The sequence below is a fragment of the Clupea harengus genome, chromosome 4, assembly GCF_900700415.2.
Source record: "Clupea harengus chromosome 4, Ch_v2.0.2, whole genome shotgun sequence".
NCBI lineage: Eukaryota > Metazoa > Chordata > Actinopteri > Clupeiformes > Clupeidae > Clupea > Clupea harengus.
The window spans coordinates 16,217,396-16,281,687 of NC_045155.1; the positions used below are offsets into that span (position 1 = coordinate 16,217,396).

The 64,292-nt window shown below is 39.8% G+C and overlaps 2 protein-coding genes across 2 annotated transcripts; one reads left to right on the top strand and one right to left on the bottom strand.

Moving 5' to 3' along the window:
• The first annotated feature begins 1,927 nt into the window (after positions 1-1,927).
• On the top strand, positions 1,928-13,335 carry cbln4 (cerebellin 4 precursor). The gene is made up of 3 exons (XM_012834534.3): positions 1,928-2,876; positions 10,761-10,877; positions 11,788-13,335. The coding sequence occupies exons 1-3, from the start codon at positions 2,583-2,585 to the stop codon at positions 11,983-11,985; spliced, it is 609 nt and encodes a 202-aa protein (XP_012689988.1). The 5' UTR covers positions 1,928-2,582; the 3' UTR covers positions 11,986-13,335.
• A 35,810-nt stretch (positions 13,336-49,145) lies between these two features.
• Positions 49,146-50,902, bottom strand: LOC105906356 (probable N-acetyltransferase CML1). The gene is made up of 2 exons (XM_012834486.3): positions 50,758-50,902; positions 49,146-50,157 (listed from the first exon to the last, which is right to left on the bottom strand). Exons 1-2 carry the CDS (start codon positions 50,774-50,776, stop codon positions 49,418-49,420), a joined length of 759 nt encoding a protein of 252 aa, XP_012689940.2. The 5' UTR covers positions 50,777-50,902; the 3' UTR covers positions 49,146-49,417.
• Positions 50,903-64,292: the final 13,390 nt, after the last annotated feature.

The following is a 64,292-nucleotide window of genomic DNA, read 5'->3' on the forward strand; positions in this document are numbered from 1 at the left end:
TTTATCCTGATATAGCCTATATGTATGTGTTTTCCCCCAAGTGTGCTTTGGCAATACTGTTTCTTATGATCATATAATTGTGTCAATAAAGCAAGTCTTTCAGAACTCACCGTATGCGTATTATTGGTGTAAGGACTATTTAGCTTGAGTTGCTATATAGTCACATCAGTAAACCTTTTTTTTTGTCATTAACATAATATCATACATTGTATAATACCCACACCCAATGATTTACCTTGAGTTTTCTTCGTGAAATTGCCAAGAAAGCTAGATTGTTTTTAAACCGGAGCTTTTCATCTAGGTGCGGGCGTTTTCCAACTTTGTGTGCACTGCTCGTCCGGACGCTGCAAGTCGAGTCAAGTTCCACTCTGTTCCACAGTCTGTCTGTTGTTTTGCTATAACCACCTCCATTGATAGGGTGACAATACTCAGGGTTGAGCTTAAAATATGTGGTTATTGATGTATAATGTAGATAACGCATGAAGCATATTGCCACACCAGATCTGCAAAAGCTTTTGTTCAAATGTTCAGTTCAATTCCAAACTATGGATAGAGGTCTTATGCGTATGTTACCTAAGTACCATAAACTGCTACTATTTAAAAATAGATCATCTCCCTCTCTCTCTCTCACACACACACACACACACACACACACACACACACACACACACACACACACACACACACACACAGACAGACAGAGAGAGAGAAGGAGAGAGAGAGAGTACCTGCTGTGGCAAACACAAAATATGTAGGTCAGAAGCAGAAGAAAGACGTTGATTCATTTGTAGGTTGGTGAGTTGTTGCTGAAATTCCAGGATTAGGTCCGTTATTTTGTTATGAAGCCGTATCATCATCAAAACACATGAAACATAACTATGAATGAATGGACTGAAGAGCCAATGTGATCCTTCCTCTCCAATACATGAAAAAATATCTATGTTACAAACTTTTCATGACAAGACACTCATTAGTCATTAGTGGTCATGACAATCTTTGTCATGTTGCCGTAATCGGTTACTATCATGGCAACTCTCATATTTTTACAGATCATAACAGCTTATGTCTCACTCTAATAAGCTGTCAAGTATCAAACATTATGACATGGCTCGTAACAGTTATTACGTCATTAGACATACTCATAATAATAAAAAACCATTACAGAATAAGGTATAATGTATGGCATTGCAGACTAAACAATCTCCCAGAAAGAGCTCCACTTGAACGAAAAAAGTATCCTCCTTAAGATGTCTGAATTTGACAGAGATACATTTATAAGGTATATTATACATGCATTCATGTAGGATTGGTATGATGAATGGGTTTGAGACACTTGTAAGCAAAACAGCCATTGGCATGATTTGCCCACTACCTCACACCCTTTAAAGAGAATACAAATCATTAGAATTTGTGATTTTGGCATGGGGCCGATCTCTGCCGAGATTGTACTAGACTGCAACCCTGTACGCTGCTCCCCTCTTTTGTCCTTGTTCCTGTTCTAATATCCTCTTAGATATCTCTTGGTTTAAGTGCTTTTGACACTCTCTCTGTTCAAGGTTTTGTAGTCAAGTTTATTCTTGTCATGCAAAGACTCATAAGGCAGATTTATTATGGTAATATTAGCCATTTAATGGTAAATGTCCAAATAAGTCAACTCGAAAATGTTGAAGAATTTATTAATCCAATTATTGTTTCTATGCATTACATAAATCATATTCATCCCACAAGTGAATCTATTCACCTTAATCACTAGAAAATGTATTTGTCTTTTTGTTTTTGTCTGCAATGTCCATGTGCTGTTTTAAACATTTAAAATGTTCTGATCAATTTTGATTAACATTGCTCAATGCATGAGCATTATACAATGAAATATGACGGAAATATTTAGATCCGTTGCCCATGTTCGTATTCATTGTTAAACTTTTAGTTTCTCTTCATCATCAGCGGTATTCCTGTTCACGTGTGTCAGTGAATCCTATCCAAGTTTCCATCCATGTATAATTTTCTCGGTCACGTGTTTGTGCCCCCTGGCAGCGGTTTAAGCTTTGTGCTGAATAGAGATGTACATACTCTAAGTTGAATGCAGTCAACGGTCGGCGCAAGAGGGAAACCGGGGCATCGCGTTGATTAATATGCTGCTGTTCTATAATATAGAGCTACCTTAATTATTTGTTGACTAAACTGTAATTATGTTATGTTAATGGAAATTACAGAATACCTGATATGCAAGGCACGCATCACTAGGGGGGATAACAACTCCTCCAGCTTGAGTGGGGAGCCACAGTGGTGAAGGCAGGCAAGGAATGAGTGCGTTGGTTTCTCATCGGCTCTCAAGTCCCGCGTTTCTGTTCGTCGTACGCAAGCAAGAGTTCAGTCGCCTGTAATCTTCAGCGCAATCAGCAATTTAGAGAAAAGGGGAAACATGAAAATTAAATCTGTTGACATTTCCGCCTGCAGATGTTTATAGCAGTCTCATAGTTGTAGAAGTCTGTGATTTGTTCACAGACTGATGTTACTCTGAGACGCCGAAAGCATCCGCGAGAACCTGCTACTTTCAACTGCCTTTACGAGGATCTGTTATCATGGCGCTTATTGTGTTGGTGCACAAGGTGATGTTCGACTCCATTGTGTTTTTCATCGGCGTGGGCATAGTCGCCGAGCTAGCCGTCGCCCAGAATGACACGGAACCCATAGTCCTGGAGGGCAAATGCCTGGTGGTTTGTGACTCTAATCCCGCCACAGAATGGAAAGGCTCTTCTCCACTTGGCATCTCAGTGCGCGCCGCAAATTCCAAGGTGGCATTCTCTGCAGTAAGAAGCAACAACCACGAACCATCAGAAATGAGCAACAAAACGAGAATAATATACTTCGACCAAGTAAGATTTTGTTATTTCACATTGAAAGTTGTGAATGGTTCTCTTTAGTTTGTTTTTTAAACTCTTCTAAACTTTTTCTAAAGATCTTCACAGATTTGTGATTATTTAGTTTACTCAGTGTCTGATAGTCTATATTTCATTATGTCACTGGGTTATAGTCCTACATCTCAGCAATATGTATTTATTGATGACGTTGTAACAGTATATTAATACATTATTAGAGTTAAGAATGAAGAAAATGTAAGAAATTGCTGGATGATGTGATATTTAAGTTATGGACACCGCCTAGAGTGAAGTCCACAGCAATCAATTCAAAATTGACATTCAATTCCCATGATGCTAAATAGGACTGAATAGAATGAGAGTTCAATTTATCATAGATGGATAATGTAACCAATTGCTAAGCCATGAAAAGAGAATCGTTTGTGTTAGCTTGTACCTTTTCACAAAAACATTCTCTCTCTGCATCTTATGGGCACTCGTGGGACTGCTCATTGATTGTGTATGATAAGGCTGGTCTGGCACACACTCTCTTTAGCCTTAATCTCACTCATTACCTGACTCCATCACTGGACCAGTTGGATTTGACTGAAGAATGATCATAGTCTAATTCATGTGGACTGAAGCATAAGGGGAACGCTTGTAGTCTGGAGATAAAAGTTTCATGGGTTTGTCTGTGGGGGGCACTCTCTCCACTTGTCAGTGCTGATCCCAGTTAACGAATCCTATGCTGGCCTTATCGAATGCAGTTAGATCCTCTCCACACCACCCACCTTTAGGGGATTGAAGAGTGTGTGGGATGTGCGTTGCTCACTGTTAAGGGCCTGTTAATGTGCTGCGTTCTTTAGTCTTTAGAGATGAATCAGACTTGGAGAAAATGTAGTGTGCCTGACTATTAATGACACAGCGGCCTGATCACTCTCTGAACGCATGTGTGTGTACTCAAACACACAGACACACACACACTCATAAAACGCAAACACAGACAGACATAGAGTGTATAGAGTGTAGAGTGTGTGTAGAGTGTGTCTAAGTTTGTCACTCTGTCACTCTGCGAAGACAAACACAGACGGCCTGCCTCTTCCTCTGTCCTCACTGCCCTTGTGGACTATTATTCTACGCTGTTAGTTTGGCCGAAGGCTCAAAACGGCAAGCTGCTGCTCAAAGCTAGAAAATGACCAGCTGTTTTGGCCTTCTGCATGTCTCTCTGGCCAGCCAGCCAGCCAGAGGCCCTGTCACTGAGGAGCCAGCTGAGATGTGGCTGATGGGCTGCTGTCCATTTGAATGAGAGTGGCGTTGATTGCTGGTGTGAAACGAAACAAGAGACGTCCCTGTGGAAGGAGTGCTTTGCACTGAGCCTACTCTTCTCTACACACCCTGTGCAGTTTATCTCACTGTGCTCGTTCTCATCTTCCTTCTTGCTGTCCCTGTGTCCCCCCTCGACCTCTCACTCGCTTTTTCATTTCTCATAATCCGTTATTGTTTTCTCGCTCCTTTACTCTATTTCCCTCTCTCAGTCTCCATTTCCTCTCTCTGTCTGGTGACTAATGGTCCTCCACAGATATTCTATGTTTTTTTTTATGCAGCCCGTTCAAAGCGGAAATATTGTGCCTTCATTCCGCCTTGCTGTTCTGTATACAAATGTACAAAGACAGAATGGGGGGTCATTGTTTTTCCGCCTCTGAGCCGGCAGCAGAGGTGGTCACAGAAGAGAATTGACATCTGTGTTAAAGGGAGAGCCGACATAGGGGTGTGACACAGCCTAGCAGCTAACCAAAATGAAGCAGGACTAATGTGTTGGCAGAACACATTAATCTGACATGGGAAGCATTAACATGTTGGATATAATGCACACCAACTTTGTTTGAGTCTGAACACTGCTATAAATGTGCATGACTTGCAAAAGCCCACCGACAGTTCACCTGTCATTGTTTTTTAAAGTAACTGGTAGGCTAGTTTATTTCTGAAGCGTCTGTTATGGCACATTCCAGACCACTCGGAATTCGGAACATCTGGCATGATATTTCAACTTTCCAACTTTAATGCGTTCGAGCCAGGTGTAAATACAATATCATCAGTGGATTTTCCTTCTATCTGTTTGGTATCAGTATTTATGTGGGCCTACAGCTTTTTTCTTGTTCATTTTGACACACTGCCTCTTCCGAAATATCAGAGTTCCGAATGTTCTCAAAGACGGCATTACTGGTCAAGCTAGTCGCTATGGCGTCACACCTCTGCTACTGGAATGCCTGCATGTATAAAAACACATTCTGGGGTGGCATTTTGCTGTCTCTGTTTGGTTCAGTGTAAACATGTGATGGCGGCATATGGAGGGAAGGGAAATGATTATCAGTTTTACTGTAAACCACAGTAAAATTCCCGACAGTTAGTAACGTTTTAAATTGTAATTATCATTGGTTGAATACTGCATTTTGAAAAACTCTTGTTATATACTGACCAGCATAAACCAAAGTTAGCAACAGTCTTCCAGACAGTCTCGTGCAATGTGGGGTTGTTTATAAGATTTCTAAGAGGACTAAGTCTGAAGTATTGTCATATTTTGGCTTTTATAAGAGTGCTGAGGGAAACTACAGCCACAGACATCTATGAGCTTAACAATTCAATAACCCTGTTGCATGTGTTCAGAAAACCTTGCTGTAACTAGCTTGCCAATCACAGTTTGTCAGTGACCAAGCAAACACAGCTATTGATAATAAACTTTACATCTTAAATTTTACCTTTATATGGTCCACTGAAAGTTATTCAGGCAACACACAGTGAAGTTACGTTCTGTGGTTTTGTGACCTGTCTAGCAAATATGAGGATGAGTGTGACTTTATAACACATATATTCTTTCGTAAATTTGAGTATCTTGTGAAATGAACATGTACAAGCAACAATATCAGCTTCATTGTATAACTGTTTTTGATATTTATTTACAAAGATTGGAAAAATATGCATCACTATAAAATGTAATAAGATGAAGGCAAGAATATGTTTTGAAAACAATACAAAATGTTGAATAAATGCTACATGTAGGCATTCAAGTATCAACATTTGTAACAGGAAAGAGGAGAGGAACAGAGGAAAACATGTCGTAGCGACATCTTATGGTTTATTTGTTTTAAATTGGATAAATAGCTTCTATATGCCATTATCAACGAGTCTACAAAAGTCATGTAGTAACTGCTGAATTCCTATTGGCCATTGTTGGCCATTTAGTTGAGGAAGCCAAATGGAACTCAAATGAAACTGCATTCACAGAATGAAGCCAACTATAGGCATACCACATTTCAAAACTTTAGCTTAAGCTGTTCTTGAGATATAGAAATTTGTCAGTGGCAGCGCCCCCTATGAACAAAATTACACAACATGTGTCTAAAGAATGTGGTGGTGATGCAGAGTGTCCAAATCTGTGTTTGAACCTTTACATCACAAGATAGTGGCTAGTGAAGCGCTATCTTTTGCATTAAACATTCTTCACTAGGCTGCGCTACTCCACAATTTTTTTTTATTTCTGCGAAGTTATACGGCTCAATACTCAACTGACTTGTTAACCGAACTTTTACGAAGTCATACGACTAAACACACAAGTGATTGGCTGTTCAGGTCAGATGACAAGTTTTAACCAACCAGAGACCGAAGTAAAGTTCCAACTTACGGTTTCAATACGGATCCCAGTGGAAATACGTTATCTCTACCTACAATTGGTGGTTCGTGTCCTGGTCTGGCTTGCCGTTCCGACGGTCAAAGAAGCGCCGCCGGAAACAGGGGAACATATATTGGGTTCCCAGCTTAATTGCACTGGTGATTCCCTATTAGGGTTGTAGGGACAAAATAAATGGTCTTGGCCAAACCACTTCGGTAAGACGTCTTTTTACAGGTCTGGGAATAGGATATATCAGATGGTATTATTATAGATATATGTTTAGCACACAGAGAATACTGTGTTTGTGCTTTCAGGGTTCATCTTGTGATCTGTGTTCTAATTGATTTTTGTGTATAACCTTTTTTTATAAATGACACTGGCCACCTCTCTATATAGGTTGATTTTCCCTGTCTAGGGACATTCTTTGTCAGGTACTGTATGCGTGAACCTTGAGACTGCTGTTTGTTTTCCTCCGTTCATTAAGAGGCATAGCAGGTTTTTTCTAGAGACTGTGAATTTGGATTTTTCTTTATTTTGTTTATACCGTGTTGGTCTGGATTTATGAAGTTGGCTTCCCTAATCTACCCTTTTGTGTTGGACTTATGGTTTGTTGCTCTTTTTGGAAAAGTAAATAAACCCATCTGACTTTTGAACCCTCACTCTGACTCTGACTGAGCTTTTGGCAGTACCCACATAAAGACGATAACCAGAGGCTCGGTCCATCACAATTGGTGACAGTGGTGGGATGCTTGCCGTGAGGTCATCGGAGGCGTGCCCGTAAACCATATGAGGGACCCCCAGGTAGGTTGACCCCTGTGTGAGGGACCCCATTGATGGGTGAAGCACTTGTGTGTGGGGCACCCTGGGATAGGAGAAGTACAGTTGGTGGATGGGTGAGGAATGCCTGTGTGTATTAAGCGCAAGGTGCATTTCCCGAAGGGGAGGGCAGTGTGACTACACATGAGTATATGCTCTGACTGCCATACCTTTGAGCCTGGCTCTTTGGCGTTGCGGTCAGAGTGCAGGTTTGAACCCCTGTAGACCCGGGTTCAAGTCCGGGTGGGGTGACAACTCCCTTTGCTACGTACCCACATACCCACCTCAGCCCGTCACACGGTGCAGTGGCTGTCATAGTAATCACATTTTGCATTATTTTCATATAGTATTCCATCATTATTGTATGTCTTTCATATACTTTTCAATATATGCCTTCAACTATCTGTATAAACCATGATTTGACTTATAAGTTGTCTGTTCTAGAAAGATGCTTTAGTCAAGTAGTTAGCAGCTTCCATTCCTGGGTGGTGTAAATTTAGCTATTTCTTTTCTCCATTAGGGTATCAGTCTCTGGTGTTGGTGTATGTAAAATTAGAAATTTGCACATTTTGGTAAATTTCCCCTACAGGTTCTGATTAGCCTATTGAGCCAAGTGAATAGTGTTCAAAGCAAAAATCTGGCATTTCATTGGCTAATAACTTGTGATGTAAAGGTTTGAACAAACCCTGCATCACTACCACACTCTTTGGATGCATGCCAAATTTCATCCATAGGGAAATTTTCTCCATAGGGGGTGCTGCAACTGACACATTTAAATATCTTAAGATCCGCTTAAGCTAAAATGTTGAGACTTAGTATGCTTTTACTTGGCTACATTTGCTCACATCTCTTGAAGTTCCAGTTGGCTTGATCACCAAAATGGTTGGCAATCAAATGTGATGTAAAGGTTCAAACTAATGAAATCTGCTTGGACCCCTGCCCTGTTCTAAATGTTGATACTCTACATTTAGTATTGTTTTCAAACATATACTTGCCTTCAACCAATAATCCTACATGCATGCGTATTTCTCAAAACTTTGTATAAAGTACATTATATAGAGAGGTTCATATTGTTCGTTATGTATATGTGTAAATTTCACGAAATGCTCAAATTTAACACAATAATATGTCTGTTATAAAGTCACACTCATGCCTCATATTCACCAGACAGGTCGCAAAACCACAGAATGTAACTCACAGGTACTGAGGTATTTCAAGCCCTATCAGTATACAGCCGCCGTATCCACAAACTATAGTTCCTTGTCTTTTCACTCAGACATACAACAAACGTTTTAGTCTATTTTTGCCAGAAACTTTATCATTTAAGATTATACACTTTTCTTGGAATGGAAAATATCTTATTATTTCACTTAATTCTTGCTCATTCTCTGGCCTGGATTACCGCATGAGTTTATCGGCCCAGAGGTCTCAGGAGCCCTAATAAATACACCAAGTAAGCCCCGCTGCTCCAGGACTGTCCCTTGAGAGAGCCTAAAAAGCCCCTAGCAAACACAACGGGCTACATGAGCCCCCAGCCTGAATGCAAGTGGTCTAGAGCTAGTCTGATCCAGTGGCATTGTTAGGTCTGATCACTGTGAGCTGTAGCCAAATATTTTAAACCTAGCCCCGAGTATTTTCACCCTGAAAACAGGTGTTAGCAAAATAACAGACAGACTGTGGAACCGAGTGGAACTTGACTTGCAGTATCCGAAGGAGAGGGAAGTAATCAAGCCCTGCGCAGTGCACACACATTTGAAAAACGTGCACACCCAGATGAAAAGCACGCATGTAATCTTAATTTCTAGGTAGATATACCTCCCCAACCTACCAATGCTGATCTTACTTAAAAAAAGAGACAAAAAAAAACAAGCTACAGGCAAACTTGACTTAGCCAGTGATCTTTTTAATAACGTCAAACATCCCATAGTCTGATCATTATAGACATGTACTGCTTCAGATTCAGATTTTAAGGGTTTCTGAGGGCCTCTAGTTGTGATCGAGGATCTTCAGATTTGGACTACCTCTTTCCCCCTATAAAACTTAATTAACATTTTATAGCCTACTTAGTTGCATCATGGTTATATATCCAACTAAGGAAAATGCATTAAAAAAAAAATATATCATATTGCTATAATATAATATATGATGCTATAATTATGCAGATTAGGTCTCTATAATCTTTTATCATGCCTGGCAATCGATGTAAAAAACAAAATAATAATTTTTGGACACAGGCATATTTGTTTTCATTTTACAAATAGTAAATCAAATGAATGTGATTTAAATAATGCTATGATATTATAAGCAAGCCTGCCTTCTTTGATTGGTTGTGAAAGGTCAGACTGGGTCTGTAGCAAAAGCCAGGAACAAGACGAACAGACACAGCTACTGCCTGTGGTATTCGTCTCGTAAAAATCCTGTATGGTTGGCTATACAGATGTCTTTTTATTTTGTCCATTAATGTGCTATTTGTTGGCAATTCAAATACATTAATATAGCTTATTGCATCATGTGTTGATGTGGTGTGACTCCTGCAGGCAATCTACAGCTATACAGGTATAGGTCTCATAAGCACAGGGTGGTTGGACTGTGAGTCGCTTTTTAATGTGCATTCCCATAAATCACAATAACTCACCATTCAAAAAATATCAAGAAGCATTCTTAAAGCTTACTATATGACTTTAAACTCTGTATGGGATTGTTTTTTATTTGTTACACGAAACACCATCAATCATTTTATGATATAATGGTTACATCTGCTATTTAATTGTTATATTCTAGCAGACTAACAATGTGAAGTTGCTCAAAGCGGCTGTGACTCTTGGGTGTGAGTATGTTGCTGGTCTGCTAGCTAATAATATGGAAGTAAATTCATGGTATTCCATTTGAATGGATGGCTTACAGACTGTAGTTTTGTTGTAAAACAATTCACAGAGGAGCAACTTTCTCAGAAGTGGCTAATGTGCTTCTGTCAAATCTGAACAGCTTTGATAGGTTGTAGTCAACAGAGAATAAAGATGTTTGGTCGTAAGTTCAGCCTGAATTATACTTCTAACTGTAGGTTGTCCTTTTTTCTTAGCTATAGCTGAATGAACAGAACTAGTACAACTCAACCACCCATCCTCCAACTCTAACCATAAGCTCACAATATCGCTAACCATGGACTAAACTGACCCCCACACACACATACACCCCCCCCCCCCACACACACACACACACACACAAACACACCCAATCACAAACTTGGGATGAACTTAGATCATGTTTAAGTTCTCAGTTCCACCATCTTGTATTGGAGAAAAGGTGAACATCCTCAGAAGAAGAATCTCATTACTTTTTTTCTAGTAAAAAAGAAAAAAATAATTGTGCTTCCATATGATCATGAATATGTAACTAAAATACTCCTCTCTTTTCCGCAGATCCTTGTCAACATTGGAAACTATTTCACTCTAGAATCTGTGTTTCTGTCTCCACGGAAAGGAGTTTATAGCTTCAACTTCCATGTCATTAAAGTGTACCAGAGCCAAACCATACAGGTACATAACAAGGAAAACTCTGAAAATCCCTAATTCATACAAGCTACCTTTGCAGCACAGAAGCATCCCACAAGTGTAGCAGTGCACTGATCTTTTAATTGTAATGGCTGTACATTAAACAACAGTAAGTGGGGGAGGATAGTTTTGTGAGATGTAAAGGACCTATTTTCTCTACCTCCACAATCAACCACTCTCTTGAAAAACCTGTGAGGTAGTTCAGTCTCACAGGAAGGCCAACATCGGGCCTTGCATGTATGTTATTTTCTTACCCCCACAAGTTGTGACTGAGCCAAAACTTGGTGGAATATCCCATGGCACACATTTATGCATGTAGGCCAAGGAAACTCAAAGGCATTATGTCTACTTGATACTGCTGAAAGAAATTTTAATCAGGTTTTTGCTGGGAAGAGGTAGGATTCTTTTTGTTCCTGAATACGTATGACACATCAGCTAGCCGCATGTTTAACAATGCCTAGGATCAGTGCTCAGTGCTCAGTGCCATGTTTCTGGGACGCAGCACTGCTTAGGGCAATCATCCTGTTTACCTGCTCTAACTGAATGCGTGTATCAGCTGTATATTTGTATGTATATCCCTATATACATACTTTATATATATATATATATATATATATATATATATTATACATTCTTAAAAGAAATGAGGCATGTCCTAATACTAAAAGCATCAACCTCATGAAATTGGGTAAAGTTAATTGGATGATAAATCATCACTAGGCCTCCTGAAATGACTGTTTTTAGGATATAATATAACACTTGTAAGTCAATGTACAGTAATATACTCTCACTGATCTGTATCCAAGGATTTGTCACTGATATGTTATATTATATTACTAATAATTTTATAGATGACATTATCTAATACTTGCAATGCATTTTTCTGGCCTTTCAGGTGAACTTAATGTTAAATGGAAAGCCTGTAATCTCAGCCTTTGCCGGTGACAAAGATGTGACCCGCGAAGCTGCCACTAACGGAGTCCTGCTATACCTGGACAAAGAGGACAAGGTCTACTTGAAGCTGGAGAAGGGCAATCTAGTGGGCGGGTGGCAATACTCCACCTTCTCTGGCTTTCTAGTGTTCCCCCTGTAAAGAAAAGCACATACACAAAGCCAACGCACTCTATTTATCCAGTGTGTCATCATTGTGTAACCAATACCTCCCACACTGACTGGATCCAAATGGATACTTGTCCTCAGACTGCCTTGGGAAGAAACAGACGATGTCTAGGCAAAAATGTATGTAGGCAATATGTAGGCAAAAAAAAAAAAAAAAGATAAAGAAATAACAAACAAGCATTCCCCTCTTTTGAAACAGAGTAACATTACATCTAAAACAGAGTTCATCACTGCTTTCACTGCTTGTACAGAGACTTGAAGAGAAGCAAAGAAATGTGCTCTATCTATTCATCCTGGAGCACTGTGCTTATATGTTGTGTGTTTGTGGAGGTGGGGGGGGGCGCTTCTGCAGCATGGGTGGTGCAGCTTCAAAACAACCAGAGGTTTCTGTCATCACATATTTATAGAAATCTGTCTTGCTGTTGAAGACATGAGTTCCTTCAGGTTTGGTCACTCTTACCCTGTATGTTAGGATCTCACATAGCATGTGAGAGGGATGTGAAGATCAAACTGCAGTAAGTGACTGAACCAATGCAAATCATCACCAGTTAGAGTACTATCAGTTACACAGTACATGATTGGTTCCGCTCCATTTATCACTCAATCAACACAGGCTCCCACACATGATCCAAGACCAACTTTAAATTAAATTAAATTAAATTAAATTAAATTAAATTAAATTAACTCCAAATTAGATCAACTATATATAATCTTCTGTTGAGACTATCATTGATTAGTGGGACTGTGACCAGACCCCCAGAGTTGACAGTAATGCCACCCTATCTTCATGTCCCCAGTAATGTCTGACAGCACAGTTCCACATCACATTAGTTATAGCTGCTAAAGTGTCTTTAGAAGACATTTTCTGCAAAAAAAAACACCCCTTGGCATTTATGCAATCCAGAGTCCTCCGCCTATTTTACCATTGCTGTCTGCTCTTTCTGTAATTAAATTAGTTGGCACCCAGCCAGAGAAGGGATGGCACTGGAGGTGCTTCAGCTCCAGAGCACCCATGGAAGGGATGCCCATATAAAGCCCCACCAAGCAGAATTGGCACTGTTGGCACTTAACCCTTTACAGTTCTCTGGTAATATAAAACTAAAATGTTAATAATTTTGCATAATACGATAGCATGTACTCATGGAACAAGTTGCCACGGCTGCATTTTTGGCTTTACATTTGTGAAATCCTCTCAAGACTAGGTGTGTGTTGTCAAATTATCTCAGCCAGATTCACAAAGGATACATTCACAGAGATGAATGACTGCAGTGTGGCCCGTGTTGTGTTCATTTCTGTTGTGACATTGGTAAATGGGTCATCTTTACTATTGCTTGGAATGTTTTATTTTTGGTCACATAGTTTTATTTTTGGTCACTGAACATGGCAAAGACTACAATTTACAATTCATTAACAATTCAGAGGGGTTGGTGGCGGTCACAAATGTGTTGTTTTTTTGAGCTTCTGAATATTTTGCTCTGTCATGTGCTCCAAAGCTTATGACAGGTCTGTTTTAATCTGAGATAGTTACTTCACCTGTGGAGGCTGGGTACAAATGTTCGGGCTTCCCTTGTGGAGACCACATGGAGTTTTTAATCTATGGCATATTTTATTTATGTTTTCAGATTAATTACTTACACAAAATAAAGAATGCACATTCACTCACTCACTCACACACACACACACACACACACACACACACACACACACACACACACACACACACACACACACACACACTAACATCCACATACTCACACGCACGCACTCACCCACCCACACACATACATACAGTACATATGCGTACATATACATATACATGTATATATATATATATATATATATATATATATATATATATATATATATATATTTAGGCACAAGGTGATTTAGAATGCAAGGCTTAGCAGAATGAAGAAGAAGGCAACATCATTGCGTTGTAACAAGGTTTACATATCATACAGGCTTTCTCTATTTCACTTGATTATTTGGTTACACCGTTACATACCTCAGTAAGTGGAACATGCATTTCTGACAATCATTCTGATCCTAATCCTGGCATGTACAGATGGTGTTTAGGACACAGTTGTGTAACCCATTCTGATCCATGCTGTATTTTAGTGAGGAACAATTTCAGGAGCAGGAGGCCCAATTTGAGTAACTATATTGATCTGATTCGATTGGAAGACATTGTCATTGAGTATTTTTTTTTCATTTAATTTCATTTTTATAACTTTAACATACCTTGTGAAGCACTTCTTATGGGTCCAAGCAGTAAGATTAAGCAACTCTGTTGAAATTGTCCCTCTTAACTTAATTATTTTGTGATGTGATGTCATATGTGATTGAAGAGCAAAATGGCAAAATGCAGAGGCTACATATCTTGGATATGGGTTGCCAATAATATGTTTCCTTTTGGATAATAGTTTGAAAAAGGTAATTTTATAATTTGCTTATGTGTCTTATGCATATGTGCTGGAATCAAAATAGTTTTTAATGTAATTCCCTCAGTGCTCCCTCATCTAAGATAAGTTCTTGTACATTTCAACTAATTCTTCCACTCTGATTTCCCACTATTAGGAATTCTTTGAAAAACCCTACCATCTTGAACTCCTCAAAGACCTTTTGTCCAGGGTTTTGAATTATAGCCATGCCTTGACAAACTGATGGAATTTTAAACAATATGGACAATATCTTTGGACAATAATATACCTGCATTTGGTCAATAGGTGGAGTTACCATAGAGGCAGAGATTATTGAGAAAAATGGAAATTTTACTAACCTAATACCTACGCATAAACAGAATTCTTGTTTTTATTATTGAAATGCCTGCATAATTGCTCCTGGTAAAATTAAAATATAAACTTAGTATACTAGAGTCTGGCCCCTACTGATTTAAATATCATCAAAATGAAATGCCCATACATTATAAAACACAGTACACTTAATGAAAACAATAGAGAGACGCTAACTGACATAGCATAATATCCTTGCTGCATTTCCCTCGCTCTTACTTGGTCACAGCTGCTTTTAGTCAGTGGGTCCACTCGGGAATCAGTGGCTGCCAACAGTCAATCAGACCTTAGCAGTCAACAACGCAGTGAATTGTCTCTTGGAGGAGCATACATGGAGGTATACAGCATGCCTTATGATAATTGGGCACGTCGTCTGAAATTTGAGTGATGAAGGTGCACAGCAACATACAAAGCAAAGCCTACAACACACACACACACAGGGTGATACTTCAGTGCTGCACTCTGGATGTTATATTTAGAATGACTGATATGAGCATGCACACACATAACACCGACTCACAGGTTTGTTTTATTGCTCACAGTTCAGTTATCATTTTTTGTTGAAGCAATTGGCTAAAGCTATTGGCTAATCACTTTTTAATTATGTACCTGCTCAGTAATAATAATAGCCTGCATTCTGCCTTGGTGTATCGCACATGCTCTGTGTGGCTTTAGGCCCAGGGTCTGACCCATTGTAATATTGGAGTGCATTGTACCTAAACATGCAAATGTGAACAAGTATGAAAAACAGTTTTTGAACTTATACATGTATATCATATATAGCTATAAAATGCTGAATTTAATTATTTTACTGTGCGTTTTTTCTGTGATTGTCAACCTTACGTTTCACAATATGATGGGAGCAAGTCAGTCTTCAGTTCTCCAGCTTACTGTGCCTTACAGTTTGTCTGCTCAAGTTCATCTCGTGATGAGTTGAGGTTTTGCCCTTGACAGCACTGATTCTTTCTTCAAACAGCTTCATTCATGATATTTGCTACAAGAGGAACTTGACATTGGTGTACATCTGTGACAGCAGCATGTCTCACATATGGGATTGGGTCACAGTCAACACACATGTGGGTCAAGGCTTCGTATGGATGAGGTGCACAGAAAGCAAAAATCCATGAAGATTCTGATAAACATAAATGTTTGGGTCTGCTGTTCTCTGGGTTTTAAGAAGCAACAGATGGTTAGCTGACACTATATGCTTCTACACCATGCAAATGAAGGGAAAATAATTAACTTAAAAACAATTAAACAGCAGTAGAGCTTGAGTTTTGTTTATACTAATAGCAGTTACTTTTGTTTTTACATGTTTTTTGTTTTAAAAACCATGTACTTTGTATTGTCATTTTTTTTTCCGCATAAATTTGGCATTTCAAATGATTAAATGTGCTAGATATTACAAATGCAGCATACCATAATGTGTGTGCAAAGCCTAAGATCAGCAAACCGGATCAGCTGCGATCAGCTAATGTCATTCTGTATGTATTCAATAGGAACACTTTACAGTGCAGCAGAAAAGAGTTCTTTCTCAGGAACAGCCTAAGTAAACTGAACAGTGAAGTGCATTGAAAGGCAAGTAATAGTCTGGAATAGTGTGGAAACAGGCTGAATGTCACCCAATATTTGGAAGATCATCAAGCGTTTAACAGCCTCTTCAGAAGGCCAGACCTCAGACCAAAACATGATCTGAAACTGTCTGATGTCTGAAACTGGATCGTTGTGGACATTTTAGAGCATTTAGTGCTTGTGATGTACAGGTATTTCCGTCTGATTAAATCAAAGCATCTGTGATCAACTCTCTCTCTTTGCTGTCTTTTCTTCCTGTATCAAACTCAATCGGGCTGTGGACTTGAGGCTTACATTAATTGTCATTCTTTTTCATACAGACTTTAGACAGATTTCCTTTGACCATTTAACCAATCTGACACAATTAAAGAATGACTCAGCAAGGACCATAAAAGTAACAATCAAGCTGCTGCTGATGATGGGCCAGGTCCTGTTAATATATTTATTCTAAAGTGGATTACTGGTTGTAAACAGACAACAGATATTGGAAATGTTGGCAGAGAGCACATCTGGTCTGATCTTGTGCTGATAAAACTGCTGTTTGCTGGTTGTCTCTATCCCTCTACCTTTGGTTGGAAACTGAATGAGATGTGTCAGATAATTTCACGATATTACATGTGACTGTAAGCTCAAAGGTAGATTGATCACTGTCAGTACGCATTGTGCATCCAAGACCTCTCAAGCAGACGGACGGATGATTCTGGCAGGCACCTTTCATTTGAAGAGGGGTCTTCCATAAAGCACCTCTTTACTGTCTTTATTCTTTTTTCAGTTTTTTCTCTCTCTTTTTCCAATTTCACTCCGTTTCTCTCCTGCCTGCCTCTTATCTCCCATGCACTGCCACCACTCTCACTGTTTCAGAGTGTCTCTTTCCTCTCTTTATGCTACATGGCAAAACTCAACAGATTTATTCCTTTAAAACACATTCAGTTTAAAGAGCAAAAACACCACCAGCAAAAAAGAAAATACATCACAGTATACAAACCATCAACACATTGGCACAGTATATATTCAAAGCTCCTCAAATCATTTCAAAAGGCTGTGAATGAAGTATGGTAATCAATACTTATAACATTATAACAATGCCAGCTGCAATAGACAAAACCATCTGCTAAATGAGTTCATATCAATTCTGCGCCTGAGTTTATTTAAATTCCATTTTCCCATAATCACTTTAACACTTAAAAAAAATCACTTTAACCAAATTAGTCTTAGCCAAGGTTTAGGGTTACGATTGTCTTATTGTCTTAATTATCCAATATTTCACTGCCATCAGAGGTAAAACTGTATGAAAAGAAAATGGAAATACATTGTTGAAGCTGTTTGTTGACATCCTGTGGGTCTAAAGCCAATGTGCTTTTTCTACATCAATGGCACTGTGATGTGTGATCAGCACAGTGGATAATTACATGCTAATTGCGATTAGAATTCCTTGGTGTTGGTCGCACTGTTTGATCATATAAATGATTTTGTGAGTCTGAAGCAATTGGTTCTTTCACTAATGATGCAGAGACATTACTGTTCAGCACATTCACCATTATAAAAGTACTTTCAGTAACAGTACATTCAATACAATTTCATTGATGTAAATCTTTTAAAAAGATTGACTCACATGTCAATGGTATAGTGTTGCTTTATTTCACTGGAAAACATGACAGTATTTCCCTCCATTTCCAGGTTATAGATTATTCATATTAAGCCAGTGAATTTTAGATTAAAAAAATAAGCTGTAATAAAATAAAAGAATGGAATAATACATACAATATTTTTCTTTACCATTTCCTACAGTTCATTGATAAATAAATAACACATTTATATTTTACATGAATCCAGATAAGAGGGTTCAATCTTTTGGAAAAGAGGGAAACGTTAGGTTGATGGTCCAGAGCTGAGATGCAATTGTGCTTCTAGTCCAGCTGAAGATAAGTGATAGCCCCAGAAATAATGGGTCCAATAACAGCACAGACTTTGCTGGGCCTTATCTTGTGTTTGCTGTGGTGACAACTGCACCAGTATATAAGTGTCCCTCGTCAGAGCTGAAACCCACAGCATCAAGGCTGACTCCATTTTCAGCAGGTAACTAGTGAAAGAGCTGATTTCGTGTTTATTCCGATCGATCATCAAGTCTGATTAATTTCATCGCTTACCCCTACCAACAATCTTTGTATCTCTAAACCTGGCTCACTAATATAATTAGTTTGGTCTCAACTGCAGGGACCGGACAAAAGTTTTCCTTTGCAGCTAAACCTTACTATTGAGAATAACACCAGGCCAATTACTCTAAATATTAAATCACCCCAGAGCACAAACACATGCCAGGAAGCACACTAAATGGATCACTCGTCCAACAACAAGCCAATTCTGCACATTTCCAGAACTGACATTATGCAGAATCTGCACTTTCGGTGTTGAATAATTGGTCAATTTGGTCGTTTCCCCACATGGCTTAAGAATGATAAATATATTTTTCTGAGAGAAGAACACATTAGACCATGGAACACCCAGTGGAGACCCTAGCAGGTGAAATCTCTAAGAGCAGGAAGACATTGGTCTCAATGCCAATTTAGCAGAATGTCTCATAACCCTTTAAATCCATGAGTGGTGGAAGTGAACAGTAGATTGCCACTCACCAAATGAGGCTCAATTTCAGGGTATAGACAGAAGCTGAGAAAGAAAGGTCTGACATAGACAGTCACAGTCCAACCAAGTTCAACAGGGGCTGAGGGTGTTATACTCACCAACATATACAATGTAACAATACATTTTAAAAACTACTGAAAAATAAATGTACTTTATAGTACACACATAGTGTTTTGTTCACATATAGATCATTCATTCTACATTTGCTATTTCAGTTTCTTGCACCAAATTTCACATAGTCCAGTTTATTATGGTAAAATATTCTATTTCCTAAGCTTTCAAAACTATTTCACATGGTACTGCATTACACATGCTGTAGCTAGTCATGTTATCTGAGGTCACTGGTTTAGTAATATTTTTGTGTCTGTCTATGACGATTAATGGGTGATTGTAACTTTTCACCTATGTGAGCACAGTTTACAGATGACTATTTGCACATGCTTTGTTCTGTGTTTGTTCAGTCGGGACCACTCACCAGGGAGTTGGACACTCTACAGTCTCCAGAGGTAGAGTGTGTCATAGAGCCAAGATTAATGTTTTTTTTAAAGTTGTGCAGTTATTGCCATCAGCAAACATACTATAAACTATAATTGAGTTGGCGTCATTCAGCACTCCCTGACACTAACCTCAGATGCTTCTTCAACTCAGTCATTTATTCTCCATTCAATTTGCTACTGATAAAATAACTCACACACCCCTTTTTGACCAGGCAAAACAAGATACTTAAGAGGAAAAAAGATAATTCATCCCTAAGGTAAAGTGCAAAATGTTTCTAGTTTTCTGGATGATTTTCTGATAGCAGAAATTAGTTCTAGCTGATGCGATCTGTGCGGCCTCTACACCCTCTTCCTGGGGATAGTAGGCAGTAAATCAAAAGACCTGTGTCTGTGTGATACTTTCATATGGCACACATTGAAACAAACACATCTCCTTATCAAAAGGACAAAGAAATAAAGACACCAATTAGTAATGAAATAAACCAGCAAGAATTGTGTAACTAAAATAAATTGATGAATAATTAAGTTCTGGAATAAATAAATTAGGAAATTCACAAATGTGGGTATAATCATGACATTAAGTAAATGATGCACTAAACAGAGGTATAAATCAAACAAGGCAAACAGAAAACTGACATTAACAGAAATACATTTTTAATCGCTCATTCATTACATTATTGATCCATTAATTTATCACACCATAGTTTGCATGTCTAACTGGAGTCATGGAAATTTCCCTGAAATAACACAGATGAGGAAGTCAATAAGTCAAGTCAAGACATTCTTACACTTCTCTCTGCATTCAGAAACAGCATCCAGATGTCTACACTGAATTTAGCTTAAAGTCTAGGGTGCAAAGACTAAGACCAAACCATCATCACTGGTCAACAGCTTCTAGGTGCCAGGACAGAGAGCATAGCAACCTGAACTATGGCCTACTTGCATGGATCTGACAGGCCTAGTCACAGGATACTGTCTACTAGATTCCCTAGGAATAGATACATTATAGGAATGGATATAATAGGAATAGATAGAACACATTTTATGAAACTAAAGTGAGGTGACCTAAAACGGTATTACGTCCCTTTTTTGTCTAGGGGTTAAGGGAACGTAAAAAAAGAGATCAGCAGAGGAGGAGATTCCCTTCTCCCACCACACAATGAAGTTGAAAGATAATAACCGTTTTATTCCAAAAGACAGGAAACATAAATTACAAAGACTTCAGGAGGGGGAAGATAATAAACAACCCAAAACTACTTGTAGGGAATGTAATCTAGCCTGCCTGAAAACAGAAAGACAAGATCAACAACAGAGACTAAGCTCACTCCCTGACTATCAAGGAGAAAACGGCCTTCAAGACAAATAAAATGGCACCCAAACTTCCTACCCAGATTCCCATGCTATCCACAATGTTATTGATGAAAACAGAGAGAATAAAAAGAAAAATTATACAAGATATAAGCTTAAGGCACCACCACCGCACAACAATACTGTGTACTCGCCAGGCTACTAAGAGTACACTTACAAGACATACTAAACAAATGGCAGTTTAAAGAAAAACAACACGATCATCTAGACTCTACAAGACCAACTGTCTGAGGGAGAGGAGGGGGGAATCTCCCTGAAAAGAGGACACACTGGCTTATATACCCAGCCTTCATTTCTCTCAGCCAATGGGAGCAAGATCTGACAAACAGGCCACCCCTGTTTTCCATGGAGCCTAATGACCGGCTGACAGGCAAAGAGAAGCAGAGAGAGAAACAGAGACAACATATCACATTAACAACAACAACAACAACAGCAGCAATTAAACTCTTTGACAATAATGAATGTGCAATACATCCAAAGATGATCCAAGAACAACTAGGCAAAACAACAAATACAATGATTATAATAATTGAAAATGTTTTAGATCTAGGGTTTCTTTGATTATCAGTGCCGTTACCTTTTTAACTGATATCATCTAACATTTCAGTGGTGTTATAACCAAATGTAAATGTGGTGGCAGTCTGATGCAACATTTCATATATATACTCCATGTTTGCAGACCCTAATTATTAAAAGCATTTGATGAACTGAGGTGGTAGGACCCTAACCCTAATTGGTGACCATGGTGCCGCCGCGAGTGGGGGCCTGTCTTGGTGGCTCTCCTGCGGGTGGACTATGGCCTGGTGGCCTGGATCGCGACCCGAGTGCCTGGGACATCCGACCTGTCGAATGTGCTGGTGAGCAGCACCGGCGCCCTCCAGGAAACTCCATCGTTCTCCATCGTCAGCTGCATCGGGGAAGACAGCGAGACGGAGTGCAGAGCTCTGGTGGAGAGTTTTGTGGGGCGGTGTGGCACCGATCGCCTCCAGCTCAGCGTCGGAGAGACCAAGGAGCTTGTGGTGGACTACCGGCAGAGCGGGAGGAGGAGCCCCCAAACTCCTAACTGGATGGTCTGGAGACAGTCGGGGAGGAGAGAACGCAAGGAGGCTTGACTATTTTTATTTTGTTGTTTGTTTGATTCCTATTCATATTCTTATTTTTGTTGTATGTCTGATTCCTATTCACTTCCCTGCACTCAAAGCACATTGTGTGTATGTAATTTTAATTTTATTTATGTTATTTTACTTTATTTTTTATTTATTGTCTGATTTTGATTTATGTTTGATATATACGTTAATGCCTTTTTTTTTAGGTTGTATAGCCTTTTTCACTCTGGCAGGGGGACTGCCAATGGAAACTAGCCTTTTGGCTACAATTGGGTGCATTTACATCTTAATGTTCATGAATGTACACTGTCCCTCTTGATCAAATAAACAAATTGATTGATTGATTGATTGATTGATTAACGTACAATCAAGATGTCTCTGTCTCCTGTGCTGAATCTAGGAAATAGGAAAATACATTTAGAGCCTTTAAAGACCTGGCACTAAATGGTTTAACTTGCACAGTAGGGAGTAGTTTTACTATTTCTACTGGCCGAGGGCTCGTGAGAACTCCTCTTCTTATTCCCTCTGCAGCATGATTTGAGTGAAGGTTCAAAGCCAGAGCATGTCAAGGTGAAAAGTGATGGCCAAAGTGATTGTAATGGAATAGACATGGGATATTGATTGGCTCTGGAAGCAAGATAGGGAATTTAATGCCTCCCGACAGCGGAACAACTTACATTTGTCATGACAGCAGAAGTCAACGCCTGTACTAGTATACTTGACATGCTGACAAATTGATTTGCAAATAGTATAGAGCCTGATACTGTCACTACCTTTCAAATGTATAGGCTGTAAAGTGAAATTTAAGAACATTATAAAACATGCATAGATGTTACACTGCCTGTCATGACTAAAACCAAGCTTGTGTCTTCATCAGTTACTATAGAAGTACCTATTTGGCATCTTCATCATGATTTTTTTGGGCCACACAAATCTCATGTAGTACAATTCCGTGTCCCTTGTATGGCATTCCACGAGTGGCTGAGGAATTTAAGAGGTTTGAACTGCCTGTGTGATGTATTGATACTTTATATTTAGATCTCATGCGCAGAGAGCTTTTCCACTCCTACATCTACTCTGATGTGTCATCTACTGGGACTGGGTTGCTTGGTGTTTTAATTATCTCTCTCTAATTTCCAAATTACTTTTTTCCTCCATATCAAACGTAATAATGCTAAGACACACTCCGGGGCCTGGAGAGAATATTTTTTGTTTGCCTGTGCTGAAGATGAGGCTGCTCTATATTCATCTCAGAAGACATCGCACCCACAGCTCTAAACAATGCTGAAGGAACAGAACAAAAACACTAGGAAAGCAATTAAATGACACAATTTCAATCCAGGTTCTAAAAAAGATGTGAGTGCAAAATCTCAGAATACTTTTGAACAAATCTGACCAAAACAATATCTAAAGGCTGGGACATTGGATCCGTCCAAGTCCTGTTAAATGAGACCAAATAAAGATGGGAGAAGCAGAGGAACATGGAACAATCTTACCAATGGAAGTAGGGGCTTGCATGCATAGTTGTCTTTAAGCACTGGGTACTGTTCTCAGTTCTTGGAAGGTCTGATACTTTTTTTCTGCTAAGTTTTTTACTTCATTTAAACCTAATTGTTTTAAAGTCATTGTTTATGTGATTCCGAATCAGTTCTTTACTTTAAGACACACCCCTAGAGCACATCCCAAGTCAGGTCCGCCATGAGACACACCTAATTAGACACACCTTCCCCATGTAGAGTATATATGTACAGCAATCAGACGTCACAGCTCAGGGCCTTAGATTCAGGGTGCTAAAAACTAAGACATGAAATAAAAAGGTAAGATTCTATTTTGAATTGTATTGCATTGTACTCGCTCAGGGCAATATTTTTGTTGAACACTTCTTTCCCCCTGTGCCACTGTGGCTTACCAATATCAGAACAGCCAACTGCATGTAATGGTTATGTAAATGAGAAGATATAGGGAGAGAGAGAGAGAGAGAGAGAGTATAGCTATTGTTTGGTAGTCATTCCTCGATCTGACAGAGGATGAGAGCCACCAAAACTTCCCAGGACAACACAAGCAATGTTTGCTCATTCAGGCTCATTTCAGTGACATTTTCGACTCTAATATTGCCCAAACCTCTCTTGCTCATATATTTCCAACAATGTTTTGTGTCTTATTCAGCTATACAGAGTGTCCTTTTGATCAGTTTATTGTTTTTCTATAATCTTGCACATATACAGGATGTAACATAGTGACTTTTTGGAATCATGTCTAATATCTGCTGAATCTCACCACTCCAGGCTCAAGGCGCAAATTCTTGATGAAGATTGTTGATATTTGACCTCTCTTTCATGCTCCTGAAGCAAAGCATTGATTGGCTGGAATAAGTGTATGGATCACTCCAAGCCACTTTGCTTGTTTCACATTTAAGAGTATGTGACAAACTTTAGATACACTAACATATCTATGTCTTGTCCAGAGTTTAATATAAGAAACTATTATCACAACTGCATTTAATATATTCTGAATATCTCAACTTGATATTCTTTTTAACACATCCCACGTAGACCACATTGCTAAAATATTCCCTGTGATTCCAGAATAGGTTAAAATGTTCTATTAAGTTCAGACAAGCTGAAAAACATGGTTTAAGGTGAAAGGTGTTTAAGCTACAGTGAGCCACAAAAAAGTTTTAATTTCTAGTTAATTTAGGGCACAAAAAAGGTTCCTTGAAATATTCTTGGAGAGAGCACTGTTCTCTGTAAATATCATTAGCACCAACATGCATGATAGAGTGTGACTGCATTTGGAAGGCAGCATGGGAAGGCAACATCGCCCCTTCTCCTCCTACATCGCCCCTTCTCCTCATCGCCCCTTCTCCTACTACATCGCCCCTTCTCCTCATCGCCCCTTCTCCTACTACATCGGCCCTTCTCCTCATCGCCCATTCTCCTCCTACACCGCCCCTTCTCCTCCTACATCGCTCCCTTCTCCTCATCGCCCCTTCTCCTCATCACCCCTTCTCCTCCGACATGCCTGACATCTGAGTAGCTCAGAATTAGGGTTGTGGGCTGAGCAGGTGTTTGCAAGAGGTGCTGATTGTCGGTGCCAACCTTACTGGTGTGGTGTTCTGATTGCTCTCTCCTTTTAGTTTTTTTTCCCTGTGAAGTTCTTCACCCAAGTCTCTGAGGCACACAAACCTATTCTGCAGCCTGAAGTTGAAGGTTTCTCAAGGGACTGTGAGCACTGCAGACGTTTGCAGGTCTGACTATGTCTGAATTCACTGGTATAGAAGTGATTACTGACCTATTAACATTTTGTCTTTTTGGTCTGGCACCTTGCCTTTGTCATTGGTCAATTCTCACTTTTGGCTTTGTTAGGTCAATGCATTCCCGAGAGAACTGTTGTCACGCTCACTTTGTGGGATGCCTCTCGTCCCTCTTTCATGAAATGGCATCGACCTTTGTTTACAAAATGGAATTCCTCTATAGTAGCTGCATTCTCCACAGCGTCTCACAGTAGGAACATATAGAAAGGCCACTTGCTGTTTACTTGTCTAGTCAGCCAGCTGATTTGTTGGCTGGCTCCCGCAATGTTTACCTGTTTTTGTAAAAACTGAAATGTCTCACTCACTCGAGGATCAGGAAGATAAAGTTATGCTATGAAACCAATTATAAACTTATAAACAAATATCCTAGAGGAAACTTTCCTTAAGAAAAAACATTGACAAATGACTTCACCTTACCCCTTTTGCAGACACCTGCATGTCATAAGTACCTGTCAAACATAGTTTGGGAAAAGGATTTGATGTGTTTGGTTCAAACTCTACATTTCACGCCGTCGGCCACAACGCTTTCCCCAAAGCCAAGAACACAGCGATATCTATCTCTTCCACTGAAGGAAATGTAAGGTGGTCAGAGTGCAGGGTTTTAGCCCCAGAGACCTGGGTTCAGGGCCAGACTCACACTCTTTCACATTAGGGCTGCTGAAAACATGAACTTATACATGCTTTCATTACCTGTATCCATGGTCTACTAAGGCTTTTCATATTATTTCTCCTTACTATTTGTCTAAAAAAACAGCCAGTTGTTTGCTTTTGTCAGATCTGCAGTGAGTGAAAAGTCTACATGCGCTGCAGACAAGGTTAAGTGACATTCTCTGAGACCAAACCTTTAATGATGTTTTGATTCTATTGGATCTTCATCGAGTAATGAACACGTACTTTCTCATGTAGTTCAGAAGGTAATCTGCTGACTTACGCAGTGGTTCCCAAACCTTTCATGGCAGGACCCCCTTTGACAATGAGAACAAATTTGTGATCACGGTTTCAAGGCGAATTAAAAAAATGTGTTAAAACAACCAACTACTGGGGCAGTGCCCTTAGAGCATAGTAACCAACCTATTTTATAGAGTTTATAGCCTACTTTGCACTGATATAATGTGGTCTACCATTAAGCCTATATGTTAGAAGGGATCCCTAGCCTAAGTATTAATACAACAGTCATGCGCCTAACTTGAACCAATCCAAAGAATGGAACGATATGTAGCCAAAAATATAGCATCATATTATGCTAATACTGATACTGATAAAGTGTTCATATTACCTACTGTTAATTGTTTACCTAAATTTATCTCTATATCTGTTTATGAAATTGATGTTTACTAACCAAATTTTCTCTCTTATAGCGTGACCTTTGGCCGCAAATGCTGATGGCTTTGCAACATTGTTCCTCATCACCACATCCATTAAGTACATACACGTATTGGCCGCAAACTCTACCCACTCACTTTGTCTCTTTTTTCCTCTCCTAGTCTAGACTGTCTTCGCTGTGCAATGCTGCTGTAGTCTCTCCACTTGATCTACTTGCAGAAGCCCTCGGCCTACACCCACCCGCACCCCACTGTCATGCACTTATCCTACCCCATACACTGTGCTAGCCTTTACTTGCTATGTAAAGAATTGCCACTATCGACAGAGTTTTCTGTTCCATTACTCTACTTACCCTTCTGAGCACACTGCATACCCACTAAGCTGTTCAACAATACTTGAATGCTTTCTCCCCACCTTATCCACTATACCATGTTATGTTTGTATGTATTGTGTACATTTACCACATATATGCTAGCATGCTCCTTCCTCCACTTCTGCCACAAGCCGCCCCCCCCCCCCCCCCCCACCTCCTTTTTCTATCTCTGCCTCTCTACCCAAACAGATGCCCCCCCCCCCCCCCCCCCTTTTATGTGCTGCTTAAGATTTCTTCCTTTCTTCCTCAAATAAAATTGAATAAAACAATCATAAAATTGTGTTCATACCGTATTCAAACCTCAATCATAAATGGCCAGAATGTTTAACAGTACAGTTAGAGAAGATCAGGTGGAATGTGTCAGTTCCCTGGGCTGTGGTCATGCACTTCTGAGTGGCAAAGTGGTTAATATCTGCATGGATCATCTCTGTTCAACATCCTAACTTGCACTCCGTTCCACTTTCTTTTTGGTTCAGCCTCAGCCTGATGTTGCTGGCACCACACACAGGAAAAAAACGCTCTCACCCTCTTGAGGTAAAAACCGAAGGCAGTCGGTCGACAGAAGAGAGGAGCCGGTTGCTCACTGCCAGAATCACCACACTCACTGGCCAAGTTTTTTTTTTCCTCCTCTGGCTTTTGTTTTGTCTATTTCAAACCACACAGCAAGTTTTTTTTTATATGTGCTTATTTCATCCAGTTGTTTCCTGATTCATGACTATGCACAAGCTGCTGAGGAGTGGAGAAGAAGGCCCTGTGAGGGCGAGGCTCCATCCATCATGAAGCCCCCGCAGGGACACCCAGACCAGCGCCGGGGGCACACAGAATCTGCCAGCTGCAATAAATCTCATCTGTGTCTGTCAGAAAGCTTTGTTTTTTTTTGGAGGAGGATGCTGTTCTGGTGTTAAACTAAAAAAGACCATCTTGGCAGAATCAGTGCTCCAGCATTCTTCTTACCTAATCCCACATGAGAGAGAGAGAGAAGGAGACCGGAGGAAATACAAATAATCATTATCTTTAATGTGCACTGTCAATTTGTGATTTGTAATTGGTGTATGCAGAGTAGGAACATGAGAACAGCTTACTTAAATTGACTCTCAGTAACTACTGGGAAATTATGGCCAAAGCTTGAAATTTGTGCTTGACCCTATTAAGAGTTTTTCGAATGACACAAAAATGTAGTTAAATTGTATGGTTGTTGCTGTTATAAAGTTAATCTTGTTGTTGTAAATGGACAAGGTATGATTCAAGACAAGCATTTTTTTTTTTTTACTGCTCAGTAAACCGTGGGGCCTATGAAGGCAGATTGTAAAACAAAATGGAAGACTCCATTTCCTGTTGCACCCAACGCATTTCATCAGTGGATCCTGCCCACGATGAGAACAGGAGATACAGGACAAATCACCTTTGTTCTGTTGGAAAACACAACACCACTCTTATCTCTGCACATAAATATCAGGGCAGACTTGGAAAGTGATGAAGACTACAGAGAGAAAACATTGTGGGCACAGTGATAAACAAGAACGGGGAAGGACAGCTGATTATTGTAAATCTATTTCCAGAGCTCCAAGCTCTTGTTTAAAAAGCTGCTGTCAGGGCTAAAGGACTTTTCTCAGGACTGACCTCAAATGAAAGCTTTCGTATGTAGATAATAGAGATTTTCCTTGTATTCCTTTTCCTTCTCCTTTTGCTTTTTGTTTCATATAAATCAAAATCGGTATCAGTCATAGACACTGTGTCAACATCTGTTTATTGTAGCCAAAAGAAATAAAAACCTGAAAATTAAAATGTCTTAACTGGACCATAAGGTCAGAATAACAGCATAACAGGGACGATCTTACTGAACAACATGAGGTGAGGGACTTCTGCAAGCCTAGTGGTTTTAGTTATTTAGATAATACACACTTGGGCCCTTATATGGAAGGCTGTGAGCTCTGCGTTAGGCGCTGTGACATCACAATATTACTGAAATACAGCAACATCAAAGGGAGTAGCCCAGCAGAGTTGCTATTGGCATGTATGCACACACAGGACAGCTGGACTACAGTAAAGCCTTTGTGGGACAGGTGAAACGGCACATACATTTTGTGTTCGATCATAACAAAGGGGATTCTGATATGTGCTGTAATGACAAGAGCACTTGTCACCTGTTTGATTGAAGTCCAACACATCAGGGCATATTATGTAAACATTTAATATTTGTCATTGTGAAATATGTATGCATGATAACTAACAATGCGACTTAAAGCGTAGTTGTGCCTAACTGGATAGTCTATTTGGCCATTTGGTGACATATTTTGTTGAGTTAAATGGTTGGTCAATTTAGTAGGCTAACTAAGTGGTCAATGTTATACTGTGTAGAGATCTGATTTGAAAAAATGAGAGTGCGCCTTCCTCAAAACAATTTCCATGAAACACCCACCTTTTTGATCAGACACACCCAAATGAGGCGTCAGTCTGCCCTTGAAGGTGCTCAACTCTTTGCGCTTTATGAAATGACCGAATGAAGGTGTCCCAGTAATCAAAATAGCTTTACCTGATGCCCTTCTTTGTTGAACGTCAGAACCCGCGGTCGCATCTATGAAATTAGGGCCCTTGGATATCACAACCACAAAACAAAAAATTCTGGTGACCAAAATGTAATGTTTTTGTCCAAGCGGTTAGTTTTAGGTACTAGATGAACACGCTGAGCATTCACTATTGGAGCATTAGTGATACAGAGACGCCAAACAACAAGAGGGGCTCATATACTGTACGTCATACATGTAGGACATCACGACACACTGAACTGCCTCTGCGGCTGGCTAATCTTTCTTGGATATTTGTGTTGTTGATGGATAAATCAGAGGGAACTGGAGGTAGTGTGTAAGTAAGCTTGATAAGTTGGTGCAATGTGTGGGTGAAAATATTCAGAAGGTCCCGTAAGCTGATTGCAGTCATTTGCAGAGAGTATTCTCTACACTTTCACACTGCTCCACTGAGGTTTAGAAAATGCAGCCAGTGTGGTGATGGCACCAGAAATAAGAATAGAAATAAGAAAGTGACTAATCTAAATTTGTTAAATTGGATATTCTCTGCTTCAGTCATCACATTCAGTAACATTAGTGCTCCTGCTAGTAGAATTCACTGCTCCAGACGAACTGGCTTATTAAAAATATCTTTCTAATCAGATATACAGACATATCACTGCATTTGAACACACAGGTTGAGGTTCATCTTGAATAAATATCTCAGGTGGATTAAGTCAAGGGGATTAATAATTTAAGGGAAACATCATTTTCCAAAAGACAAAAACAAGCTTGCTCATAATGTAGTCCTGTTGAGAATGCTTACTTTCAAATTTTCATTTGATAAAATAAATCAGATCCAAACAACATGCCCAAAGCAGTGTTGCAATAGCCCACAGCTCCACAGCATTAATCTGATACTATGCAGCATTAGTGCAGATACAACTTTGGCAAAATTACCATCTCTCACCTAAAGTGGAGAGCAAGACCAATGGGTAGCCATTTTCCACCCATCATGTATCCCTTCTAGTCTGTTTAGTTTTATAATGAAACTTTTACATTGGTATCAAACCAATACAGTGATATGGTGAGTTATATATTCAGAGTAACAAAGCAATATATACATTTTGTTAGAATAATAGCCTATATTTCATTAAGGTAGTTGACTTCCAAAGCTACTTTATTAAGCTAGTAAGCAAACTTGATAGCTAATATTGACATTCAACTAATTGCAAAACAACTGCCTACACAGTTTTCAGACAAATATCAACATAACCTGTTACAAACATCCCAAAGGAATTCTGTGAAACAAAGGGTTGGTTTATTACACAAAAGCTTAGCTTGTTTAAATAAATATTACTTGCCGATTCTGGCTGTTACATCTTCAAGGGAGATTCTGAATCTAGCAAGGCTTTGGCTTCACATGTGGTTTACCCTCCAGATAAGTGGAAACCTGAAAGTAAACAAGTAAAAACTCTTCTGCAAGCCATTCCATCACTGCTGTAGTTGGTTCAAGCAAAGCAGACATGGGCTGTTCTTCAGTTGTGTGCAAAATAATTACCAAAATGATCCATTGGTCACCTTGCCTACATGACTGTCTTCTAAAGTCTCGACTATTTGTAGAGACCTATGTCAAAGATAGTGATTCCAAGGGGCTATTCTGTTTTATTTTCCCAATAACCACAACCAATTAGATGATAGGAGTTTGAGTGCAGACCAGAAGTAGCATGTCACTAGTGGAGTGCTGGCCTAAAGCCACTGGTAGATCAATACATGCATGCTATCTATGCTGTTTACTGTGGCAGAGGCTACCTAATTAGTGAAATCAGTCACAGTACTAGCTATTAAGATAATTATGGTGTTTATTGCTATGGCTTGCTAATTAGCTTGTTATCATTTACCATAGTACAATTTACTTACTAACTTAGTTAGCAAGCTATTTATTCAAAAGTTATTTATGATGTGTTTGCAGTAAATTTCTGGTTAGCACCATATGATCATAGCCCTTGTGGACAAGATTGCCCATTGGAAGCCCGTCTTGGCAATACCTCCAAGCAGTCATTTTACTTGTGTACTTTACAAGATTCATCTCAATGGTTAGAGACCAGTAACTCCATAAACTTACAGCATCAAATCTTAATATATCATAACATTGCAATCTACATTTTGTTCTAGGTATCACCAGTATGTTTCTTTTCAATGCTGTATTTTACTTGTCTTGTAGTTGGACAGTATTCAGTTCGAGGGAGGTTAAAACAATCCAGCACAAAGGAATTATGGATAAACATTCCCTCAACTCATAGTTCCCTTGTGTAACGACTGCTTGACTCCTCAAGAATGACCACACAGGTCTAATGGAAGCAGATAGACAGAAGGATGCAGTATTTAAAAAAAAAAAACATTACCAATGTTAGCTGCTGTTCATGTCCGTTTTACATGAAATATGTTGAAGTGGCAGAACTAGATTACATTCATTAAAAGGGCAAACCATTTCACAAATAATTGCTTGTGTAACATTGTTTCCTGAATCAATCAAAGCCTGTCAGAGAGCACTTAAATAATTAAACTCTTTTGTGATGAAATTACAAGAGATTGGCTCTCACAGACCTGCTGAGTTCAAATATATATTTGAAGTTTAGGTTTTGTCCATCAACTTTTAGTGAAATGAAGGTCAGTCAAGGACATTTAGTATTTTTTATAAGTTAAGTTAAACACAGGAAAATATGTCAAATTCCTTGTGCTATTGATTGGGGACTTCCCGCAGCCAAACCTCTCACCTCTAACCTAACTATTATAACACAAGAGGGTGCACTACAACCATCACACAGATACTTGACCAACAACAAAGACGCCTTTGTGAGCATCAAGTGGGCACCTTCCTTGGTCAAGGTTTCATTGAATTAGGCCCTTGAAACCTCCAGAAGGCTCAACAGTGGTGTCTGGCGACCAGTCTCTAGATTTATGCTAAAGCTGCAGCTCAAGAGTTAGCCACACTACTTACTGCAGAAGAGGACAACATATGCCAGCGAATCAACTTATTTGTCCAGGTCAGTTATGAAAACAAAGTTTATTGGTTGATAATTAAGATGCTTGTTTGCAAACAACCTTATAGGCTAAACACAGCCAAATTTGCTGAAATTTTGCATGGGAGAGTATTTTAAAACAGTTTCTCTCTTTTATTGTGAGTAAAGGTCTGTAATAAGAAATTGACTTAATGAAAACAGCCATAACACAACTGCAAGTTAATGGTCAACCCTCTGTATCATAAACTGAACACCAACCCACGCCTCACTCCCACCTCCACTTACAATATCGAGTTGGGGCCTCCTCAGTTTCAAAAATGACGTGGCTCTAAGTATGCCATCTTCTGCCATATTAGCCCTGTAGATTAAGGTGGCTCTAAGTATGGCCTCTGAAGCTACATCCATGCCCAGGTGATACAGGCTTTAGGTATGCCGAAAACCAGAAGATCTGGCAAAGTATATCAAAATATACAAGCATGCCAACTTCCAGAACATCTTGCGACAACAGGCCCAAGTAGTTTGTTAGCGCCTCAGCCATAACTACTGGCTTGTTTTTTTCAGCAGCCTCAGACAACTATTTTAAAGCTCCTTTGAGTGACCGTCCTCGAAAACCAAAAACCTCTAGCACCTATCTTGTGTGTGCTTGCCAACTTCATTCCCTCGCTTCACCCAACCAGTTTCGCGTCCTTTGGCTTCTTCCTTTCAAATGCTTCCTCAATCGCATCTTCAAAGGGAATTGTTAACTCAATAAAGTAAACAACACACTCACACTCAGAATACAACACCATGTCTGGTCTCATAGCAGTCACAACAATGTACTCTGGAACTTGAAGTTGCCTTTCAACATCAGCCAGCAATCTCCAATCACAAAGGAAATTCTACGGTCCCTGTCATTAACTCTCAACAAACATGCCAATGATTTTTTTTTTTAAATTAAAGAAAATAATTGTACTTTGATCACCTTAATGTTGAGAAAGTCTCTTTTTTATTTAATCTTCCACAAATGTCAACCTCACTCTTACAGAAATAATGTCTGATTCTTTGTTCAAAAAGCTAAAATGATCATGAGGAACTAGATGATTTATAGAGTTATCTTGCAGGTGTTAGATTGTCGTACATCCTTTTCTGTTTTAGGGTTCCATGGGCAATGTTGAGAATATGGGATGGATATGAGATTCAGATCAATAGCTGGAATGGTAAGGGTGAGGAACACACATTCTCAGCCCAGGCCCACCTGTGCGTGTTTGACTATTTATGTGCTGTGATGATTATGCACCTATTGTTGGCAGTACTTTAACCATGGATAATGTGCCACATGAATAATTGGCATGGATAGGGAGCAGTAAGATGTAGACACAGAATGCTAGCAGAAAACCATGAGAAAAGATCATCTCATGTGACCATGTTTTATTTTTTTTGATTGCTTGAGAGCATCTTTTATTTGAAAGATAACAGAGGCACATACTGAAAAAAAGAGATTGCTCCCTGATGTTTCAAATCCATGTAACTTGTCAACTTGTATAACCTATACGAAGCATAATGTATCTTAAAACAGAAAAAGTGCAATTATTATAAACATTATTCCAAATACTTACTTTCCGGGAAAATTCCTGCAATAGCCAACTCTAATAGCCAAAAATAAGTCCACTTGCTAATATTCTTTGCCCTAATTGCACAAGAGTCAATCTCAGGAAATCATGGAGTGATGCCATCATCTCTGATTTTAATTTGATTGTTGTAATCAACTCAAGTTGCTGAAGCATGTTAAGTGCTGTAAATGGCACTTTGGAGATCTCTACTTATCATGCCCCCCCCCCCCCCCCCCACACACACACACACACTACTGAAACACAGTTAAGGGAGGAGGCTGGTGCCCGGGGCCGTGGCCTTTCTGCTATTTCAACTTGTAAAATATAAAAACTATATAAAAGTAATGGACGTGTTAGTCATGGAAATGTTTCTGTTTTTCTGCATGTAATGATGTTTAAGACTTTCAGGCTCATTCTTTTCTTTAAATACAAAATGCTCTTTACTGAAATCAGGAGTCCAGCAGAGGAGGTCAGGAAAAGTCAGTGTCTTATTTGGGCTGAGCAGGAACAGCTGCGGTGGTTATTTACCCACGAAACAAAAGCTGACGACTCAATCTCACACGCAAACAGCTGCTGATGGGCAGCGCCTGCAGCTCGTGGCGCAGTCAGATGGGGTCCCAGGTGAGCCAGCAGAGGACACGGCAGGCCAGGTCATGCCGGACGATTCTGGAACTTCTAGTTCAGGGCTTCCACACACTCATCCCTATCTGCGAGAGAGTTGGAAAGGTCATCCACATCTTTTTTTTCCTCTTATCATATCCTTTGCATTTCCAGACAAATGCCATCCTCTCTGCTGTCAGTCTCATTTTCAGTTCCCTCTTTCAGGATTGCATGCATGCTACCCCCCCCCCCCCCCACTAATGCACCTCTGATTTGAATGGTTCCTGAGCCATCAGGGCCAGGAGTGGTACAAGGTCTCGCTCAAATGGACATGATGAGAGAAGCAATGAAGGTTTTTCTTCACATCACAGCAGTCTGAATACTGACAGGGGAAAGCCCTATTCTCAGTCAATAATGTAAGGCTGCCTTATCATACAGTTAATGGGTTTCAAGAGAGAAACAATGTCTTAAGAGCATCAGATGTCATTTGCCATTCATATCACTCAGAGGAAGTCTGCCTTCAAGAGGACTTCATGTATTGCTATTTTAAAAGCTTCTTTTTTTTCCCGTACTGCGGTTTGGTCTCTAAAGTAAAATGAATAAAAGCACACAGAATTTCCAAGTCATACACTGAATAACACAGCACAAACCAAGATGTTAACTTTGGTCTTGTTGCTATAATACAGTTTCATGGCTAAATTATAACCACAGAAAAAAATGATGGTTTGTTTGTGACTCTGCTTTAAACTAATTCAAGTGACTGTGTTCCAATTACTGTCTGTATCCATGGTAAAGCAGAAAACACTCGAATCAAATCTACACAGTGGACTCCCAGACTTCTGAAGTCGGTCTGAGGGACAAATGGCATCTTATCAGAGGACCTCTCTCTGATCTTCTCACACCAAAAGACTTTCATTGTTTGTATTCACAGCAACCCTCATGCATTGAGAGCTATTAGACACACCAGCATGGCCTGGCCACAGTTTAACCAGTTTATCATGCATCCGTTAACACCTGGTTGCTTGCTACAACCTCTCCCACTGTCACAGAGAGAACCTAAGGATGTTTGTGACTTCAAAGTTATGTGCAAATGTATATAAATGTAGTATATCAATGTTTGGTCTTTAATTGATCCTTGTGGTGTGGGCAGCAGTCTGATCATGGTTTCACTGACTGATACTTGTAACATTTAAGCTAACTGTTTACTGTAGTAATAAACTACAGTAAATAGACCTTAACCATCCATTTAACTCCTTGTGTGCCTCACCATAACTGTGCCACTAGAATATATACTGCTTGGTAATATGGGAGGTCATTCAATAATTTCAAGAATTGTATTTTTCAGCAATACATATCACTCTAATGCATTCTTCTGTCGCATACAATTCAGACTCACTTAAGCTTTCCAGCCTGGTGTTTTTCCATCGATTTTGGTAACACTTTAAGCTGTCTTGTACCATTTTGTTGTGTGTGTTTCATTTATCATGAAGGTAGATTAAGTCTGTTACCTGTTACACAAAGCTCAGTGAAGCACTTCTGTGCACACTCTTGAGTTTGAGCTTTGGTGTGTGTGTAAGAGAGTTTGTGTGTGTGTGTGTGTGTGTGTGTGTGTGTGTGTGTGTGTGTGTGTGTGTGTGTGTTTTGGGGCAGAGACAAATTACATCCTGGTGTGGAATGGTGCATCTGTTATTGTGAACAGGTGGTACCCAAACTGAAGATGCAGTTTCTACACATATTTATGCAGGTTTAACACAGTCTGTGGAGACAGCAGGAAGGGTGGAGATGGAAACTAATGAGCAGCAGGAACACATACATCTGTATGTCTTTTCATCATTTAGCATACCTGTCTAATGAAGAACTCTGTATTTTTGTGGTTTGAGATTTCTTTGACTGAGGTATCACCTTTATTTGAACTTCACTAGAAACATTGAATGATTCATAACCTGGGAGACCTGGGATAGACACAAAAAGTTAGCCCTCCATGGACAAACAAACAGATAGACAGAGGCCTAGGAGAGTCAGAGGGCTGGCTACTGCACGGCTCCAAAGTTAGGCAAGTGATCCACTGGAACATATGGGTGAGTCACTGATAAAGCAAAATGGCTCTCCTGCTGAGGAGAGTGAATAGCTGATTCCACCACCAGCACACAATTGACTAATGCTGGCCTGTCACTTATTAGTACTTACCTTTCAATAATGGCCTCAGGAGTTGCTTGTCACAGGTGAATAGAAAAATCACACATGTGAATTTTGATCACAATACACTCACTCACTACCTCCTCAATGGAATGATTAAACCAACTGAATTTCCTCTAAAAGACCTACAGCCAAAACCCTGAGGCTCAAATGTCTTTAATTTCTTCATTATTATCAATGCTAAAAGACAATTGTTATTGATAAGGTTGCTTTTTTTTATACCAAAATACTGGAATCATTTAACAGTGTGCATCCTCTATCCTTTCTTTGTCCTTGCTAATGAGAGGCTCTCGACGGTCTAGTGCTTATAAAAACAGTGGTAAGCAGTGCAGAAATTGTGTAACCACGGTGACAGCATCCAGAAGTGTTAAAATGTTGAGCTTGTTGCACTGTGATTAATTCACTGAAATAAACGAATGCAGATCATGTCGGCAAAGCACACCAGTTAGCATTGCAATGAGCAGTGAAGTGTTGTTGCAGTCATTTTATGCTAAGCATGAGGAGGCTTAGCATAAAATCATTTGAGCCTAAGGATAGATTCCCCCACAACACTGAGGTAACTGGAGATTATTCATTCAAGTTGTATTTGATGGTAAGGGCATAATGAATTTGGTTAACTAATATACCATAATATATACTAATACATCATCATATTTTAGGTATAACCTAAAAAAGAAAAGTTGGGTTAATCTGTCACATTATCAAGTGTATATATTGATTCACACATGTGCTGGGTGCAAAGTATCATAGTTTAACAGCTTTAACAGAAAATGATGGAAGTGAACTCTGACCTTTACATTGTAGTGCCTCTTCTAGTTCCTGTGCGGCAGGGATGTAGCAGTAGCAATGTACATATTTAGATCTGGCATGAAATTACAGTGAGTACTGAAAGAAGAGAGGAGGGTGTCTGACTCCTTCTCCACCAGTGTCTTTTACCCAGGTATGGTGCTGATACCATGACAACAGCTGTTACGCATGGCTCCAAAGGTGCTCCACTTCACTGGTGGGTGAAATGAGAGACCTTGGAGTGTGTGAGTGTGTGTGTCTGTGTGAAGAGCTTGGTGCCTCCCTGGGGTGAAAAACTCTTTACGTGACTGTTGTTTAGAGCCAACCAGCATTGTGTTATGGAATGAAGAGGGGGTTGGTTCCCTTTCACTTAATATACCAGACTACACAGAGTGCAGATAAAAGACCTCTGGAAGAATTGTACATAGTCTACATAGTACAAAATGTGTAAATATAGTAAACAGTTGGTAAAGGTTGGCAATTTAAAATTGATTAGAGCTGTATTGCGTTGTAGATAAGTATATGTCATATCTTAAAATGTGAATGAATCTCAAAGTCATTTACAAAAGCCTTAAAGGTTAGTGCCCAATATTTCTTTGAAAACCTCACCTTGGTCATATTGTGTGAACCAGGCCCTCGGTTTAAAACAATATATACATATATAACTATAATATAATAATAGCATACATAATTGCTCTTTGAGCAAGAGTCCATATTGAACATAGACTCCATACAATGATTTGACAGATTGTTTCATCCAAGGCATACTGCGTGAACATATTTTGAAAGGTGTAACAGAACCAGCCAGGGGAAATGCCTCTCTTCATGAAAAGAAAAATGAAGTGCAGGGTCTGCATAGAATTGTACAGATGTAATATGAAGAGAGATGAGTTATAAGCAGCTCTGTTTTTATCTCTACAAAGGAAACAAATGGCTTCGAGCCATGTCAGCTTCTTACCCGGCACCCTCTTAATTACATCACGCTGATTAGACTGGCAGATTAGGATTACAGGTAACGCTCCTGAGGATTTGAGTCCTTCTTAGCAATGATCAGCACACACTGAATACCTCTCAGGGCTTAACATCTGCTAAGCAGGACAGAGGCATGCCGCACGCTCCATTCAGTGCTCTGGGATCAGGGCAGAATGGCTCCCGATGCGTTGGTCCAAGATCTCATCAGATGCAGTAGGTGTGTCTGAACTGGAAAATTGTTTTGGATAATTGTTTTCATTTGTGGCTCCTCAAGATGGCCAACGCTGCTCATTAAAACCTCACTGAGGCAGAGCAGCTGTCAGCCGTAGAATAGCTTCAGACACGCTGTACAACATGACAAAGTAGGAAAGCACTGCCTCAGACTATGTGACTAACACAGCAATAGCAGTAGGCTACAGAGCGCCAGACAGGGTAAGTAACAATAAGCATGCATCCCTTAATGAGAACATTTAATTTTGCAGTCAAAAATATGTAGCTAAACTGTTGGAATCTGTGGGCGGCATCACGGGAGCACTTTGCAAAGCACTAAAAGGCTAACCAAGTGTGACATTAATTATAATGACCTCTGATGATAGAGATGAGTCTAGTGTCTGCAGATGAGCAGCATTCACTTCACACACTGATCTGAGAACAATAGCATTTTTAGCAATTCAATAAGCTATAGCTTCACATTGTAAGTCAGTAATTCAGTCCTGATCTACCAAACAGTTTAAGATTTTCTTTGTTTAGTTTATGTCATCATTATTATTCAGTTCATGAGGTATACATGTCAGGATTTCAAAAGAGGACCCAATCGCAGATCGATGAAAGTAGGATTTATTCCACAAAACACAGAGGATCAAAAAAGGCAAACACAAAAACAGGGCACACGACCACTGTAGGCTTCCACGCCGAAAAACACAAAAAGCTTCTGTAAGCTAACAGTTCAAAAAGTATTCCTTCAAGGAGACTTAAGCAGGCAAAGTTATTTTCTACAAAAACACAGACAACTCACGGAACAGGGTAGCACAACAGTTGCGACAATCCGACAGGGAACATGAGGCAAGACAGGCTTAAATAGGCAGGGTAATCATTGGGCACAGGTGAGGAGCAGAACAGGTGGGAAACAGAACAAAGACAGGACAAGGGGCGGAGCACATGGTAGCACATGGCTACCACAACACAGACACATGGCTACCACAACAAAAACACATGTCAACACAGAAACAGAGTCCAAATACTGACAGTACCCTCCCCTCAACGTGCGCCTCTTGGCGCCAGAGCGGGATGATTGGGGTGCTGACGGTGGAAATCCTGGATGAGTTTATCATCTGCATTGGCTCAGATGTGGCCATGTCCACCAGCTCATCAAAGTCTTTAGGTAAGTCATGGGGAAGGAGCTCGTCCTGGATCTCCTCAGACAGGCCATTGAAAAAATACATCATAGAATGCATCCTTGTTCCAGCCAGACTCGGATGCCAGAGTTCGGAACTGAATGGCATAGTCAGAAACGGATTGGCATCCCTGACGAAGTTGCAGGACTTCCCGTGCTGCCTCCCGGCCTTGTTTCGAACGGTCGAAAACCTTCCTCATTTCAGAAGAGAACAGGGCAAAATCCTCCCGAACGCCTTCGTTGTTGCTCCAAGTGGCTGTTCCCCAGTCGCGGGCCCTACCAGATAGCAGGGTGATAACATAGGCCACCTTGGCGCCATCTGTTGGGAACGTGGCTGGCTGGAGGGCGAAGACGAGCTGACATTGTGTCAGGAAGGACTGACAGGACCCCGGGTCCCCAGCGTAGGTCTGTGGAGGTGGTAGACGAGGCTCCTTGGTGGGTTGGCCGGGTGGCGAAGCAGGATGGCTTGGAGTTGACAAGGCTAGTTGGATCTGTTGTATCCGAGCTGCTAACCCAGTAACAACATTTGACACAGATTCCACTTGGCTGGAGATGGCCTCAAGCTGAGCCTGATGTTTCCCCAGCATTGTGCCATGCATATCCAGGATGGTTCTGATCTGGTCGGAAACTGCTGGGTCCATTGTGGTCGGATTGTTCTGTCAGGATTTCAAAAGAGGACCCAATCGCAGATCGATGAAAGTAGGATTTATTCCACAAAACACAGAGGATCAAAAAAGGCAAACACAAAAACAGGGCACACGACTACTGTAGGTTTCCACGCCGAAAAACACAAAAAGCTTCTGTAAGCTCAACAGTTCAAAAAGTATTCCTTCAAGGAGACTTAAGCAGGCAAAGTTATTTTCTACAAAAACACAGACAACTCACGGAACAGGGTAGCACAACAGTTGCGACAATCCGACAGGGAACATGAGGCAAGACAGGCTTAAATAGGCAGGGTAATCATTGGGCACAGGTGAGGAGCAGAACAGGTGGGAAACAGAACAAAGACAGGACAAGGGGCGGAGCACATGGTAGCACATGGCTACCACAACACAGACACATGGCTACCACAACAAAAACACATGTCAACACAGAAACAGAGTCCAAATACTGACAATACATCCCACTGGATATAATTAAATATGCAAATGCATGCACACACACTATAGATGACTAAATAAAGCACAATTTTCAGTTGCCAATCTAAAATATAACACAATAACAACTATTTCATGTGACCTGTCTCAAGAGATGATGTGTACACTTCTTAATCAATTTTAGGGACACAGGATAAATACAGGTTCTCTTACTGCTAAATTAGTCTTAAATAGCGTGCAGAAGCATTAATCATGTTTTTTTTTAAATCTCCTCTCAACATCCTCAAATGATCTGATTTAAATCTATACAGGTAACCTTAATGGCACTGCAGATATTACACCGTGGTATTACATAGTAGCCTTAAGCACACACACACACACACACACACCCCTTCCCCCCTTCCCCCCACACACTCTGCAACAAAATGCCAAAGCTACCTCTTTGACCCTCATATAGTATTTACCATATTTATTCACCGCTGAACATATGACCTTGTGATAAAACATCTGCTGGAGTGAAAATGATGAATTACAGAAAAATAAAAAAGCGATATATTTTAGGGTATGGCACTAATCACATTTCAGGAAAAGAGAATCCATTTTAATGAGACACCTGGTTCAATAATCATAAGAGTCGAGGTGTAAGGACCTGATTACCTGCCATAGTTCCCTCCAGGTGGCTGGAACAAGCACACTGGAACAATATCACCCCAATTAAAACACCCATAATTCCACATCTTCCAGGCAATTATGAAGCCTGAAATATTTATGTTAAGTTTTGGAACTCCAACACAAAATTTGTGATCAGCAGTTTTCAAAACATTGTAAAAAAGACAATGCTTGTTACTTGTACACTGATAATGTATGCTTAATGTGATTTTAAACATTGTTATATTTTAATCAGTCCTTGATTAAAGGACATTAACAAAAAGAACATAGCATATGAATTTTCTGGCAGAGTTACTATGAAACCAGATCAAGTGGTGAATACTAAAACATGCTAGAGTTAAATGAACACATGAATGGCTGTGCCATTATCTGACATGTCAATCTACATCTCCAGCTAATGATAAAACTGACACAACTGTTGTTAAATACACGGCTAAAATAAGATAATATGTTCCTCCAGCAGCAGCTTCTAGATAACGTTAGGATTACCCCAAGTTGTGTTCATCCAGTGACCGTAACCTCAACAAGCTAACTCTGTAAGCTATCATTTATTTAGCTGTATTCACCATGTAACCTTCAGTAAAAAAAAAATGTTCTTGCTGTTTTTAAAAGTGGACCTTGTTGTTGTCTTCCACTCACGCCACATTTAAAGCGCCAACCTGCAAGCAGTTTCAGGGCCACACAGAAGTACCCAGAGTAGGTGCTTTTTTCTCCCCCGAAAAAGGCCCTGATGGGCGGGTCCTGCAGTGGGAACATGCACAAAGTTGCAGGTTGCAATATAACGGCCTGCTAGTTCCTGCAGTGGAAAGCCGCCTTATATTTCCCCTGAAAACAAGAATCAAACATCACTTCATACAAGAAGCAGCATTTCAGTAGTTCTCTGTGAATTGTGTTAATTCCAGGACAGTGTTTCTGGAGTAATAATTCTGTCCTATAACGGTTCAAATGGTGTTGTGCTTTGCTGTTAACGGCCCTAACTGTAATTCACCTGCATGTAAGGGTGTGCACCTCTATTGGCATATTGTTTGCTTTGTTAATTTGAGTTGGCTTTATTTAATTAGCTTGTCATCAGAAGGATATCACACTGCAAACCTTATGCATTGGGCATACAAAACATCTTATACTTGAATTACTTATAGTTTTTTGTCCAGCAAAATGTCACCCTACCAGTGAAGGGACCGGCATAGGTCATAAGAATATGCCATAGTCAATAAGTCAATGATATTATACCTAGTTATAATTGTTACTTTTATTTGGATTTAACTAGCCATGAGTGGACTTTCCTTGGTGAATATACTTTGGGCTGACCTGGGTAGTGAGGTGTGATACTAGACTCTCACCTTCCCCCCCCCCCAGGTCGAGACAAAGAACCCTGCATGCATGGCCCATTTGAATAGACGGTAACACCCCTTAGATATCGGTGTATTTAACAAGGAACAAGTCAGATATACTGAGGTGAAGTTCTGTGAGGGAGGATGGATCCTCAGTCTCTGTCTCACAAGTGGTCGGCCGCCATTCTTCAAGAATAAACCTGAATCCTGACTGATCAAACCTAAGACTGAATCTTCAATATATGGTATAAAACTAATTACCATTACCAGCAAATTGCAGAGATAATGTGTGTTCCTGAATGGTTTCGCCACTGTCATCAACGGCAGTTTTTTTTTTATCTCCTCTCAACATCCTCAAATGATCTAAGACTGATTTAAATCTGTACAGGTAACCTTAATGGCACTGCAGATATTACACCGTGGTATTACACAGAAGCCTAAAGCACACACACACACACCTCTTCCCCCAGACACTCTGCTCTTTCAAGCCTTTCCAAGTCTATATGATAACTTCATGGTTGAAACACACACAAAGGTGTAATTCCTGCAGTGAAAAGGCGCCTATAGAGAAACCACTGACATCCAGCGCCTGGGGGTGAAAAAAAGCGTCTTACTGTGAAAGTCATCTTAAGGAGTTCTAGTCTAAAACTTGATAATTTAACCCACCTAATAGACATGCCATTACCTTGCAACCAACGCCAACCGCAGCACAGTTGGCATTGATAAATGCTTGCTAACATGCTGACTGGTATCTTCTGGTGATTTACTATGAAACAGAGCAACATAGTGCTTGTCTATGGCTACCGGGAAGGTCAGGAGTGTTTATCTGTCTTCACATAACCATATACCAACAAAATGTATTTTAATCGGATACCAAAAAACGACTTGCATATAAAACCAGTGCTAAATTCCTGCATAATGTTGCTTGAAGTCATGCAATTAGGTCGCAGGAGTTCTTCTCTGCCAGTTTGCCAGTTTCTTATATGTTTTAAAGATATTATTTGTGCATCTCTAAATAAGGCTTTGGGCACACCCTTACTTGTTTCTACATTTAATGATCAAAGCAGCAAATAGCCATTTAGTGGCTGACTGTGATGGCGCATGTCATTGGCTGGAATCTATTGAGTTTAGGCTACTGAAAATCTATACCCAAAAGATGAATGGTTTCACACAAATGCTTGAACGACTCAAAACATCATGTTTGTGACGAACTGAAGGAGGGTGCATTAATGCAGCAGTAGGTCTAGGTTCATTTGTATACACAAGGAAACAAAGCCTATGGAGATAGGGTGCTTAAAATTGTTATTTCTCGAGCTTGGTAAATTGCAGCATATATTGACATGTAAATTTTGTCAGATTAAGCGTGATCTAATCCATGACAAGGTTGAACATTTTTTGTCTGTAAAAATATATTCATATATATTTTAAGGATATGGTAAACGAAAAAAAAACCTTGACTTTTATTCTTCCAACTGTGTGATATTATCTAATGCAACCTACCTCTGCCCCCGATGAACAGGACTACCTTTGTAAAAGGGTCATGTTCAAACACTAACTCATCTGCAATTTAGCCGGCAAAATAGCAACATCTATTTTACCAGAACAAGGTCTTAAAGCAAACTGTAACAAAAGGGTTATTTATCTGCATCTGATCCAATGACATGTGCAAACACCTAAAACCTGCAAGAGTAAAGCATAGTACAAGATAAAGTGTGAAGTGTAAAGTGTGATTAGCTTGTGACAGGAAAGTGAACTGAAGTATTTTTGCATAATTTCATAGCGTTAGCGTCAGTGTTGAAATGCCTCAGGGACAGTGATGAGATAGTCCAAACCAGTCATGAAATGTGTGAGGTGAGTTCACTGTCCATTCCTCTTTGAATAAGTTTGTGTGCCACAAAAGCTCCTCAACAACCATGGCAATTTAACAAACTTGTAGACTACTATTTTTGCAGAGGAATCACACTAAATCCCTTTAGATGTCTGAGCTTAGGGGCATACAGATGTTTCCAGAGTAAATATTTGTATTCAAGACAGTGTCTCTCATCAGTTTTTGTGTCGTATTTTAATTGGCTTTCAACAGCCCGACTCCCCATTGTGCTGCAGTGGCATTTATGCTTGTGGCTGTTGTGGACCCTTTTGAATGTAAGGCAAAGTTCTTTTGACACAGACAGCCCCATCTGATCATTAGATTGCTGTTATGTCTGTTGATTAAATACGTGACTACTGTCAATGCTGGTGTGAGCATTTTTGTAGCATCTCTGTATCCTGTTCATATTATATATAATCCAAGAGTTTATGAACCTCCTGATGAGAAACGATTGTCTCCTAACTTCACATAAGTGATAGAATATCACGCCATATGGCGTTTAGTAATGTCCAAGCACTGAATGGAATGAATAAAATATTTGGTAGGTGTACTGCCCTCTTATAAAGTGAATAATCCCTAAATAAATGGGCCCCTTTTTTGCTACAGCATTCAATAAAATAGGAATACCAGAAGCCCTATCAAGTGAAACTATGTAACACTAACAAGCTAATATATCGATGGCACTGCATGTTTTGCATTTATTACCCAGAGTACACGTGAAAGTTCTCTTGACTTCTTTTGCTAGTTAGATTGCCCTTTCTCTCGAAAGAACAACCATAATATGCAATTTGGACAATTAATTTACCCACTGTGTTTGTGTCTGGGAAGAATAGCAATAAACTCAGTTAAACATAAACTGATTTATATCCCTGTGAATTGCAGGATAAAGGCTGAAGCATCACCAGCAGGATCAACACCTGTCCACTGGCAGGCTGCCTAATATTTCTTGACAGGCCAGGCAGTGATGATGGATGTCATTGATGGATGTGGTGGGTTATGCATCTCAATTCTTTGATTCAGGTTCTCCTTTGCCAAGAATGCATTTAAAAAGCGCCCATTCTGTTTGGTGTTGGACACAATGGGCTGCTGTAGAACAAATGAGGCGGAAGACAATGATTCCAATCTTAGTATGTCTATATTGTAAAACGTGTCAGGGATCCAGGTGGCACTGACACCTGCAAAACCACATGTGTAATTTGATGCATGTTTGAGTTTGCCTCACTGTGAAACTAAAAGACAGATATACAAGACCCAAGGTTGTTTATAATAAGTTAACGATTTGTTTGCCAAATTGAATATAATCCTATTGATTGCATTTTAAAATGAAAGTACTTATTGAGCATTCCTAAAATAAACACAATCTTTTTCAAATATGTATGCAGAATGAAGTCACGATAAATGTTGTATTCAAGAGTGGAATTTCAGTATACTCTGCCAGAGAATATAAGAGACATGACAAGATGTCTGCTGTGAACAACACCATACAGACCAAAATCAAGATGTTTGCTGTGAACAACACCATACAGACCACAATCAAGATGTCTGCTGTGAACAACACCATACAGTCCAAAATCTCCTAAAATGGTCATCTTGTCCTGATAACAATAGAGAGGTTCAAGTCCTGGGGTCAGAAAGCAAACAGAAGTGTGAGTGACGGCCACCAACTATAGAATGGGACTAGGAGTAGGTCATTAAGAACCATCTTAGCAAAGGGTCAAAGGAACCTAATTATCACACGAAAAACAAAAGATTTGTTATTTGCATTAAAAGCCTAATTTATTTCCATTGGCTAGTTTGAAAGGTTCATTGTTCAGACTTAAACCCCTGAATTTGGAATATGTTTGTAGGCATCTTTACTGCCTTTTACTGGAATAAAGACTGATTACTGCAACTTCTCTCTTGATAAATGTTTCAACAAAATGAATTGGCCATCCACCTGTATAATCCACATGTGTGTCAGCTAATTGTATGTCCATATGCATGTAACTACCCCAATAGAGTACTACAGCCTTGGGAAAGGATGTTCGGGGAACCCCTGACATGTAGACCAGAGGTGCTTGTATAAGCAGAAAAATCAAAGTTAGTCCATTTTGTAGTGTGTACAATACACCAAAGCCTAAATTGGAAGAAAAAAAATACATTTAAAAATTGGAATCATGGAACCACATTGCAACAGCCTCTTCATTCTCTTGATTTCTCTGCCTCACTACACTTAATTGGCCCTTAATTATCAATCATACAAAACATGGTTTAAGGTAACACTAAGGTGTTCTGTTGATTTCATTGGCTGATTCCATGGTGATGTCATGGGTCAAGAGGAAAGAGCAGTGCTTTGCCCATGGAAAAGCCCCAGAGAGAGTAGAAAAACAAATGGTGAGGTAGGGACATATCAAATGGACATATGTTATATTTGACATCTTGAGATTATCATGTGATTATTATCAGCAGTAAATTTGGCAGAATGGTAGGTCTACTCGTTGGAAAAAATGGCGTGCCATTCAGGGCAAAGAGGCCAGAAATCATGAAGATGCCAAACGTGATTATGAACACAAAGCTTAGCGTCAGCACAAGTGAAGGGAGGTGTTAAGAATGTTTTATAAACTGCATATAAAGGCTATTTTGCTTGGATTAAGATCCTGTGTGTGTGTGGGCCAGTCTTATAAAATACCAGATTGTGTGTGTCTATGTGTGTGTGTGTGTGTGTGTGTGTATGTGTGTCTCTGTGTGTGTGTGTGTGTGTGTATGTGTGTGTGTGTGTGTGTGTGTGTGTGTGTGAGAGAGAGTGTTTGTGTGTAACCATCATGCGTCATGCAGTTCCTTCAGTTCTTGGCTTACTTAAGAAACAGACTTTCTCTCTCAACACACTTGACATTTTGACTCTTCCGGGGTTTTTTTTCCTGCGGGTTTGGACATTGGATATTAAATTAAACCTTATCGATATGTTGATGGTTTACTGTAAGGTAGTACAGTAGTAGTAAAATAATACATGTATTTATTATTATTATCCAGCAATACGTAGGCCTAAAGGTTTTCATGTGAATAAGCACTGCTGCTTGAATAATAAGTCATAAGGACATACAATACTGTTATAATATTAGTCAGGTTAGCCTACATATTTGTAAGCCAACTAGTCTATATGAACTATATAAACAAGAAACTTGCTTGAGACAAACGTTATTGCAGTCTAACTAACTCATTACTAAATAAAATAGGGTCTAGGCTACTTGCATTTGCAAATTAGATTTGAAATGTTTTATACGGCATACTTTTTTTTTTACCAATAATGTTGTGTGAAATGCTACTATGAATGGCATAGCCTACCCGTCATACTGTAGCCTGTATGTCTACTCTAGATGTGGTACCAGGCTACTGATTCTGAACATGTCTTACAGCTAATGTCATATCAAGCTTATGTCTTTTTATGCTATATGCCAGTGTACAAACAGTCCACCTGCTGCCTATACGCCTCCAACATTTGTACTGCTGTTAGTTCTGGTGACACAGAGTATTGGAGGGAGGGGCTGTACACATGCATTCTCTCTGAACTCTCACTGACATCAGAAAAGTTGGATGCAGACACTCGGATGAGGAATTCTCAATCGGTGTGTTTTTCATTCAGTTTAGCTTCAAATTTTATTTTGAAATCTGAAAAAAAATGACAGAAGTCCGGACCTTGGTGACCTCACAGCTGGTTACGGGCATGATCACATGAATATTAAGCTCCTAAGTGTGATGACTACTATGTTGCCATTACAATTGGTATTCTTGCATAGAGGTAGGCATGGTCATAGTGGTTTATCCCACGTAATTGGGTTAATCTCCATCACTAGTGCGTTTGAGAACAGAGGGGCCTTTATTGGCTTCAACCGTGGGATCACACATGTGCACTCTGCATAGCCTAGAGGAATGTTAAAACCCCTGATCACTCCTGCACTGTTACGTCGTTCAGTGGTATTTTAAGCAAAGTCTTTTGAGGTCTTAGGAGTCAGCTGGCAGTAATGCCTATGAGGCAGTGGCACTCACTGTTATCCCTGCAAAGGAGCTTAAAGCAAACTTTTTCTTAGTCCTTCAAATTTTTCTCACATATGGGCATGTATTACTCAATAGAAGAGAGAGCAGCATGATGGTTTTATGGTTTATTACACATATTTATATATTTCGGTACCAAATACAGCCCACTCTATCTCAAAGTGGAAGGCTAGTTTTAAATAAAATTGCAGACAAAAACCCGTCCGAGACCTTTGCAGTTATCTTTGCACTCTTGATTTTCTCTCACAATTTGACCAGATGAATGAGGCATTGGTTTGTGGTAGTGATGCGTGTGTGGGAATTCGATTTTTGTTTTTTGGAGGATAATAGTCCTGTGTCAGAGAGTTAGAAAGCGTGGCTCTGTTTTCAGATGACCTTTTCCATGCGCAATACACTGATGCGGGCTAGTTTAGCCATCCAGCGGCTTGAGTGTGTGTTGTTGTGGCTGGAAGTCTGGACAAACCCCATCTTCTTGGCAAGGGCAAGGACTGCTGCCTGGGGAGAGCTGGTCTCCAGGACCACGCTCATCAGGCCCTGCTCTTTACAGAAGTCGATAGCAGTCTGAAGCAGCTGGGACCCCAGAGCCTTCCGCCGCAGCGGGAAGGAGACCACCAGCTGGAACACCTCCCCATAACTCCCGTCACCTTCGTCAGTAGCCATCACACTTCCATTCCAGCTGTTGCTCCTCCCACCTTCTGGCTCATCCCCTCCCTTATGCGCCAGCACTGCCACCACCCCGGCGATCTTTGACTGCCCGTTAACGTCCATCTCTGCCACCCAGAAGTTGTTGTTAGGGTTGTCCAGGAAGTGAGTCTGCACGTCATCCATTTCTCCACTCAACTTCCGGTTGAGGTAGCCCGTGTAGATCTCGTGGCAACAGTAGTACACCAGGCCAGCCCAGGCACCACCAAATAACAGTGCCTGGAAGTAGGAGCTCCCACCCAGGACATAGCCCGCCATACAGATGCTGATGGCCACACCAATGTGGTCCGCATGGCTGATGGACTTGAAAAAGGCAGGGTAAACATGTTCCAAAACCCCAAAGCGAAAGAGTGAGACCACAGATGCCTTATCTGAGGGCTTGTATGGGCGAATGGAACAGGGCACTAAAAATCCAAGAGGAAAGCGCAGAAAAGAGGGTATTTTAGTCAATCAGGCTTTAATCTGGCAATTAGAAAATACCGCTGTGTTGCATAATGAATGTTGAGCCAGGACATAATACTCCATTCAGAAGAATATGTGCTCTAAACATTAAAACGCACTCTTAGAACACAATAAGCCATAGTGACTGGGAACATGAATGAATCTAAAAAACAGACCATGATGATTGTCTGAATAAACAAACTAAAACGGTCGAACTGTATTTTATTTCATACATAAACTCTTCTAAACTTTTAATTTTTTCTAAGCTAATTCCTATGCCTCTGAATAGCCTATCATAAAGTGATGGTATTTGACAGTAGAATTTTTGCCAATTTGACAAAATGCTAATTGCAAAACAACTGAAACATTCGTACAAAATATTGTTTACAGTAGCTGTGAATTCACCGATCACATTTGATGTCTTCATATAACCAATCTAAACCTTTATGCGCAAAATGCAAGCATACAACACCACACAGTCCCACAAGTATTCATATACATCACATCATATATATTTACATTGTATACACCCATAATCACACTATGTATTGTGTTGAACTTACAGGTACTTTTCTGTGCCATTGTGCGTCTTGCCTGATGTCCTTTCTCTCTCTTTCTCTCACTCTTCTGTGTTGGTCAGTTTCCCCCTCCTCACCCTCTCTCTATGGAGGCAGCAGTCCCTGTGCTGCATGAAGACCATTCACAAAGGGGCCTGGATGAAGTCTGAGCATGCTCACACACACACACACACACACACACACACACACACACACACACACACACACACACACACACACACACACACACACACACACACACACACACACACACACACAGAGACACACACACAGACACACACACACACAGACACACACACACACACACACACACACACATACACACACGCACTCACACACACACACACACACACAATCTGGGATTTTATAAGACTGGCCAATAAGCTGGGTCTAGTGAAGCAATTAACAACAGTAAATCCTAAGCTTGATTGTGCCACCACTGAGACTGACTGACTAAACACCCAAAGTCTGGTCAGGTTGAACAGTTTGACGGTTGTTCCTGACGGATATTAACCGTTGCAAAGTTGTTCTTAAGGCATCTTGCCGTGATAAAGCAATAGTAATATCCAACGTATTCAAATACTGAACTATTTCATGTAGTAAATGTACAAGTCCTTGAATTATTCTTTTGTTTTGCAGAATGATTCAGTGGCCATACTGAAAGCCATGTTTTTTATGCCTGTTTTGGGTGATCAGTAATAGTTGACACACAAAATGAGTCTATATTGCTTCAAGTACTTCCGGATTTTATCAACCATTTTCAGCAAGTACTTCTGGATTTTATCAACCATTTTCAACTGAGCATTTTACCGTACTTAAAGCTCTCACTGTCTTAACTTCTTTCTAGTTAACAAGGTGATAACATATAAGGACAACAAAAAAAATCATTAAAAATTGTTGTATGAATCAAGAGGCATGTTTCCCATTTTCTCCTCCCAATGTTTTTACTTCAGCTTTTGTAGGCTTTTTCTCCCCTGTGGAGGACTCATGACAACTCATTTGGGTTTTGATAGTTGTAATGTATGATGTATGTTTTCAAAGTGATTCCACATGTACTGCACATAAATCTTCTATGGTAATTTACCACTTTCCTGTAAGAAAAAACTGTAACCTATGAACACTTGCAGAGGTTTCTGTAGAGGCCCTCACTGTAGTCTGTTTACTGTTGACCACATGCCGAGGTTTAAGCAGCTGACAATTCACACAACAATCCTAAGTCATAGTGTTGTACTGTCAGTGGGCTGTCAGTGGGCTGTCATAGTGTTGTACTGTCAGTGGGCTGTCAGTGGGCTGTCATAGTGTTGTACTGTCAGTGGGCTGTCATAGTGTTGTACTGTCAGTGGGCTGTCAGTGGGCTGTCATAGTGTTGTACTGTCAGTGGGCTGTCATAGTGTTGTACTGTCAGTGGGCTGTCATAGTGTTGTACTGTCAGTGGGCTGTCAGTGGGCTGTCATAGTGTTGTACTGTCAGTGGGCTTCTTTCTTTGCTAAAGAACGTTTTGGTTTCAGTAGCAGCCAACATGTGCGGAGCTTCTAATAATGAAGTTAGAGTAGTCATTTCTCATTCTTAGCCATTCCCTTCACTTATCTGTGCATTTATTCATCAGATGTTAAATACTTTGGAATCAAATGAGGTATTTACGGTTTCATTCATTATTCAGAAAGCTTACTACTTCATGCACTACGCCTAGTTACACTATTCGCTCGTTTACCCTTGGGTTCCCCTGATGTTCCAGACTGGAGAACCACTGTTATTTTTTGCCATTAGTCATGCATTGTCTATGTTATGATTTATCTTCCTGTAGATACTGAAGGACCTGTGATTAGACTACAGCATTGTCAATTAACTGTGCAGCTCCTATGACACTGGTTCATGTGAATACATCAGAATAATTAATTACCATTCCCCCCGACAAATGCAGTATGACCCATATTTAAATACCTCCAGATAAATGACATTAGGGGTCTAATTGTGTCCTGGAGGAACTGGATTTCTTTCACTGGGTGGAGGGCAGAGTTGGTAGTGCATGGATACTATACATACCCTGTGTCTAATGTGTGGACCCTTTCTGTGTGCTTATCTTTTTGTGAATCAATGTGTGTTTATGAGAGTGTGTGGTGTGTGTATATTTGTATGTATGTTCCTGGATTGGATCCAAAGTGTGGGGGCCTGTGTGTGTGTAGCATGTGTGTGTGTACTGTATGTATGTGTGTGTTTATTACTTTGTCTGACCTGGGCGTCCATGATGAATAATAGCGCGTCCAACAGACACATGTGTGACTCTGGCCCCTCTGACAGTGCCTTGTGCAATAACCCTGTGGTCCTCTGACGAGATTAGATTCTCAGCACTGGAGGAGGGACTACACCTGTTTAAATCAATAGCAGGGCCTCATGAATTGCTGAGACATCCAAGGTCAAGGAACTTTCAGAATCTGCTTCGAAAGTGCACCAAGGAATTTTAAATGCCGTAGAGTCAACCCCTAACCTGGCCAACCCTTTACCTTTGAATATTGACGGAAAAATCAAGGTAAAAAATGCATAACAGGGGGCTGGTCAGACTTAAAAAAAAAGATGAATTTCATTTCTGGTGTTTACACAGGGGTTTAGGATGATGCTTTAATACCTGCTTGGATGCAGGGGCCTGTGTTTTTAAAGTCTTTCCAAATGGAAGATTTTTTTTTCCGGTGATTATGGTACAGCAGAGGCTTACATGTGGACATGTGTGAGCCTGAACATAGCATGAGCATTTTTAAGAACTGATTTTTAAGTCTAGAGAAGGGAGTACAAGGTAGACAGACCACAGTGGTTTGTTGTCCATCCCATCCTGTTTCCTCTCAGGTAAGAGGATAATCGATTCTTTGAAACTTTGCTAGATTCTGAAAATGTACTAATATAAAAGTTTAATACCACTTTTCCAAGGCGACCTTGTCATTGAGCAAAACTGCAAGTGACAATAAATAATTCAGCATACTTCTTTTAATAACTGCATTATACATTCCCTACTATGCCAGTCAGGTCTTCCTCCCAGTGGTAGAAGCATCAAGAGAATTCTTCTCTCATTTTTGTATGTGTTTTTCCTGTTTCAAGAGGATGGTTCATATGAAATGACATTAGGTCAAGGCCTATTTTCTATTTCACCTGTAAACCTTATTAGTGTGATTGCGTCAGCGTTTTCTTTTCTTTATCTTCTTTATTCCACTCATTTATTTGGCACCACTTCTGTTCCTTTCTAGATATCGACACCGCTCCAACTCGGATACGTCCATCCTGATCCTGTGCAGTGCTCGTGTAATTTGTAATTGCTCGTTTGCAATACCCTCAAGTCTTTATTTAGTTTTCCTCTTGTTTTTTCATCATTTTTACCTTCAGGCTTTCTATCCAGCATGATTAAAAAACATCCAATATGACTGCCGCAAATGCTTGCAGAGTCATTCAAACTTATTACTGTTCATCTGCACCTAACATTTCAATCGACTTCATGGATGCTCACTGTCATTTTTAAATACATTTATATTTCAGTATTATTGCAGCAGAATTATTTGCAAATGTGTGTGGAGAGTTGTCATGAAGAGCCTTAGAAGTAATCAATAACATATTTTCTAAATCTGTTCTGAAACATATAGCCAGTGTAGATAAGCTAAATCAGGTGGGATGTGATCATGTCTCTTGGTCTCGGCTAGAAGCCTGGCAGCAGAGTTCTGTACAGTCTGAAGTCCATTAATAGATTGTTGGCTGTTGCTGTAATCCAAGGCAAGATGAGATAAAGGTGTGCAGGTGTGTCTTTAAAAGTTAACATCTAATGTAAGCTTTCTGATATGCTGCTCAAAATGAAGATCATGGTCAAACCAGATGCCAAGATTCTTTAAAAAAGGCTTTATATGATCCACTAGGGAACCAGCAGATGGCAGAGTTAGTTTGGCAGGAGCCAGGAGAGCACAGGTAGCTCATATTTGGTAAATTTGGTGTTTTGCTGTAATATTCCTTGAATATAGTTGCTGTCCTGCAGTGAAGTCTATAGTATAGAGTTTATACCATTCAATCGATACCATTGCATTAGTCTTTGGGTGTGTGCATTGCATGCAAACTAACAATGTCAGTGACAGTGCCTGTCAACCTTTCCACTGTTTGTTTAATATTTTTGCATATGACCACCGGGTAAGGCTCTCTGGTGATTTTAACATGATGTAAGCGTACTTCAAAAACATATATGCGATACCTAAATGTATCACGGTGTCTTGGGGACGGGTGTATCCTTGTACAATGTGTATTTGCTCTTCAGAGGGACATTTCTCAAGCAGTAGCTGTTTAAAGAGGCCCTGCAGGAGAGCAGAAAACTAATAAAAGAGCACTGCACTTGTGTCAAGGTGGATTGAGAGAAAACAAAAGCTTTTCAGAGGAAAACCCCTAAACCCATATTACAGCCGCTGCTTCAGCCCCCTTCTCTAGAGAGATGGTCGAGACACAGAATGAGATGGTAGCAACAGTCCGTAACTAAACTCCATCCATCACACTTAAAGAGCCACCCACCTCTACCTGCCCACCAACACAAGAAGTAAAAAAAGGAATTACAGTGAGGCTCTGCACCACTTCCACCGAGTGCAGATTCTCTGTATGGGTAAAGGGGCTAAATAGCTGGGCACAAATGACTATTCACTCGTGTTTCATTAAGGTAGAGCTACGGCCGTCTAGGGCTAATTACTGACATGGGAGTTTTTCTATCGGTTTACAGAGCTTTCAATTGACTTGGTGTGTATTAATAAGTGATAGTACAAATGCAGAAAATACTCCAAGGATATCACACAGGGCTGACAACTTGGAAAACAATTATAGAATCCTGCGCTATGTGGAGGAATGTTGATTAAAAGCAACTCTGTGTAGGAGTCAGGTAGTTTCCATCCAAACCTTTTTTAGTGATACTTCACATACATACTGTGTGACTGACATAGCCATGTGACTAGCATAACCATGTCATAAACGCCCTGTCCTGTCCTGTCCTGTCCTGTCCTGTCCTGTCCTGTCCTGTCCTGCCCTGTCCTGTCCTGTCCTGTCCATATGAAGTCTAATGATTTGACAGTGTCATGTCACCATCATTAGTAACTGTCATGACAGCTTTCAAAATCTAAGTCATAACAGTGTAGGTCACATCCAAGTCATCATACCATCATACTGTTGGCAACACCAGACAGACTGTCATTACTGTTTGTGGCACTGTTTGGCATTTCCATGACATGGTTATTTCCATGACAAGAGGCAGGGTTCAAGAAAAGTGTTACCAAAAGGTTTGAGGTCTAGAGAGTGAAATGAAGTGGCACTGAAACAATGGTGCCATAATTTGTGCCCAAGAATAACGAGGGCGGTTTTGTAGACATGTTCTGTAGCCCAATGTTCTTTTCTGTTCACCAATTTGATGCTTTCAAAAAATTAGGAAAAAAATGAAAAATAAATAATAATCTTAATTTAAAAAATCTCATATATGCCTTTCAATTTGATGAAAATCCGAACTGTTAAATTATTTTATGAGCACCAAATAAGTAGGGTTCGACCTTGTGGACTACAACAGTAAAGATCTGAGTAAAAACTGTACTAGTGATTTAGAGACCTTGCATCCTGGGAGATATTCTTGAGGAAATCTAGCACGTGCTGTGATTTGTAAACGACTAGGAAATCTAATAAGCCTTCCTCTTCTCAACCTTGCCATCAAACTCCTTGCTTTCCGTTAGCAGTTATCATGGGTCTTATACATAAAAAAAGAGTTCTCAGTAAGTCAGGTATCAAGTTTTGGAATTGTAATGGGTTTTGAAATTCAAATATGGCTACTCCTGAAGTGATCATCGGGGTATCATTGAGGCAGGAGTGGCAGAGCATAGTGTTGAGGGTATTGTGCTCCATTGGGAAAATGTTATTCACAGCCAAGTCCTGTCTTGAAAAAACCTAATAGTTTTAGTCGGTCAGAACACCTTAAATATTTTTTATCACCAATAGGTTTAACAGATTTGATATTGAATTAGGGGCTTTTGTGTAATTTTGTATCAATTATGTAGGTGGATCGTTATTATCTGATAGCAGAAGCAATTTTAGTCACATACATGACCTTACAACAGTAAATAGTAAACACAAATCACATATTAAATTATGGCCAGTAGACAAAACTTTTTGAGTTTTAAAGTATATTGGCCTATGTGAATGAAACACCTACACTAGTCAACATGATAAACTAAAGGTAAAGCTCTGGTATTTAGCACACACTTTTGTCCAAAGCGACTTGCATAGGATCGCCTAGAGGGCAGCTAAACTAACCACAGTACCACAAACACCTACTATTTAACTACTATTATAGCTATTAAACTACTATTATAGCTATTAAGCAATACTTTATAGTGACTACTATTAAACTACTATTATAGCTATTAAGCAATACTTTATAGTGACTACTATTAAACTACTATTATAGGTATTAAGCTATAACGTATAGTGACAAATCTTGCCTAAAGAAGGAGTTAAGCATATGCAAATAAGTGATAAAACACTGGATGCATCATAGGTAAGGTAGCCTATCTTACCAACAGCCTTTCAAAGGGCCTGTATCAGTTTTAACAGCACACATTACATGATTTAGCCCACATCTGGTCCAGGAACCACAACCAAAAATCAAATACTATTTTTAAACTAGAGTAGTTCCATACATCATTGGCTGCTATAACATAGGTGAATCGAGAGCATTTGCAAATTCCTTTATTATTAAATGATTTTACACCCACATACATTTGATTCACATTTAAGCATAAAAGTAGGATCTTCTGTTGAGGCCTACAACTCCAGACAGAGGGTGAGGGGATGAGGGGGATGGTGAGAGGCAAACTCTCATGTGGGCTATTTATTTTTCCATTATCGTCTGGGTGTGCACTCTAAAGTGCCCCACTGATGAAAGTGACTGTGATGGTTCTCCAAGGAAGGAAAATGAATAGATTTTACATTAAATGTTTCTGGAGAGGAAAGGCTAAGGTCTGACCAAATCTTTTGCATGTTCTACCATTTTGAACATGAGTATAGGATACTACTTTGAAATGGTAGTGATAGTGTTGCAACTATCCTCTTAGTAATAATGCATGACATTAGCGAGATGTTTTAGTGATCTAATAACACGTTACCTACATAATGCCTCATCAATCTAATAAAGCAGTTACATGATAAGATAAGATAAACCTTTATTAATCCCCATAGGGAAATTCAGGTGTAATAGCAGCAAGAAGAGTTACAGGTAAGAGTGGGTTACAAGGTAATAGGAATAAAATATGTAAATAAAAATCAAAATAAATAAGATAAGTAAAACACTGAGCAGCTGGCCCTTGATATCTCTGCTGGGTCTCTGAGTGATTGGGTAGGGTGAACAGGAACAGGTGAACAGGAACTGTTCGAGAAAACCCTCAGTAAATGTAGGGAGTAACTCCTCACCATATCTCTACTGTACTGTCATTGAATGTGTGGTTCAGTTAGTTTGTCTTTTTTACATTGTATGTCATTCAGTCCTCTTGGCTTGAGACAGAACACATTCAGAGCACACAGTACCACTGTGAAGAGTATGTATTATCAGATTATCCAGTGATTATCAACCAGAATTGCTCGACGTGTTATGAGTGATCCATCTCCATTAAGAGGAGGATGGAGGAGACAAGGACAAAGCATGGGGGGCCTCGCCTCCCCCTCCCCTCCCAATCTATAGACCCTGGAATGGAGATGGAACACTGTGGGGAACAAGGGAATGGGCATTTGTCTTCTTTTGTTAAGTTAGATGGTCATTTTATTCCTTTGTTTTGTGGGGAAATGTGTATTTTGACTTCCTTCCAACGCATTTAAACGGGACCTCTTATGCTCACTTTCAATGTTCATTATTCAAATTTTTGGGGTCTACTAGAATGGATTTACATGCTTCAATGATTCAAAAACACATTCCGTTTCTCACACTGAACATCTCTATTTATCCTCTGTCTGAAATGCTCTGTTAGAGCTCTCGTCATTAAGCCCCCTCATCATGATAAGCCCAGTGTGCTCTGAATAACATCGTCATTGGGCAATAAGAACTGTGTTACGAGATTGTGTCACTATGTAACAAAGGAAAAGGCTGGAATGCCAACAAGGCGTTTCAGGCAGCTGAGAAAAGTGGTTTCTGTGGGAGAGTGTTACTCCCTCTGGTGTGTACTTTGGGATTTATAACCTTGCAGACCGTTTACATGCACAAAAAGCTATAGTATAAACTAAAGGAAAGGGAAAAGCTGGAACAGTATAATAGCTTCTCACTCACACACACACACACACACACACACACACGTAAATACACATAAACAATCATGGCTGTGAGGTGCATAAGCAATCAACCTTTTTTTTGTAAAACTATTTTATGTTAAGCATATTTTAGTTCCCAAGTTAGTAACTGGTCATTTGACCATAATTTTGAAAGCTAAATAGGTGTGTCTACACCCAGACTGTTTATTTTGCTTTACAGGGAGACAACACTACTGCGGTTTCAATACTTTAGTTTGTCTTGAGTTTTGATATTATCAAGATACAAAAGGAACTCTTAAAAGAACCCAGAGCAAAATGAGCAACATTTAACAAATGAAAGCAATATAAACATTGAAATCTATGTTCTCCTTTTTATAATGAATCATAAATGAATGTGACATTTGCTATATTAGGTACTAAGATGGCCTTACAAAGAAACACAACATAAACTGAAGCTGTTCTAATTGATTGATAAACAACATGGTCTAATTCAGGTCTCAAAATGAGATACAGCATACATTTAGCTGTTTATAACAGCAAACCTTTCTGAAATCACACCAACAACTCCATACCGATATTTTTCACAATGCCTTGACTACTTGCGTCTGTCCATATTGTAGGATATGCAGTGTTGAGTCTGACTCCTCAACAACATTAAGTTTGAGCGTGTATTTCTTTGATTAGCTTGCTAAATTTTATACTGAAACTGTTCATAAATGTAAGAATCAAGTAAATACTCTATGTATGATGTAGAGGAAATAAACACATTTTTAAAGTAGTTTCATACACTAACCACAAGGGGTCCTGTAGTTGAACCACAAGCTCAGCCACACCTCTTTGTGACATCAACCATCAAGCCTGTCATGGAGCTGCCAGTTCCACAGACATTCCAACAGCAGATCAATACAAGAAGACAGAACACAGCAGAAGTGCAGTTTAATAGAAGAGTTTGTTGTTATCAGCTGGTAAATCTGTCCTTTAAAGCAGCAGATTACTTACCTTGGCACCCTGGTTTGGACAATAGGCCCAAGTCATTTGGAGATCCTTGTGCTGAGAATCCTTGTGTGAGTTACTGAAGATTTTAGATCTTAGGCAGAGAAGATGTCTATAAGTGGGTTTGAGTATGCCTGAGGGCAGATTGGAGTGCAGGTGTGCAATGGAAACAAAACAGTTTTCAAATAAGGATGGGTATAGAAGTTACTCCAGATTTGTATTGGTTAATTAAACATGAATGGAATACCAATGTCAATTGGCTGTGAATCTGATGAAAACAGCATGCACACACCAACAGTGATTAAGGTAATACTCAATAAGACGTAAGGCTATATAATTTAAGCCATCATGGATTGAACAGATAATATTAATAGAACATTTTTGAGATGCGTAATTCAGACTTATTATTCATTTAATTACATATTGACATGAATAAACCAAGAGCTGTCAACTGTGTAACCAAACATAAAATGCAATAATTTATGTACCAAGACAAGCAAACTGTTGATTTGGGAGGCAAGGCATTTGCCCAATGGTGGCCTATAGTTGGATGAGCTGTGGCTCTGGTGGAAGAATAGCTAAGAGTGGTTCAGACAAACCTCATGAAAATATCTCTAGAGAAGGCCTATCACAGTTAAGGATGCGTATTTAATATGGATAAAATGACATATGCTTACTACTATGACTACCTATAAGCATATGTCAATTTAATATGGATAAAATGACATATGCTTATAGGTAGTCTCTTGTGATTTGCCCTATGAAATAGGAGCACATTTTGTCTTGCTCCTTTGTGGCACAATTGCCACCTCCATTGGAGATAGTGTCCATGCTTTGCTTTCCATAGGTCCTTTAGCATCCACTTCCTTCTTTCCATAGGTCCTTCGGCATCCACTTCCTTCTTTCCATAGGTCCTTTGGCATCCACTTCCTTCTTTCCATAGGTCCTTTGGCATCCACTTCCTTCTTTCCATAGGTACTTTGGCATCCACTGGCAGCCACTTCTTTCTTGACAAAGTTTTACAGTATGCACATTGTCAACACAAGGTTCCATTGGATTCCATTTTCCATCTAGGATTCTAAATGATGATAAAATGCCTTAAGACATTTCCCAGCACATGACATGCCCTTGACCACCCATAGTTAAGGACGTGGTGCATGGGTATTAGAGGTGTACAGAGACATAATCTGTATCTGTTCAACCAACAAAATTATCTATCTCTGTATTCGGATAGAAAACTGGACGTGGGCGTGGTTTGTACGGGAAGTCACTAAAATGAATTGGCAATGCAATCGTTGTGCCGTCAAAGCATCAAATTGATTTAATATTGGTATATAAGTAATTATTAAATATATTTCCACATACTGTACTTTTAATCTTGCTCTCTTTTTTATTTTTAACTAAACTAACTTTTATGAACTGTCTGAACCCTACCACCGATCCAGCTGCTCCACCAGGCTTTTGTCTCAGTGGATCACTCACGGTTCAAGATGCCTCCTCCTTCATGTGAGAGTTTCCCTGAGTGAGAGCCAGGGAATGGTCAGCTCTTCACCTGCCGCCTGCTGTCTACTAACTCGATGGGGGTGACTGCAGAATATAGCGATCTCCTTCCAATAATGTGTAGTAAATAAAACAACTAGTTAGTGAAATCAAAGTCCTATGCTGTCAACAGAATGGGCATTTTTATCTTGTGGCCATCAACAATAATATAAATCGATGAGAGGAAACGTAATGGCTGAGGCACAGACATGTAAATCATGGAGCTGACCTTTTTTCAGAATAACGAGCTACTTCAAGTAGAATATCTGTATCCATCACATCATTTGTGCTTTCCCAAATAACTTGGATTGGGCTACATCCTTAATAGACATGTGGTCTGTGCAAATATCTGCCAGCTCTTCCTGTAAAATAGGTTTTATGCAAAGCTGTGGCCTGCACTATTTCCACAAGGTCGTATTGCTATTGCTATTTTGATAGCGGATACCTTGTTATTAGTGAGCATGTTCATATGTAGCTTTATAGGGTATGATCACAGAGTTCTTGGTATTAGTGAGCATGTTCATATGGAGCTTTATTGGGTATGATCACAGAGTTCTTGAATGTAACACCACGTGTGAAGCCCTCTGTACTGCGGATGTCACAAAATGTTTTGAAAATAACTAGAGCACCCAGTGTATGTGTGACACTGATATGATGAGACTGACCAAGCAACTGTACTTAATAGTGCGAGAAATCAGGCCTATCAGCAACTATTCACTGATCATTGACCACCAAACACTTAGTTTTAATCTTGTTTTTGTTCATAACATGGTACATAAATACTATGAAATGGTCAATGGTACAAAAAGGTTATCATTGTGAAAGCACTGAGTATATTTCCAGAGTAATCAGATGAGGTGTGTGTGAATAATTGCTCTAGCTATATACAACTGAGTCTGCTGGACAGAATAATTCGCTGATATATTCTGTTAGGGCTTCTCTCACTGTACAGTTTTCCATATTGCTAAGTGTATTCCTTGTCATACTGCACCTCATAAGTCAGCTGATTGCATGCAGCTCACTCAAGTTAGGGTGGAAAGCAGTGCTGCAGGAAGATGGGATGGGTAACGTTAGCACAATTTCTACTGATTTTGCAGTCAGGACGGGACAGAGCTGACTGCACAGTTACTGAGGGATGGGAGGGAGAACAATGCTAGAATGCTAGAAATGTGCACCCAAAGGCACAGTGAGGTACACATACATCCAAAACATACACAATAAGTTTCCACCTTAGGTCAGGCTCCTATTAAGAAAAAACACCACTTTTACTCAAATAGGCTCGAATGTTATTACACACATCCCAACACACTTACTCATTGTATGCATCCTATTCCCACAACATGTGTGAGGAGAGGATGCATTACCTTTAGATCAATAGCCATGACAACAACATTCATTTTATGGGTTTCTGTGCAGTTTGGCATTAACTTTGGTCACACTTTATATAACTTTGTCCTTGTTTCAATTATATTATACTATAAAGTACCGTGAAACACGTTGTGAAAACGTATCGAAGTGCTGTTACACACATATAATGTAATAAGGGATAAGCACCACAGAATGAAACTTCTTTAAGGCAGTGCTGCTGCTGCTGCTGGTGATGCACTTTGTGTTATGCAGCTGACTAACCCTGGTCATATAGATAGTGCATGATTAATGTGAAATGATATGAAGATGTAGACTCAGGGAATACATATGTGATAGCCAGAGCAGGCAGTCCCAAGACACAGAAAGGTATGGTGATGCAATTAACTCATCCCTATACCCTAAGGCCATGAGTCTATAGGTGGAAGTCCATCTGGACCCAGAACAGTATCTCTCTTGACGGCGTCTTCAATGAGCAAATGCATATACTTGACGTTGTGTTACTGGTCTCCATGCTCGGGTGTTCTGTGTCTGCTCCTTGAAAGCTGTGTGCTTTGGGTTTAGGCACATAATCTTCTCAAATCCCCTGGCTGTCCCTTACATGTCGTGCCATCATAATCTGTTATAGTCGAGCTGTCTCACTGAACTCTCAGTGCGCCTCTGGATTTGATTTTAAAACCTTGTGGAGACTGAGTGTAATGAACATCTACGTGTAATGGTTCTTTTGTGCCCGCAGCACAGCTGTAGGCAATTTTCTAAAGTGACCACTCTTACAGTGTTCCTTGATGCACATACCTCAGTTTCACAGAGATAACTCGTCAAAACTCTCATATCTGCAGTACAATGTAGGGACTATATTTTTTCTTCAATCACCGTTTACATGACGTGTGGATATGTCTAATCCACCCATTTCTGTGAAGTAAAATATACGCGGATTGGAACACCCACTGAGATAGTATTTGCTCTAGAATTACTGATGCTTAAAAATAGTATTTTAAAGAACATAGCATATTTGTTGCTTGTGATTTTACCTCCTAAAATGTTATTTTCTCCATTCCTCTGAGCTTCAATGCACCTTTACCATCTGATCATTATGGAGCCAAGTCAGATTCTGTCTGAATGAATGGTTTCTGTTGAGTGTTTTACTACAGAATATACGATCACTTTTCAATAACGTATAGTAAATAAAACAAATAGTGAGTGAAATCAAAATCCTATGCTGTAAACAGAACGGCCATTTTTTGGGCAGTCCTATGCTGTAAACAAAATGGGCATGATCACAGCGTTTGCATGTAACACCACTTTTGACTTGTGAGCTCACAGCATTTCTGCAGACACAGTGA

Excerpts from the sequence above, each read along its gene's own strand:
- cbln4 (XM_012834534.3), top strand. The coding sequence starts at position 2,583 with ATGGCGCTTATTGTGTTGGTGCACAAGGTGATGTTCGACTCCATTGTG. Across the intron at positions 2,877-10,760 it reads GAATAATATACTTCGACCAA|ATCCTTGTCAACATTGGAAA; the intron begins GTAAGATTTTGT and ends TCTTTTCCGCAG. Across the intron at positions 10,878-11,787 it reads ACCAGAGCCAAACCATACAG|GTGAACTTAATGTTAAATGG; the intron begins GTACATAACAAG and ends CTGGCCTTTCAG.